Here is a 72,089-nt window from a genome sequence, read left to right on the forward strand (position 1 = left end):
CAATGGCAAGTGGTCACCAGGGACCAAGTTCAGCAAAAGTTTCCCCATCTCATGGAGGAACTCAACGCAATGGGGACCATTGCTTCCTAAGGGGGGAGGAATGATCCAGGTGGATATTGGTGGCCACCTGCCAAGTCCACCTAGACCCCCACCATTGTCCCTCTTGACATTTTCAGTTTCCTTAATTATAGCACAATTTACTATTTTTAGCAGTTTTCGGGTCCTGAACTTCCGGAGCCGTTTTGAGGCCCTAAACGATGTTTTTTGGGAAATCCCGCTGCTGCGATTTTTTAGATAAAAAATCGTTGTTTGCGTTATAGTCCTCAGAAAGATCTTTTCAACGGGCTATCATGCGCGTAAAACGGAGATCGTATGCCAAAGTTACGACCCCGGGAAGTTGATGTACCAATTTACCCAAACGGGGCCCATAGTTTGGCGTTTTCATCTTCTAGGGTTAGGTTTTGGAATGTTAAGGGTTTTCCATTGTTTCTCAATAATAAATAGGCCTTCGAGCCTCATTGTAAAGACAGTTCGGAACAGTTCAGAGGCATGTAGCCGACACATCTCTTCTCAGAGATAAGCTACCATCGCCCTAGCTGGGTCATTTCTATTTGTAAGCATATTTCAGTATTCTCCATTAGTGAAATGAAGTATTATTTCCGCTGCATCTCTGTTTTTATGGTTATCTCTGTAATCTATTGCGTTCCTGCTTAAATCGGATCATATAGGCGCTCCCCCCACTAGCAGGGGATTTCCTGGTCACCCCCAACCTTGTTTTGTCCAACAACCCTTTAAGATAGAACAAAGATAGGGGATAGAGCTTTGAGGAGTTTGTGACTTTGGAAATTAATGGTAACCTTGGTAATTAATGGTAATAGTAAAAGTGATAACCTTGAGAATGCTACTAGAGATTCTATCAATATGTGGTGTCCTATAACCTTGTCGAGTGTCACCTATAAAATTACTGCTTAGCCTATGGCATTGCACGTAAGAGATGATGCTAAGAAGATTGTGTGTAAGGAGTAGATTAGATTTGTACAAGGGTGCTTTACTCTAGATAATTTGATCTTGGCTCAAGAGGCTATGTAATGGGCCAAGGAGATTAGCTAGCAAGCTCTCTTTTTAAATATTGACCTCGACAAAACCTATGATCGAATTATGAGACATTCATTATTGGCATGTTGATCTACCTGGGCTTTGCTTCGCAATGTGCAGATATGGTCAATACCCTATTTTTTTGTGCCTCTACATTTGTTTCAACAAATAAGACATTGTCTCCCCATATTCATCTCTTCAAATATACCAGGAAAGAATGCTCCTTGGCACCCAATATTTTATGTGTTGACAACAAAAGCCCTTGGTTGTTTGTTGGAATGAGCCTGTTTACAAAGACAATTATGGGTAGTATCTCTCCAAATAATCATGATATGGTGAACAATAATTCTATAGATCATTCGTTCCCTTATGAAAATGGTTATCTCCAACCTTTAAAAATTACATACCTACACCATGCTTCTGCAGCTCTAATTGAAAATTGAAACAGCTAGACAAGAGAAAAACAAGAAGATACCAATTTAAGCAAGTTGAAAGACTACATCAAAACGTTGTGGAAAAATAAGAAAAACTATAGCTTCAGGACTATGTACTGCACTCAAAAATCTAATTTAGCATAAGAGTGAGGAGATATGTACCATGGAAAATTTGGTGGCTGCTTCACAAATTCAAATGGGCTTGTTTGGCTATATTCAAGGTGCTTTTGTAGTCACAGAAAACTAGAGAGCGTGATTTGGTCCTGCAGCACATTTTGGGAGGTGCTATAAATTTTTTTGTTGGGATTCTTTCTTATTCAATTGAAGACTATGTCATGACAAGGCTCAGTTGAGAGGGCGATGAATTCCATGGATGTTATAGCGATTTGACTAGACGTTGGGAAGGTCTAGGAGACCATGGAAGTGAAAATATATTTTTTATTGATACCTCAAATGTGATCAAGCTTAAAAATAAAGATGGTTCTGGTGCAAAAGGACAAAAAAACAAAAAAATAAGCAATAACAAAAATTTGAGACCTCACGCACCTCTAGAAAGAAGTTCTACGCTGCCTCACATCTATTGTAGCTATTGCAAAACTCTCATATATGCTTGAACATGAGAGGAACATGATCACAACATTATTTTATTTATTCTCTTCCTCTATGAATTTCATGGCAATTAAAATCATCACTTTCTTTTGTTATTTGAGCATTATATGTAAGGATTCATGTAGTTCTTTCATAAGGTGCTAGAATTTCTTTTCAAGAGACAATTGTTCAAAAAACCCTAATTAATGAATCCTATTGGATCCTGTTACAACTAATACTTGAAAATATCATTCCAGAAATTCTCCTCCTTCTAGATTGTAAATTCATCATATATTTTCCTAGGACAAGAACAGGTGAGTGATTCCGTAAGAAAGATATTTGAGATGCTAGTTGGAGTGTCTAGAAAGTTTCAGGTATTGGAAGGGTGCTTCCACAATTGAAACAAGGTGGACATGGATGATTGATCTAATGGAAGACTACTTGAACTTCTTATAATTTACATATTGTTGAATGGATGGGAGCACTTCAACATTAGAAAAGTGGCATTGGATAAAGAACTTCAATAGCCCATATAATGAAATTTTTGTTTTTCTTATTTCAACTCAGGCAGGTCGAGTTGGAACCAATTTTGCAAGTGCAGATACAGTTGTTATATATGATTTATATTTCAGTCATCTTTTTCATTTATGATCTGAATCATGATCTCACAGGATAGGCCAAGACAAACCAGTGATTGTATATCAGTTGATAATAAAGTGTTCCATTGAGGAGAGAATATTGCAGCGGTAAGGAACAAAGTTGGATTTGGAGAATCTAGTGATAAATCTTTGTAAAAATGAAAGTTTAAATAATTATCTAAATCACAAAAAACCTTTGTGTTTGTGGAGACTGCCACAATACCACCAATTGCATCTCCATTATTGTCAAGTGAATATTTATTGTGACGTATTATGTCCTTGTGCAATTACTAATAATGGTAGACCATGTAGAAATGTTTATGTTGTGAGTAGAGTTCATTATAAAAAGATCAATGGTTCAATATTTTTGGTAAAAAAACCCCAACCAAGTTTCATTGGTTCACTTTGTTAACCAAACCAGGTTTCATCAGTCTATGAAGTACATATGACATTCTAATAGCTCGCTACGGGTGTTTGTACTACCTATTTCTTCTACTCAAGGAAAAAGGTCTACTATCTGACAATCGAATCAAAGGGAAGCTAGGAAAAATAGAAATTGCATGGTTAGGCCCATATTTGATTGAAGACATATTTCCTTTGGGAGCAATCTAGATGAGGACACTCAGAAGGGAAATTTTTTGTGCCTATCACCTATGTAGCCCAACATAAAAGAAATAATCCATGACTCTTAGTAGGTTTACTGGTAAAACACCCTTGAGGCACTAGTAACAATGGGCTAAGATGAAAACCACTTTGTTGTGGTCTAATTCCTCAACTCTTGTATAGTAGTTTCATTTTATTTTTAAGAAAAAAAATTAAGTCATAGAATCGGCAATAAATAGGTTGGTTGCAAAATATGGTATAGTAACTAATTTCCCTAGCAATAAGTACCATCATTCGACATTATACAGTAGAAACAAAGTATGGAAAAATAGTAAAAACATACATAGATCCATGGATCAAAAGATGCAAAGAATTCTATTTTTTCTTAGATTTCTTAATCTCCCCTTCTTCAGAACGGACAAGGAAGGGCAGGGGAGATGTTGGAGGGGCTAGTAGTCCTAGTCAACTAGGCCTGACAAGTCAAGATAGTCAACAAGACTATGTATTTGAAGTCAAGTTGTAAGTCATGACTTCCCTGTTGGGTCAATTGACTAATTTATTTTAGATATTTGATCCTTTGTAACTATCATAGTCTATTATAAATATGTATGTATCCAGATTATGAAGAGTGTAATGATTGTTGTGGACTAATATACAGGTGCTTTCGCCGAGCTACCACTACTACCTTTTCTCTTCTATTCTATCTTCTATGTGTGTTGTGTATATCTCTTTATATAGAATTTTCTTGGTGTATGGATATGTTGGTAACACATTTATATAGTTCCCTAGATTACAATAGGGATACTTACATAATTTTCTATCCATTCTCCCTAATCTGGAAACAATAAATGTCAATGTCCAATACCTAGTTTTTGCTACTATGGTGGATTTTTCACAATTTCTTAATTCAATACATAATGTATATTTTGAATGGGATTTGGATGTGGATTGTGAGCACTAAGTGCAGGTTGTCTAATTAAATAGGCAGCAGAAGGAAGGATGTATTTATTTTTTATTCTAAGTTAAGAATCCTTATTCCAGGGTGGAGGAGCATTCTCTAAGACTGAGACTTTTATCAGTCTTACCTCAGATCTAGTATGGATCAGAAATCGAGGCCCCGTCTCTTCAAGGACTTATTTTCTTAAGACTCTTCACTTGGAATATACATGAGTTGGAAAATAGTAAGGATCATGAAAGGATTATCAGTCAAATTTAATTATCTACCGTTGAGGATTTGAACCTATGAGAGAACTGAAAAGAAGAATTAAATATGCTCTCATTCACTATTATAATTTGCCTTTGCACTGTTACGGATTATTTTCTTACATTTTAATGTAGCCATTGGCAGAAATCATTTCAGTCTGGAACTAGGATTTGATAAAGCATGCACCCCAGCATATTAGATTTGAGGGTCCTAGCCTTCGGAAAATTTTTATGCATTTCGAGTTCCCTAAGAAGGATTCATCCTACTAGTTGGGACAGATTTTTGTGTATTCCTGAGCAAGCAATATTTTGATATTGGTTATTTAAATGTTCAATGATTCCTGTGGAATATTTTCGGCCTTAAAATAGAGTAAGAAAAGGTTAAGCTTCTGATGATATCCATTCAGAGACCGAAGTCATCAATACACATCAAAAGTTGCATACCCAGGTTAATTAATCAAGGAGGCATCCAGTACTCCATTGTGAAAGTCATTTCTAGCAACAAAAGAAAGACAATCAGATCTACACTCTTCTCTGAAATTTTGATCTCTGGCACATACATTATTGATTAGTAAATATATATAAAGTCTTATGGAGGGACTTCTCTAATGATGCAAGGAATTGGATCTCTAATGAGACTGATATATTGATACTAACTTAATCTATGGTCTCTGACTTCGCTGGCTCCATCCTAGCAAATATAAAATGTATACCCTGGTCGGGGCCCTTCCGTGTGTGTGTCCTTCTAGTTGGTTCAATCAGTTGTCATTGCAGGTTGCGTTTACTTACCTTAGAATGAATACATCCTAGTGACTTGAGTTGCCTGGGGTCCCTACCCACATTTACACAATTGAAGACCTTACAAACAATGCCTACTGCATAATTCCAGAACTACAACAACATGAATGGAATGGGATTCCCTGCCTACCGGAGTAAGGCATTTTTCACTGCCTTCCAGAATTGTAAGAAAAAAATATTATACCAGAGTAAGGCGTTGTTCACTACCTTCCAGAATTGTAAGAAAAAAATATTATACCAGAGTAAGGCGTTGTTCGCTGCCTTCCAGAACTACAACAACATGAATGGAATGGGATTCCCTGAGAAAGAAATACAACCAGATATAGTAGGAGTTGGTTTGATGGTTGTGGCTTACCTTGCAACGAGTCACCAATTCAGAAATGGAGGATTCTGATTCACAAAATTTATACCCTGGCGCTGCTTGCAACGAGTCACCAATTCAGAAATGGAGGATTCACAAACTAAGGAATCCGAATGTTCATTTTCCCTAGTCGTGACTATTAAATTTATACAGGTGTTCACCCTTGCCATCGATTTGAAAACCAAGAAATCAGGGAGTCGTTCACCGAATCACCCTTGCCCTCCATTTGAAAACCAAGAAATCAGGGCGATTGGGACCAAATCCAACCTCCCAAACCAGAAAAACCAAAAAATGGGTGATTGAAAACGAATTTAACCTTGCAAAGTAGAAAATCGGGTGATTGTAAGCAAATATAACCTCCCAAACCAGGCGAATCGGGCCAAATCAGTCTTTGCATGGTTTATTTGCCACTTTTGTTTTGGGCTAAAATGAAAAAAATAATTATTTTTTAAATAAAAGTTGGGTTAACTATATAAAATGGGTGTTTTATAAAAATTTCACCCCTCTAAAATGTAAAACCCATTAAATTTTGCCCTTGGGCTAAAATTCGCCCCTAAAATTTACCATGAAGGCAAGCACAAGAAACAAACAAGAAGAAAACCATGAAAACCAATAACAATACGACACCAAAAACAAAGTGGTATGATCATGCACTAGAAATAAAAAAATTGCAAATCAAGCACAAACAAATCACAAAATACCAAAAGCACAAGACTAACAACAGACACCATGACTCAATCTCCATGGCTCCCAGTGCTTCCAAAGGAAATCTGAACTTGAGCCTTCTTCAAAATTTCATGGAAATTTCTTTGCCATGCAATCTCGTGCATCATATTTCCATGATCACATAAATATCAATGTATAAATAAACATAACAACATACTAGTTACCTTACCTTGTTGTGTTAAGCACATTGCCTTGTAACTCAACACGTACATGCCATCTCTCAAGGGGCTCAAATTCCCTTGACGAATCCATCCTTAACTGGAAACTAGTTGATATAGTTGTCAAATACATGTTCATTACTATAGCACATATCCACATAATGTCAGACAAAGTCAAGGTTAAGAAGACTTCGTGTATGCAAAGCACTCATTTGTTTGGAATTAGGGTTTCCAAACATAGCCAAAGTAATTCTTGCCCAATTCCTTTCTTCTACCTTTTTACTTTGTTAGAATCGAGGCTTACTATGTGTTGTCACATCACCCAACTATTAGTTATATAAACACATCAACTATTACCTTTTCATGCTAATTCCAAGCATGTTTCCTGCAACTCTTCCCACATGTCAACCACACGTTGCAAATATCAAGACAATCATATCTATAAATTTGAAATCAGCCTTTACCAAGACTAACAATCATGTCATAATCCATAGTCAACTCATAGTCATCAGACATAATACATAATGCTACAACTATCACCTACTTACACTCAAGTACATATCAATTGTCTCAACACATATGTGTTAGTACAATCATCTTAAAACAAGGTCATTTGAACACATACTCATATTATTCAATTCATCAAGCATCCAACCAAATTGTAAACAAACCATGTTAAATTAATCAACTAAACGACATAAGAAAACTCATACCTTAATGTATCTTAGGGGAGGTTATCTTGTCTGCAAAATCAATCTAGTTAGCATGATATATCATCACAACACATCCGCTCAACCACAAATAAGATCATGATATCCATAATAGTAACTAACTAACATGTTCACATCATAAACTCATAAACAATTATCATTCATACATAATAATCACATATGCACCATCAGTGTAGATTAGTATGACATAATATCATAGCGCATACCTGAATGTCATAACCCTAACCATTTGCATAGACCAATCCAAATTAGTATGGTACACATGACATCAAGATCTTAATGCAATAACCTTAATCATCGAGTTACTAGCATATAACAACAATAAATTATATATATATCTATATATATATATATATATATATATATATATATATATATATATATATATATATATATCTATATATCATGCTCATCAATAACATATAACCTAATCATTCAGCTAACTATCATATAACAACAATGAGTTGACCTATAAGATACTCATCAAGTTATCTAACATAAACAACAAGAGCAATGCATACAACCACAGGTTACTACCACTCATGACTATCTGACACATGTGCATATGACTACACTAATCAACTAGCATCTATCATGTATGTAACCATAACATCAATAAAATGAAAGGCATACACATAACCATAATGCATATAACAACCCTTAAGCTACATACTTACATTCCCAATATACAAACATGTATGACGACATGCTATTGCCTCGAGGTCCAACGTTGCAACTTCACTTTAATGATCTGCATCTCCTACTCTATCTCAACCAACACGTCAGCATGATAACAACCAACAACATCATGATGGCCTAAAATGCATACAATGAACTCACAATGCATGTTTGACCTACTATACATGCATTACTATAACCATGACAATGCATGCATAGTAACATATAGACACTCACATGCATAATAAATGCATATACAGTCATACACTCGTGATGACACATCCCACAACAACACCATCAACCTTCACCGGCAGACATATTTACAACCATGATCAACTCCATGCAAATGCAACAAGCACATGGAATACAAGCGTAAGAAAAATATATGCAGCCGACATGAACGCATGACCAACACACAACCAATCCAGTCTGAGGGGTGAACCATGATCTGATACTACTCTGTAACACCCTCCTCCCACATCTATCCAAGTAGCCAAAAAACTGGGGTAAACATGTGACAAGAAGTTACTATGATATGATTCGACCTCCTAAGTCACATTAAGGAAGTGGAACCAATAGAAACACACCATACAGACCTTCAACATCAGCAATAGGACTCCTAGGTACCATCCCAACCTTTCTGCTAACCAACCCCAGAGTCCCACTAAGTTTTTAAGTTATTAAATCTTTGGACTCTCCCATGATATGGGCATGCTAGAGTCCAGAGAGCTTTGGACGCTCCCACATGCCTGCATGCTTATGTCCAGGGACTATTTGCAGTAGACTTGTGCCAGATTGTGGGGAATTTAAGGCACTTTTCAAGCCTAAAATTCTGGGCACTTCCCAAAACTTGTTGTAACTTATGCAATCCATTAAACACATGATGACAAGACTAATAAACTAAAAACTAACTCCAAGACTAGGCTTGACCATCCCCAACCAGGATTGAAATTTTGTCAAACGCTTGGCATCAATGCAATCTACAGGTGTAAATGACAACTTTAAGCATAGGGGTCTCATACTTAAGGAGAGAATAGAAGAGAGCTTCACCAAAACTGAACTAACCCAGCCTACACTGACCAAGCCTACCCACTGATCCTCATAAGCCTTTTTATTAATGGGCCTCTATTTTCTTCAATTTCCATTATTTTCCTTCATTTTCCTCCTCGCATGTAACATGTGACCTTTCACCTCCCTTTTCTCCTTATTTCCATTATTTTCATAAATAAAAAACCAAATAATGCCTCTTTCCTTTCGAAATCCTTTTCCATTGCCTTTCCCAAATTCTTTAGCCATAATAAACTGAATGAAAACCCACTAGGATGTTTTTCCCGTCATTCATCTTTGAATACGTGTCCCATGACCGTGGTCTTATATATTTTTACATGGATTTTCACCAGGGTTGTTACATTGCCAATTTGTTCCACATTCACTTTTGCTATCTCTAGTTTCTTTTCCTTCTATGTGAGAGTACACTTGGTATTCACCAGATCACTTTGCACCTTCTTGAGTTCACTCTTAGACAACTGCAACTTAGTGAGGGCCTTGGTCAATTTCTTAGTAGGGTTTTGTCGATCTTTTGGCAAAATGATAGCACAGATTTGGGAATCAATTTTTTGTTTGAGCCTGACCACCCACTGTTTGAGGACTACCACCTCATTGTTTATGTGTATAAGCTCCTTGTCTAGGATCTCTTTCTCACTCTCCACCTGGGCCAACTCTTTGGATTGTACATGCTCAGATGCAGGAATTTTTGGTATTTTCCTCAGTTCCTAAATTTTAGATTATGAGCCCCAAATGATGGCCTCCACGACAGTTTTATCTTCTGGGTTTATCCCCATTTTGATAATTAACTCTTTGTAGTCTTCATTCCGCAAGTGAAGGGATCTAGAGTTGGCCTTTTCTTGCTTTACCCTGATGGCATCTTTTTCTAACAATTTCTCATCCTTGCTGATAGTCAAGGCACTCTTACTCAATTCACTATATAGAATTTCTCCAACCTATTGTGCCAATTTATTTTATCCTCCAATGGGATGGTAACCATGTCTAGTGACAAGTCTACAGTCTTGAATTGTGTCCCTAATGGGATGGATTGTATTTTAGGGTGATGCAAAGAGAACTTCATTTTTTTCCTTTCCAAGTCCATGGTAGCTAGGAGTCTTGTATGATAAGGGGCTGAGTGTGATGCCAGCTCCTGAAGTCTTTCTTCTCTGACTCTTTTTGTTATGAAACCAACTCACAATAATTAGGAGTGGTAATTATTTCCAATGTTTTACAAGATATGGTCGGATTCAGTTCTTCTTTCTCTGGGGTTGGTTGCTAGTGTATATCCTCTTCTTTTGATGTTTCTTGATCCTTTTCTTCCTCCTCTTCATAATCTATGTAAAATAATTTCTTCTCGGCACACTTATGACCTTTAGTGTATTTGTTATCACAATTGTAAAAAGCCCTTTTTCTCTTTTTTCTTCCAATTTTTGTGGTGTAAACCTTGTAGGTTGTGGAAGGCGAGGAGAAAAAAAACTTCCATAATTATAGTCGTGAGTAGTGGGATTCCTTGTTTCCATAATTTTGCTTTCAATTTTTCTTGCCAACCTGAATGCTTTCTCCAATGAATCAGGTTCCCAAAGACGAACCTTATGTTGAATGTTATCCTTTAAATTCCCTATGAAGACATCAATCCTTTGCTTCTCTGGAATATCATTTACCCTTATATTTAATTTTTGAAAGTCCTCAATGTGCTCTGCTATTGAACCCTTTTGTTTGAGATTTATCAATTGGCTAAAGAAGGTGTTTCTCTTTGTATCCTCATAATGTGCTATCATTTCCTCCATGAAAATTGACCACGTTACAAGTGGTTTACGAACAGAAAGTCCTTCATACCATAAAAATTGATTTGGTTCTAAATATTAAGATGCAATACGTACATTTTGTAACAGTTGCACCTCACATAGATCAAAATATTGCTCCATCTATAGTATCCAATTTAATGGATCCTTGCCATCAAACTTCCTCACATCGCCTTTTCTGGATTTTAGGAGCTTGAACATGAAATGACTGTAAATTTGTAATTTTGGATCTCCAAGGTCTAAAATTGCACCCTGAGGTAGCCCTCTATGTCCTCTATCGAATGCCACTAGTCTGATCAAAATTAGATTCTCCAAGAAAAAGTTATGCCCATTCTCCCAAGATGACCTTATTATATACGTTTTCCGTAGATTGAACTTATCTGAAGTGCCACATGTCACTGTTTCGACCTTCGGATCTGGAAACGATACACGGAAACCTACAGTCTATCCTCTTTCTATACCTTCTTACAAAATTTAAATTATGATGCTCATAGAGAAAGTTATGACGATTTTCCCAAGGTCGCCTATTTGGGATGTAATTCGGGGGCTTGCCGAAACCCTAAATGTCTTGGACTGTATCAACGAAAATATAGCGAAACAAGATCTGAAATTCGAGCCCAAGCTTCAGCAATTTTTCAGCTCAAATGGGTTTTAATTTCAGAGTCTGATACTTCGTAGAAAAACAATTATAGCGAAAATTTCACGATGACCTGTTTGAGATGGAATTCTAGAGCTTGCAACAACCCTAACTTCCTCAGATCAAATCTCCGTAAATATAGTGATACAAGATTTGAAATTCGGACCCGAAGTTCACTGATCTTTCGTCTCAAATGGATTTTTTTGTTAGCTTCTGAAACATCGCAGAAAAAACGTTATAGTGAAAATTCCACGATGACCTGTTTGGAGCAGCGAAACCCTAGAATCCAAAGCTCTGATACCAAATGTTATGAAACCAACTCACAATAAGATAGAAAAGAGAGATAAACACCTTAGAATTTAGCCTCTTCGAGGGGGAAACCTCCTTTACATTACACAAATGAAAAATTCTTGGATGATACAAATGACAAGACCTCCTTTCTATATATAGGAGTCTAAGGGGTCATAATATAATTAGAGCCGACATAATGATAATAATATAAGGGCACAATAATAACAATAGTGGGCTTCTATGGGGCACAATAATAAAAATATGGGGACTACATGGGCCCAACAATATAATAAGGGGGTTGTACTAATAACAATAAGGGGTTACACTAGTAGTATAGGGACCTAACACTTTTGTTCCTTTCCTCCATCATTTGTCCTTCTTCCCCTTTTAGGCGTGTTGTGGATCAACTTCTCAAAGTGCCCAAGATTGCCACCTCTATGGAAGTGGACACTACAGTTTGTTGGGAGTCCTCCAAGGATACCTGGAAGCCTGGCTGGTTCAGGTTCCTCTCAATCAATGGGGTCTCAATCTCTTCCTCAACCTCTTCCTCAGTTAACTTGGCTCTTTTTCTAGATGAAGCCTCCTCCATCTCAGTGTCTTCATCTTCTTCCAGGCTTCTCTTTTGAGTCCTTTCATGTGGATTTGGTGTCTGAATCTCCATTTCTATATTGATAGGCAAAGAATCTAAATTAGCCTTCCATTCAAGTAGGGTTCTATACTCATGCTCATAAGTAGAAGCATTAATATCCTTTCTCATTTTTGATATAATCTCATGGGGATCATAGTTCCACACCTCTCCCATTTCAAAATTAAATTCCTTCAACATGTCTTCTACCTGTTGAAAGGATTGTCTAGCATTAACAACAAAAGGACCTACTGCCCTACCCAGCTTAAACATGTATCCCTTCTTGGTAGGGACGAAGTGGATTTGATCAACATTCAAGATCTGTCTGATGAATTCTAGGGAAAAAATTCTCATGGGCATGAAAGTAGGTAAACAGTATGGGGGAAGCTCTGACCCATAAATCCTAATCTCAGTGTATTTCTCAAACAGGTACCAATCACCTACCAATTTATCTTTGTTGAGCTACAAGATATATTTTTTCTTGGGCAGGATCCTAGGAGGTGGAATATTATTTATAATTGTATAGGCAATGGTCATATAAGTGGAAATGAACTGGGAGAAACGCTCATTATTTTCCTTTTTCTTTAGGGCACTATCCCAATCAAATATTGGCTTTCTTTGCTCATGAGAATATATGATACTTAGGCCCAAGTATTAAAATTTATCTACATGAGTGTACACAAAAAGATAGACCAACAAGGAATAATATCTGAAGTAAGAAGTAACAGGAAAATGGTTGAACTAGAATTTTATGGATTCTGCCATAAATGAGGGTATGTCAAGGATGGGGTATGGATGCATCATTGTGTGTAGGATCCCTATGGAAACTTTGGTAACATCAGTTATTTCTTATTCTCCAAAAAGCAGGGCAATAACAGTCAGAATGAGTTGTACTTTCTCTGAAAACATAGAAATAGGGAACCACTCAGCAATGGGGATGGTTTGATTTCCAGGTGCTAGAATTAGTTGGAGGAAAGTTTGTTGTGCTCTAGCTAAGATCCCATTGTAATCATCAAATAGAGTAGATTTAGTAAACCTCTCAAGGTTGGGAGATTTTGGGTACATGAGGGAATTTTGGATTAATTTTGGCATGATTTCCATAATTTTCTCTCTGGTTGAGGATACGAAGAAATTATTTTCTTTAATGTAGAAAGTTACGAGCAAAGAGACAAATTCAGGGAAATGGTAAATTGTGGGAGCGACCTGGTGATATATCCCTAATTCTACAACCTAGAATGGGTCTTCACTTTTTAAGTATCAGTCATATAAGTCAAAATGGAGGTCTGACAAATGGTAAGAGAAAAATGGGTAACAGATTTCAGCCTCTGTGTCCATAAAAGGTTTGGTGTGGCCAGACAATTTTGTTTCTTGGGATTTGGGGATTTTAAGCACTAACTTCTTCATTTTAATCATAAGGGAAAAGATTGAGTGGTGGATAATGTGGATTACATGGTGACCGAAAGAAATTGGGTGTCGAGGAACTGGAGGTGCTCTGCACTGGCTGATGGTTGATTGGAGTCGAGCACAGGAGGAGCGACAGAGGAACGAATTTGAATTCTAACGGCTAACGTGTGGTGACTTTGTAGGTGGGGAATACATTGGAGTGATGCGTGGGTGGGTAGATGGTGGAGAGAGGTTTGGGTATGACATGTGGAGCCACCAGGTTAGATGGGAAGTGGAGGGGGGAGGCCCTCAGCCCCGCAAAAATCACCTCGCTTGTTGATGTCACTGATGTGTTGCTATGTTGGTGGTCAGTGTGGTCCCCCTACCTACTCCGACGGGCTGAATGAACAAGGTTGGGAGCAAGGCTCGACCCCCCTGGAGTCAATCTTGGTAGTTGATTAACCACACTTGACAATTGACATTGACCATTCAAAGGGCTAGAGTCAAGTTATCTGTCACGCTAGTTACCCGGTCGAAATGATTTCCAGGGCTAAGCAGTCGATGGATAGATGGTGATCCTCCTGCTATTTTTTCATCAATTAACTATTTCCATTCAATGTGGAGGTAGATCCCCTTCCCTTTTTATTTTACCAATTTTCCTTTTCCATAAGTCCTCTACGTTATCCCTCTGGCATACACTGTCAGGGTGTTACTTTTGGGTGGACCCTGCCCACTTAGTTACATCTTGGTGCTTCCATTATGCACCCGCTATGTTTCCTCCAGGGTATTATGGCCAAGTGGGCCCCACCCACTCAGCTATATCCCAATGCTTCTATTATTTTCCCTCTATGTTTCCTCTGGGGTGTTATGATCGAATGGGCCCTAACCACTCCTTTACATCCCAGTGCTCAACTTTATTTCAATCTAAACATGCCACAATGGAATCTCCATGGGTGGATTCCACCTATGACCAATAGAGTGTTTGTTCACTTCTAACATGTCGGTCGCGTCTACCCAGAGCTTTGCATAGAGTATCTGTCGGCTTTGTCGTTGATTTTGGCATTTAAACCAACTTTGGCTATGCACTACAATCTCACCCAGACACCTTTTAGTTCTGCAATCTTTGCACCAATACTTTTGACCTCTCTATAGATTCCACCTTAGATCTGTTGTGGCCTTGCTTTCCTTTTAAAAAAAAAAAAAAAAAAATTTTTTTTTGGAGTTTTTAATTATTCCCTGCATATGAGAACAAATGTCTTCCGTTATATGCAAAAATAAAAGGGAAAATTAGGATGGTACAATAGTCTCTTTCCTTTATTCACCAAATACATCAAGGGTTTCATCACAAACCCATAATATCAAACCTCCAAGGTATGAAGCCCTAACCCTATACTTTAAGATTTTCCAGGAAGACCATAAAACTCTAGTAACTCCAAGAGAGAGAAAGATACCATGCACATGTGAAGAGACAAGAGAGAGAAATGGCTAGTGCGCATTCCTCATCAAATCTCTACACAAGAGGGAGTGATGACTGAGAGACTGAATGACAATGATTGTGTGTGTGTGTGTGTGTGTGTTGGCGGGAAAAGTTCCCTGAGGTAAGGGTTGACAACCTCAACAGAGCAAAACAAGATAATCAACAAAGGGCAGTCAAGCAAGCATTCCAAACATGTGAATTAATAAATATGGACTTGGAAACTTACTCGGAGGTCCTACATTTGATGATGTTCCCGTAGGGTCAAAACCCTCAACTTCCTCCAAAATCGAACAAGCCTACAAATAAATTCAAAGAAGCATATACATGATACATAATTCAATTTGCATACATAAAAGATATGTTAGATCATCATAGACAAACATAGAAATTTCTATTCATGAGACAATAACATATTAGGAACAAGACATGAGCTTCTTTATTGATAATCAGCAACAAGTACAGGAAAGGTACAACCTTATCCAAGCCAAATCACCGATGAAGCCTTCCTCCCAATTCATCCAGCCCGAGACACGAAGAAAACCTCTCTAACAAATGCAAGGAGATGCTATAAAGATGATGAACATCTTTGCAAAGGAAACCAGGGTTTCCATAGAGATTGGGAGTGCAGGAGGCACGAGAAAATTAGACTTGATCTGGGAGAAAAATGGGTATAATGTCGATAGCCCTTCTCTTATGTATTTTAGGCCTACCCAAGGTGTGTATATATACCACCTGAAATTAGTTAATTCAGTTGTGCTATAGGCTCTTGTAGGTGGGATCTCGGTAAAACCGTGAACCTTGCCCGAAAAATAACATATTATTTTATTTTTCATATTTAAAAAGGTATACGCATGTATTCAGTTATAGAACCCGCGTATGTACACACTTTTGAATGGGTAGAGTCACATATGGAATTTGAAATATTGTTTTTTTAATATAAGATCAAGTCTACATGGGAAAAGGTTGCCCAAGGCCATACAAGAGCATCAACTCTACAAGAGTGCTAAATGATGCTATAATAGATGCCCCCTAATATATGATGTCATAAGGGGTACATGATGGCTAAAATATATTAAGTATAGAAAGAGGAGTCATCTGAAAACCCGGGAGGAGATCACCAGATTCCATCTCATCGAATACCTGTGGAAGGAGTCAGAAATAAAACTCATGTTTGAGGTGGGCATACCCATGCTTAGAAGTAATAAAGCATGTCCATTGATCAAGTATAAAGCGAATTAAGAATGTATATATAAGTGAATAAAAGGAGCTATAGAATACATAATGGATCATCATATCATAGCCGCAAAAGAACACAATAGAGCTATGTCTCAATATCACATATAGAAGAATATCCAATCAATGATGAAAGAAGATTGTCTGATCAATGATGTTGCATAATTGTTCCTCATAAAAGTACCAAGTCATAAACATGGAATAGTGGTACTGCATAAACTCAGGTGCCAACATATAGGATGCTTGTAGAATTTTCTTGTAGATTCACAAGCTCATGCAATTTACTAAATCACAGGACAAGAATCTACTTCTACTTTCAACTAGCAGAAGCCAATAAATCAATGAAAACAATATGAGCAAGAAGAAGATAAATCAATGGCACATAACACAATAAGTTTTCCTGGGGAAATCCACTACTCAAAACCTCGCCGATCTGTATTGCATTAAATTAGAAATATGAGTGAAGATACAAAGCTTGTTCTCACTAGAACAATTCTGCACAAGTATGCTCAACTCACTACCTCACAAGCCTGCTATTAGCCAACACTTAGCCAATTTCCACTACTTGTCAAGCCCCTATTTCCTTGCGCAATTACTAGGATGAATAGCCCATATTTAAAGGGAAATCATGCTTTCAAAACTGTGCAATCCTAATTAGGTCCTCTTCATGATTGCATGCATGATATTTACAACTCAGTAAATCATACAACTGATAGTACAATCTCCCTGCACTCTAGTCTCAATTGGGTCTTTCTCATAACTGACATGCATGAGTTTCCGATGAGTGAATCTTCAATTAACTGGAGTAGCACTTGTGGATGCACTAGTGCACCAACTGACTACTAATCCTCCACTAGTTCCACAAAAAGTTAGAACTAATTAAACTGACCATAACTCAGTCAAACTGAGTTAATCTAATTACAACTCAAATAAACTCGTCCTGGACCCATAAAATTTATGGAGAACATATACATGACTACAGAAAGACTTCCAACTCAAAATTTCTAAGCTAATTAAGTTAATTAAACTTAATTAACTATTTAAAAGTTACTATGAGAATAGAATTCGATTTTAATTCACAGTTTAATTCAAGGACAAATTAAACTGGAATTTCTTGTTTCCATTTCTCAACACTTCCTCTCAACAAGAAAGGGATTATCTGCTACCCCGATCCTGTCTCTGTGAAACTCGAATTTACATCTTGACAATGCCTTTGTCAAAATGTCAGCATCTTTCTCCTTCGTGGGAATGTACTCTAACATCATGATCGGCCTCAATACACAATCTCTGAGATGATGATATCGGATATCAATGTGCTTGGGCCTATCATGAAAATCTAGTTTTTCAGAGAATTCAATACAAATCTAATTATCGTAGTAAATCACTGTCAGATCCATCTACTGACCAAACATACCAGCCAGGATCCAGATGGCCTCACATGCTTCTGACTCGCAGCCATGTACTCTACCTCTATCGAGCTGAGTGCAACCAATCTTTGTTTTCTATTGTACCAAGAAACCGTCACTGACCCAATACTGAAAATCCCTCCTGATGTGCTTTTCCGGTCGGATGGACTCCCTGCCCAATCTACATCGATGCAGCATTGAAGCTTCACTCCCTCTGTCTATTTGTACCATAATCCATACTGAGTAGTTCCCTTGAGGTATCTCTATACATGCTTTGCCACCTTCCAATACATCTTGGTAGGCCTAACGATCGCTTGACTAAGCTAGTTAACTGCATAGCATAAATCTGGTCGTGTGTTCACCAAGTACATGAGTGAACCCAAAAGCTTCCAGTAAATAGTAGCTTCCACTACCTCTCCTGAAGTAGCATCCTCCTTCCGCCAGTTTCCTGCTAAAGGAGTCTACATGGGTTTACCGCTCTCCATGCGGAATCTCCTGAGTATCTCGTTGGCATACTTTCCCTGAGACACAAACAAATCCCCATCACCCTGCCATACCTCCATGACCAGAAAGTAATGCATGAACCCCATGTCCTTCATCTAAAACTCTCTTGCAAGGTCCTCCTTACAATAATTGATCAACTGATCATCACTTGTCAGTATGAGATCATCAACATAAAGTACAATGATCAAAATTTTACCTTCCACCACTATGTGGTACGGGTTTGCATTTGCTTCAGTCTTCATGAAGCCCAACCCGGTGATGTAGCTATCGATCCTGGTGTACCAAGCACGGGATGCTTTCTTCAAACCATACAATGCTCTCTTGAGCCGACACACATGCAACTCACAGTTGAAGGTATCAAAACCTTTAGGTTGCTCTATGTACACCTCTTCCTCAATCATGTCATTAAGGAAGGTTGTCTTTACATCCATCTGATGTATCTTCCAACCCATTTGTGTTGTAGTGCCAATATAGATATGATCAATGAGTACCTTGCAACAAGAGAAAATGTTTCATCATAGTCAATCCCCTCTACTTGTGAAAATCCACGAGCCACAAATCTGGCATTATGCTTCTCCACACTACCATCTGCAGCTTGCTCTACCTTGTAAATCTATCAGGAGCTCACCACTGACTTGCCCTCTGATCTCGGGACCACATCCCAAACATTGTTACGAACTATGGAGTCATACTCCTCCACCATGGCATCAACCCAAACTGGTTGTTGCACTAGTTCCTCAAAGGAAAATGGCTCTGTCACAACACATCCACTCATAAGAGCCATGTAACTAGTGTAACTCTCAGGTGACCTCCTCTGCCTGCGCTAAGATGTGGGTGCTCCCACATTCTCCCGTACATCATGCAACAATATGTCAGCCTCTCTGGTGTGCTTTCTCCCATCTCTGGAAGACTCTGCCTAAGTGGATGTCTCCACTCTCGGATCCTCTTCATGTGGCTTCTCCACATCAATCTGAGGCTCCTCAATATTAGGAACCAAAAGTTCCTCAAACACATGTAGTTGTAACTCCCTCTCAAGGGAAACTCGCATGGCCCTCTGTTCATCAAACTTGAAATCCCTGTGAACCACTATCATCTTGTTGGTTGGCAAGTTCACCTGATAGTTGTGAGGTGTATCAGTGTACCCCACAAATATCCCCAACTCTATCGTCGGCTCAAGCTTCTTCCATGCATCTTTTGTCACATGGAAATATATGGATGACCCAAAAAATATGAAGTGACCAACATCTGGTCTCTTACCAGAATAAGCCTCCTCTGGTGTCTTTATCCCAAGTATCTGATGGATGCTACAGTTCTGAACATAAATCATTGTGTTGCATGCCTCAGCCCACAAGTGTAGTGGGAGACACTCATCATGCAACATCACCCTCATTGTCCCTACTATGCTTATGTTCTTCCTCTCGGCCACTCCATTTTGCTGAGGGTTATGGGGTGTCGTTAACTACCATTTAATTCCTTCTGTTGCACATAATTTCTTAAACTTGTTGGAGACATACTCACCACCGTTATCACTCCATAGACATTTAACCTTTTTTCCTTACTCTTTCTCCACTAATTCTTTAAACTCACAACACTTTGTGAAGGTTTGAGCCTTTTTATGCATGAAAAATATTCATCATTTTCGAGAAAAGTCATCAACAAATATAACATAATACCTGTGTTTTGTCGTGGATGTTGTCGAGAATGGTGCACACACTTCTGAATGGACTTTCTCTAGAATAGCCTCTACTCGAGTGTCTCTATCATGAAAGGAATACTTTTCATATTTACCCAAAGTAAACCCCTTTCATGTAACAACTTTCTCTAGTGTACCTTTGGGCAAACCGGTGAAGATCTAATGCATGATATTCAAAGCCCCATGATGCATGTTGGCTTGGTGGGGCCTGACCTAGGTTCAGCGTTAATTAGCCAAACAAATCCCTACACTACTGGCCCTTTCAGCATCAGCCCGTGGAGCGCGGACTGAAGTCTCACCCGAAGCAGTATGGGGAGATGCTGGAACCAAGTATCAGCACCCTGAGATGGTCGTGATGTCGGTTTATTCCTTCTATTCCTACTCTCACGTAGGTTTTTAAGTTCTAGGGCCCTGTCAGTCTAGCCCTTTATTCTGCCCTTCAGAACCTCTGCGAAGGGGTACGATTGGCCTTCACGCAGCCCTAACCTGCAGTTAAGGTACTTTCGTGCTACTAGGGCAGCGTAGCGTGCAGATTCCAAAATTATCTTAAGCGTCTTGCTTATCTTATTAAACAATCACAGTTAGTGTCGCGTAAACAGATATTCTTACTTGAATTCAATTATCCAACGTAATTACATACATTCATGCATCATATAAGCATTATAAATGAAATTCATACACAATATGACAAGATGCATTAATAGGAAACAAAGAAACAAAATTTGCAAAATGCTTCTCTTTATTGTTATCTTCAGACGATTACAGACTCTATCCGCCCTGCGCACACAGCTGTAGGGCTCTGCACACTCAATTGCAGACTTCTACCCTAGGCCTCTGCGCACTCAGCTGCAGAGCCTCTACCTATGCTACGACCTGAAACATAGACTTCTCTTCTTATCGCTCAGAACTCCTACAACTTATGACATATCTAACTACTTAGAGCTTACTTACTTAGATTTTTTTATACAATCCCATGGTCCTTGGACCATGGGTAGATCTCCTCGGTCACTACTCCTAAACTGTCAGCCTGAAGCTTTTGTTGAGTTTCTTGTAGAGTCGCAATCTTTCCTTCAATAGAGGTTGTGACTGTGTAAGCCTCATCTACCTAGGGCTTCAGTCGCGCCTTCAGTACTGCTTCCTTGTGCAGCGCTACATCCACCTGTTCTTTTAGCTGCTTGGCCTCCTACAGCTTCGCCAATCTCTGTATGAGCACGACAATTCACGTTGTGCCTTTGACATCATCATAACGCTTCTGCAGCTCACGCGCTTTTGTCTCCAATCATTGTACATTAGGGTCCTCCTACAAGCTCGTCAGGACCTCAAATGACTGCTCAAAACGTTGTGTGCAGTCTGCTACTGTACTGTCAACCGCCGCTACTGCTTTTGTGAAGGCATTCGCTCGCTACTCCTTTACTTCTGGAGGAGTTGAAGTTGGGCCTTCAACTGTAACTCTGTGATCTATAGGTTCAATTCCAACTGAACCCTCTCCATTTCTGTACGAGCGTCGTGCACCCCCATGGCCAGCTTGCGAACACGCACCTCAAGTGGTTCTTCCTCAGAAATGGCCAACTCTAGGACCATTCGTCATGCCTCCTAAACTACCTTCATTATACGTTTGTTCTAATTGGTCTCCTCGGTCACAGCGATGATGGCAAAGTCTCGCTGTAGTGTCATCTTCTCGTTGTTAATCCGCTACTCACTAATCACCTGGAGGGTGTGGTGCTCACGGGCCCTCAGCTCCGCAATCACTCCATCCTGCAAGAGGTGGAGCGCTTCACCAGGGAGCGTTGCTAGATTCAACCCTACTCCCTTGAGGCCACTGGCAGTGGGCCTATCAACTTCATTCTCCATGGTCAGTTCTCTGTCAGGCATCACTATCGTGTTGGAGGCCTTCGCGTGCAACATCTCGGTAGCTTCTGAAGTGTCGAAAGCAAGGTTGATAGACACCATGCCAGCCTATGATGCGCGGGTCTACAGCTCCTACAAACATGTCTGGATAGTCCCCAATACTAGTTGTTGCTACTGCTCAAACTGTTGTAGGGCCTCCGCGGTGACATCCAGTATCATGTCACCGATGTCATGCAAATCACCCTCGCAGGGTCCAACGATGTCTTAGTAGCCTTAGATTTCTTCCTGGACCGTCCTTTCTCTTGCTCCCTTGGACGCTTGATGCGAGCGGACGTCGCCTGTGGGTCCGTGTCGTGTTGTTCTATCTGCTTGTCCATCTCCTCCTCTGTCTCAGGTGAAGGCGACCTCGTGCCTTTATCAGAGACCCACTCTATTCCTCCTGTTTGCTTCTCTGCCTGCTGAGCAGCATCACGCTACGCCTAGGCCTTGTCAGTGGCCTCCTTCTTTCTCTTTTCAACCAGTTGCGTCATCTTTAGCTTGGCCTCCTCCTTCTTTCTCTGCACGGCGAACTTGTTTCCTCCCACCTCCAAGTCTGTTGTAGTGTGCCACTCTATTGGCCTTTGATCAAGTACTGCATCAATGGTGTCATCTGTTTCTAGGTAAGGAAAGTCATACCATTTCTGCACAGGGTCCTTCCGCACCCTCATGGCCACATGGTGAAAATCTTCTTTAAACTCTGCGTAGCCATGCAGGTTGGAAAGCACCATAGAATACAACTGCGGTTTTCGATTGATGGCCATGCGGATGTTCATCTCCATCAAGATCCAAAAGATCTTGCTATCCTTGATGCGTTGCGCATCCTTGGTCGCCCACAGCAAAGCGTACTTCGCTGCTTTTGGTAGGTCTTTCCCAACCGAAGGAAATTAGCTGTCTCTGGCAGCTACCATGCTACTAGCACAATCGACAGCAAGAGCCACGCATAGTGGAACATCTTGCTGAGTTTGTGTGCTTCGCAGTAGTTTTCTAGGAACTCTCCGCGAAGATAGTCTGACCAATTGAACTGGACTCCTTCGGCACACTGGGATGCTAACATGACAACAGGCACCGGTACCTCATCAGCACGACATTTCCTCATCAACTTCCCTGCTAAAATCTACGTAGCCACCTTTACAGCAGGATCACTGATTCTGGATATGGAATATCCACGCGGCTTCTTTTCCAACTTAAACGTCCCTTTCATGGCCTCCGCAAGGGCCTGCTCACCACCTTTTCCACCGAATATCATGTCCAGATTTTCTCCTGTGTAAGGCAACAGCATGATCCTGTGGATCAACCTGTCAGTGATGCGTATTGGCTCCTCCAACCATAGACATCCATCATGCACCAAGCATAGCAGCTGCTTGATGACCAATACTATAACTGGGGTGCGATTGTAGTGCGGCACCCAAAGCATATTGAGCAAACCTACCTTGTCCACTCCTCTAAGCCACCTCCGTGGCTCCAATGCGGTCATCCCAGTGTTTGTATCGATAATGCAGCGCATTAGTTGCTCGGTCGCCAGGTATGGGAACTTTTCATGGTCCGCCAAGTCCTAGTCTTCAAGTTTTAACAGAGGAACGCGCCCCAAGTGCGGTCCTTCAAAAACAGTTTCAACCGGTAGCAGAGGGGTTTGCAAGGGGACCTTGCTCTCATCGATATCCTTCGACACCTTGGTCTTGCCCTTGCGCAGAGGGACATACTCAGGCAACCGAGTCATAGGGTCAGCACCCTGGGCTTCAACTTCCTCCACATCTACTCCCACATCCTATTCATCCATCGAGATGTCTTCGATTTCTTCCTCCTCCGTTTCTAGATTCATGGCTTTGCCCTTCTCCTATGCAGTGGGCTTCAGTGGGTTTCTTCTCGGCGATGCATGCACTGGTATCATAGGCTGCTTTCCCTTCTTATCCTTCATGCTTTCCTTGGTTGGGGTGGGCTTTGGTCTTGGCATCCTTGGTGATTTGGGGACTTTTGCTAATACTTCGACAACCTCGAGAGCAGCTTCTTCAGCCTCCATATCAATTTCCGGCACCGACTCCTCTGCTTTGATATATCTATAGCTTCTATGGGCACCGACATGATGTTCTGCAAGAACTCCTGTGTCTCCTTCGGCAATGTCTCAAATACTGAACTGGATATCAGAACTTCGAAGTGCTCACGGTTCATGTGCGCCTGAGAACTCAACAACTCAATTCTCGAAATGCCAAGTGTTTTTCACTGGACAACTACTTGTAATTTATAGGGCATTTTGAATTCAAATCCGACCGTTCCCCCCAAATTCAGTTCATTAATTCCAGATTGGTGGCAGATTTTCAAGGACCTGATCCATAAATTCTTCCTTAAATGTTGGTTTCCCGCTCCACTTGGCCGCATTTCTATCGTCAAATCATGAACAGTGACTTTAACGGTCACTTTCCGGCCGATTTGCGCGATTTCTCCCTGGGTAGCGCAACTTCCTTCGCACTGTCGCGAACCCTGTGACACTTCCTTCCTTCACATAATCCTCCAATCATGCAGCTCCCTAACCTGGGTAGTGTAGTTTTTAGTCTCGCACCTCCTTTCAACTGCCTGGAGTGCTAAGACTGTGATACCTTCATATAGTCACATGGCCGGACCACTAGTGTATGGCTTCAAGTGACTGCCATTCACCTTTCTTGGGAAGGGATCTCCATTCAATTTGACCAGTTGTACCACTCCTCCGTCGGTAATCTCTTTAATGACATAGGGCCCTAACTAGTGCATTCTAAATTTTCCTGGAAATTTATCAAACTTGTTGTCATATAACAAAACCAGGTCATTTACCTTAAAGGTGCACAGCTTAATGTGCCGATCATGCCATGCTTTTTCGTGTTGCTTTTGGACCTGTTGGTGAAATCCAACTAGAAATCTTTCTTCCTCAAGCTTAGCTAGCTACGCGAGCCTCTCCTCCAGGGCTTCATGATCCATCATACCCGTGAGTGCCGCTATGCTCAGACTAGCACAATGTATTCCATGGACATCACTGCTTCAACACCATATACAAGCCTAAAGGGTGTTTGTCCACTCAACTTCTTGCATGTCGTTCGATATGCCCATAGTATTGTAGGTATGCGCAGGTCCCAATCACTTCGCTAAGCGTTGCAAACCTTGGTTAGTGTGTTCTCCAGCACTTTATGGAATGCTTCCACCATCTCATTAACCTGCGGGTGATAAGGCATGCTCTTCTGATGATATACCTGAAATTCCTCTGCCAGCACACCGATCGTTTCATTTAGAAAATGCATATCGCGATCACTCATCAAAATCTTTGGATAGCCAAATCGCGTCAGTACATACTCAAAGAGGAACTTTGCAGCAGTCGCGCCCGTGCAATCCTTCACAGGTTGCGCCTATGCCCATCGAGTCAAATACTCCATCGCGGTGATAATGTACCTCGCTCCCGTCTTCTGCCCTTAGGGCTTAATGGGCCCCACAAAATCTATCGCCCATTTTTCAAAGGGTTGTAATGTCATCTGTGGATTCAGAGGCATCTCATCCCTCCGAGATGGCCTGCCAGTCCTTTGGCATGCATCACATGCTTTGCAGTAAGCTTTTGAATCCTGATGGAGGGTTGGCCACCACAACCCTATGCGTAGAATCTTCTGCGTGGTCGCTCTCCCTGCATAATGTCCTCTCGCGCCACCCCCATGAGTGTCCACGAGGATACTACTCCTTTCAAACTCTGGTACATATCGTTGCAATATCTCATCAGACCCCATTTTACACAGATGCCCAGCAATGACAGAAAATTCTGTCACGCGCACCATTAACTCCTTCTTCTGCTGGATGGTGTAACCTTCGGGGCAGTTCCTGTTGTTAGGAAGTTTATGATATCTTTAAAATGACCATCTGTGACGCGCACTGCAAATAGTTGTGTGTCAGGGAATCCCTCCTCCAAATTAGTGGGCTCTTCCCCTATTTCGATGCGTGACAGATGGTCCGGTCCCGCGTTCAATCGTCCAGGCTTCACAATAACCTCAAAATCATAGTCCTGGAACAATAACAACCACCTGCAGATTCTCCCCCCCAAAACAGGCTTATTGGCTAGGTTTTTCAACACGGAATGATCCGTATACATCTTAAAATGGCCACCCAGAAAATAGTGTCTAAACTTCTGGAGTGCATATACCATGGCTAACCCTTCGCGCTCGGTGGTGGAATAGTTATTCTCCGCCTTGGATAACCTTCTGCTTACGAACGCTATAGGATGGTCCAAGTCTCCTCCACCAGCCTGTGTCAGTACTGCTCCCAGTGCTATACATGACGCGTCGACATGTATAAGAAACTCCTTCTTCCAATCCGGGAAGACTAGAATCGAAGCAGTGAACATCTTTTCTTTCAATACATCCAAGCTCTTCTTAGAATCCTCGTTCCAACAGAATGTGACATCCTTTTTTGAATAATTTCTCCATAGGCACGGTGATCTAGGCATAGCCTTTGATAAACTTTCTGCAATATCCTATATGTCCTAGGGTAGAATGCAGCTATTTCAAACTCCTTGGCACTTCCAAGTTAAGTATCACCACGATCTTCGGGGAATCTACCATCAGTCCCTGTCTACAAACCACATGACCCAGGAGGGTCCCAAAAGGAACACAAAACAAGCACTTCTTCAGATTGAGTGCGATCTGGTATCTTCGACAAGTATCTAGCATCAGGCATAAACTAACGACATGGCGTTTCACCAACCCAAACACAGTCCAGTCATCAAAGTACACTTCCAGGAACTTATGAATAAATTCCTTGAATGCCACAATGACTACGCATGAGAGAATCGAAGGCGCATTATTCAATCCAAAAGGCATTACAATGTACTGAAAACACCCCCACTCAGTCGTGAAGTTTGTCTTGCTCCTATCCTCCAGCACGATTTTGATATGATGGTATCCAGAGAACCCATCAGTGAAGGAATATGCTTCCTAGCCACCTACATTGTCCAACACCTCATCAGTGAATGGAGTCGGGAAAGGATCATGTACACAAGCGTCATTTAACTTCCTGAGATCTATGCATATCCTTATTTCATCTTGTCTAGCTCTAAGTGGACCTTCTCCTTATACTTCGGATTCAGACGGTAAGGTATTTGCTTAACCAGCTTCACGTCGGGATTCAACCTGATCTTCATAACACCTAGGTTCCCGATTATCCCTTTTAGATCCGTAAACTTGGTAGGGAACAAATCCTGGTATTTGCGGAGCAATTCAGCGACCTTATCCACCATCGTATCATCCCAGTAGTCTCCAATCTTCACGAATTTGGGCTTTGCCTCTGTACTAATATTTATCTGTTTTGTTTTCAGTGGTGTGGTTATATCAAGATTCTCAATCTGCGTCCTTCAACCTCGCGATGACCTTCTGTTTCAGGGATGTTAATCTTTCGCGGATCCTCATCTTCTTCTTCAGCGGTGATGTTATAGCATTCCAGAGCATGACTCAGCTGAGTAGTCTAATCAGGCTGAATCAGGTCCAAAGGATCCTGCGGTATCCTAAACATTGTTCCTTTCACTTCTTGTAGTGCTTCGTCAATACAATCAAAGCCATCTTCAAAGTTGAATGTCATTATGAATCCTTCGCGTAGGATATCCCATTCACCTGTACCATGGCAGAGCTCCGTTTCTAAGTACCAATTCATCAAGATGACATCCAGGGTGTGACAGAACAAGTGCACCCATTCAGGTTGGGGCCTCTCTTCACAAGCCTGAGCCCATTTGGCCAAGAGTGTGCGCGGATCATCATGCCCATCATATTTGGCTGTCATTCGTAACTTCGGCTTCCCAAAGCGTGTTCTCATCATCCTCCTACATTCGCGCCAATCATCAAAGCTACCCTTGTGCGTACCCAACCACCTTGTGGGTGTAGCGCGCAGTGCCTAGTCCAAAGCCTGGAAGCGCTGCTTCTCGGGTACCTCCCTCTCGAATGCATCCAAAAAGATATCTACATCGTTCAAGCCATCATAAGTGGGCATATTTCTTACCTCTGACGACACATAGCTCAGCGACCAGGTCATCATGTTACAGCTCAGTGTGGTTGCTTTATGTAACTAATTCTGCCAACGCTCTAATTCTTCATCAGAGTCCGAGGTGCAAGAACTCTCATGATCCCATGTAATTCGTCCATCCACTGTTGGATTCACCTAATCTTGGTCTCGCACTGTTATCTTATAGATACAGTCCAAATCGTCATCGCTCTCATAATCATGGACTGGTTCAGTATAGCGCGATCCTTCAGCAGGATCTAGGGGTACTATTACGCGGAGTGATTTCTTCTCAAATATCATCTTTCGCTTCTTTAGGTTGATTACCCTGTTCATATCGGTATCCAATCAATGCCAAGGAGCACAGGGTAGGGGTTGCTATCATCCACAATTTCTATTACTTCAAAGTCAGCCAACACGCTCACGCCTTCAATATCTACAATCACCCCTTGCAGCCGCCCCATGGGGATGATCTTCTGCTGATTTTCCATCCTTAACTGAATCAGAGACCACTGCAGCACGGGTCTTCCCATCCATTCCCAAGTCTGTTTTGGTAGGACGTTCGCATCTGACCCCAGATCCAAAATAACCTGATCCATTTCATACTCTCCTATCTACGCAGTCAATCTCATCTCCCATCCTATCCTTGTTTTATGCTTACCAATCTTTCGTACCACACGCGGTTCACCCGGAGTGTTTCCGACACATCTATTTATAAGCTCCTGTAATCCCTTCACAGCCTTGTTGTCACGCAGCAACTTCATGCAGGTCTCTAGAAAGGTTGTAAGCATAGAAGGGTCCATTTCATGTTCAGGCTTATCCTTTCTCCTTGAGGTGGAGGCCTCAGCAAAGCTCTTCTTTGCTTCCATGAACGTTTCGTGTGCGCGTTCCAAATCAAATTCAACCTCCTTCACCGGAGCTTTGCAAACCCATGCACTGTCTTCAGGTTTTTCCCCTTATCATCCCCTGTTGCAATTCCACTTTGGAGCACTATATTCAAATTCGGATCCTCTTCGCAAGGCTCAAACCTCCTCATCTACAGGTTCTGAGTCAGTTGAGGTGGTAGTGCCCCTTTGTCATGTATCCTCACTATCAGCATAGGACAGTCCTCCATTTCATGATCAAACAGGGTGCAATATTTACACGATGGACACATTGGGTTAGTGCAATCGCAGGCATAGTGTCCTGGTCCTCTGCAATTGTAGAAAATCAGTTGTCCCTGACCTCTGCCAGGTCCTCCTCCACCTCGGCCTCGTCCACACCCCTAAAAGCCTGTTTGCGCCATCCCTGCACTCTGGTCAGGTGACCCCGTTTCTACCTAAACCCTATAGGCGGGTGTTATATCCATCATCAATTCATAGCTTCTGCAGTTGCACTCATCATGCCCTACTAACCTACATAAGTTGTAAAACAGTTGTTGCGGTGTTTGTACAAACTTCTACAGCAAATGACAGTTATCCGTCGTATGTTTTCCTACTACCTGACATATAGCGCACCACAATGCAGGCCCTGTGCTTGGTCCTACTTGAGCTTCCGGCCTCAAAGGCATCAGTCCTCCTCCTGCAATGCAATTCACAAATACCAGGCAATGGTCCTTGTCATGCCCCTGACCCTTGCATTTCAAGCACCATACCTCTTCGCGCACCTCCGTCCAAACTATTCTTTCTTGCTTCAAGATTTGCATTTCAATGCAAATATTTTGCAACTGTGCATGGATCTGCTGAACCCAAAAATTCGGATCCTACATCGGTGTTTCATGCAGTCTCATTGCAATCTCCAAGGCCTCTGCCTGAGTTGTTATCTTCTGTTGTGATAGCGCAACCCTTAGGTGTGGCAGGAGTGAAGCCACGAACCATTCGCGGCGTTGTCCATCTGTTAAGTTCATATTAGCTTCGCAGATTTTACACTTCAAACTCTGATCTAATTCCCAAGGTGTCTCACCTGGTTTCATCACGATTTCTTTGAATCCCACAATCAACTGTGCCTTGTATTTAGGACTACTGAACTCTTTATTCAACGCGGTCTGGATGTTTTTCATTCCAACGTTTGGGTTATCGTTAGAGTATTTAATGTACCAGGTTAGCGCGTAATCCTGCAGAGCACTAACCAGTGTTTCCTTCTTCATGTGATCGTCTGTAATGCCCTAAGCTTCCCACACAACTTTCACAACAAACCAAAACTAGTCCGGGTCCTCATTTCCCAAGCCGTTGAACAAAGAAAGCTTCACTGAATTCACCATGTTGAACTACGGTGGAGGTGGAGGTGGTACGGGTGAAGTCGCAGGTGATGGTGGTGTGGGTGGAGGTGGCAGTCATGGGAATCCTTGTCTTATTAACTGGATAGCACTTCGTGGAGAAGCCTGCACTACTCCCTCTTCATCATCCAATGGAAGTGAAATCAATGGACTATATTCAGGACCCTTTCTTCCTTCGTTCCTGTAAGTTTTTCCACTTCGCGTAGCTCTAAACATCAAGGTAGCTACATAACCCGTTTTTCACATAATAACATCTTAATCCAAGTATTCAAAGACTTCGAGTACTTACCTCGTGGTCCTTTGAAAAAGCGCCGCTCCACCTCACTGTAGCTGACTGAGGTATCGACCACGAATTCAGTCACAAATCCTCCTATGATGCGATCAAGCCAATGATCGACAGTGCGAGGGATCTCATCCTCAGAGGCTTCCAATCTTTGTACTAACTCCGAGGTCCATACAATAGGACCGTCAAGTCTCCACCTTCCTTGGTTATCTGCTAGCTTCGCAATCCACTCATATTTCTCAACCAAAAAGGAACAGAAAAATATCTCGTGGATCTCTGTGTATAGGTACCTATCCAACCATTATTCCTTTGTCAATCGTGGATTTATGTTCTCTTGTGCCGCAAATTCATGGATCTTTCTATCCAACTAGTCTCTGATCTCTTTATTTGTTGGATTCTAATGATATGACATCACACATCTCTTTTGCAAATTCAGGTCCTGGCAACAAAACCATTTTTTGGCTTGGTGGGGCCTGACCCAGGTTCAGTGTTAGTTAGCCAAAAAAATCCCTACACTACTCGCCCTTTCGGAATCAGCCTACGGAGTGTGGACTAAAGTCTCACCCGAAGCAGTATGGGGGATACTGGAACCAAGTTTCCACACCCTGATATGGTTGTGATGTCGGTTTATTCTTTTTATTCCTAGTCTCGTGCAGGTTGTTAAGTTCTAGGGCCCTGTCAGTCTGGCCCTTTATTCCACCCTTCAATACCTCCACGAAGGGGTACGATGAGCCTTCGGGCAGCCCTAACCTATTGTTAAGGTACTTTCACAGTGATAGGACACCGTAGCATGCAGATTCCCATCTTAAGCATCTTACTTATCTTATTAAACAATCACAGTTAGCACCGCGTAAACAAATATTCTTACTTGCATTCAACTATCCAACGTAACTACATACATTCGCGCATCATATAAGCATTATAAATGAAATTCATACACAATATGACAAGATGCATTAACAGGAAACAAAGACACAGAATTTGTAAAATGCTTCTCTTATTGATATATGCAGATGATTACAAACTCTATCCGCTCTGTGCACACAGCTGTAGGGGTCTGCGCACTCAGCGGCGGACTTCTACCCTAGGCCTCTGTGCACTCAGCTGCAAAGCCTCTACCTACGCTACAACCCAAAACTTAGACTTCTCTCCTTATCACTTAGAACTCCTTCTACAACTTATGACTTATCTAACTACTTAAAGCTTACTTACCAATGTCTCAGCTCTGATACCATGTAGAATTTTCCTGTAGATTCACAAGATCATGCAATTTACTGAAGCACAGGACAAGAATCCACTTCTACTTTCAACTAGTGGAAGCCAATAGATCGATGAAAAAAATCTGAATAAGAAGAAGATAAATAAATGGCACATAACACAAAAAAAATTCCTAGGGAAAGCCACTGCTCAAAACCCCGCCTATCTGTATCGCATTAAATCATAAATATGAGTGAAGATACAAAGCTTGTTCTCACTAGAACAATTCCGCATAAGTATGCTCAACTCACTACCTCACAAGCCCGCTATTAGCCAACACTTAGCCAATTTCCACTGCCTGCCAAGCCCCTATTTCCTTGCACAATTCCTAGGATGAATAGACCATATTTAAAGGGAATTCATGCTTCCAAAACTGAGCAATCCTAATTAGGTCCTCTTCCTGATTCCATGCATGATATTTACAACTCAGTAAATCATACAACTAATAGTACACTATCCCTTCACTCTTGTCTCAGTTGGGTCTTTTTCAGAACTGAGATGCATGAGTTTCTGATGAGTGAATCTTTAGTTATCTAGAGTAGCACTTTTGGATGCACCAGTGCACCAACTGACTGTTAATGCTCTACTTTTTCCACAAACAGTTAGAACTAATTTAACTGGCGATAACTCATTCAAACTAAGTTAATCTTATTACTACTCAAATACACTCATTTTGGACCCCTAAAAAATAGGGAGAACATATACATGACTACAGAAAGACTTCCAACTCGAAATTTTTAAGCTAATTAACTTAATTAACTATTTACAAGTTTCTATGAGAATAGAATTTGATTTTAATTCACAATTTAATTCGAGGAAAATTAAACTGGAATTCTTTGTTGCCATTTCTCAACAATGTTGTTGTGAAGGACTACAACATATAAGGTGGAAGGTGTCACTAGCAGAAAATTGAAGGAGCTATTAATTGAACTAAGATGCTAACACAACTCGAGCTTTTCACTGACCTCAGATGATACATTTATACAATACGGGAATAAGTGAGTTAATGTCGACCATGTGAGAAATCGTTTGATTACCGATCATTAATGTATATCGTTAACAAATGTGAGACAAATAACCAATAATGATAATGAGTGTCAAGGTACCTGGTATAATCTAACAAATGTGAATAAATGTGTTGAAGTCGAACACTTGAAAGAATCTTTCAATCATGAGACATTGATTTATTCTCACTGTCAATAGCGAAGGAGTTTGCTGCCAATGACTGCAAAACCTAAGGTACTAAAAAAAGGACTATAGACCTTATTCCTAGATAAATGAGTCAGATTTTATGGGAAAATATCCACTAGAAGGAATGTACTAAGGCATCCCACATCAACCAACGCAAGTGTAATCCACAAGTCAATAATTTGGAAGAACTCAGACGAAGAGAGATGAAGTAACGTTCCGAAGTACATTTCCGACATACACAAGATGTGGCTAGCGCATGGTAGAAATCCTCTGAACCAATAAATAATGAAAGATGACACAGAAGCGAGGAATCCACCAATAGGTTCAAATGGAAACCAAGGTATTGAACGAATCCCAATGTATGATAATGTAAGCTAACGTCGAACATAAGGGAAACCACTCAATCAAATACCCATGATAATGGTTGATGTTGAGCATAAGGTCACCTATCAATTATCTAAATAGGGGCAGGGTGCGACTCTTGGTTTACTCTTGGAGAAATTTGTCTATGTCAGAGCAAACCCGCCAGTGAGAAGATAATGGGGACCTCCTTAACCATCACGAGTGAAGGACCAAATAACTTATGTAATACTGAAGATAACTTGACATACTAGGTATGGCTGACATAAATGAGTCAAGAGACGTCGTCAAATGGCTAACAGGTTTACTTCCCTTGAACAAAAGCACGACTCAATGTGACTTTATGGCAGCATAAAATAACTTTGTATAAGTTTGCAATGCAGGAGGCATTAACAAACTCTCCATATGATTGGAAGAGATAACCAACCAGAGGAGGACTGACTCACGAACAAGGTTATGGCTTCCCTAAAGCCAGACTAAGTCCCATCCCAATGGAGGAAAGACTCATTTTAAGTGCTTTGTTCAAGGGTGACACAACTGACTCTAGCTACCATCAAATGATGAAGAAACTGTCTCGTTCCCACTCTTTTTGGAATATTTGATTTTTTTGTCTTTTTCATATTTAAAGCCTAAAAAAAAAAAAAAAAAAAAATAATAATAATAATAATAATTAATAATTAAATAATAAAATAAATAAAAATGAAATAAAAATAAATAAAAATAAATAAAAAATAAAAATAAATAAAATAATAAAATTAAAAATTAAAAAAATTAAAAATTAAATTAAAAATAAAAAATAAAATAAAATAAAATAAAAATAAAAGAATGCTTATAGTACAGTGGAAATAACAAGTGTAAAGGGGAAATTCACTAGCTCCTAGGACTGGAACAATCCTATTCTCAATGCAAGGTGGCCAATGCTAGTTATCGACACTCAGGGGATGTTCTTTCCATGGAAAATAGGTGTCAAGTCGCAAAGGCTAATTAATGCATGGTTTGAACTTGCAAAAGGTCATGGTCAAAAGTGGTTTATACATGAGTCTAATTGAAGCCTTTTAAGGCCAAAAGAGGTACAAGTAGTCAAAATGCAATGCAATAGTATGAATTAACACATGGGAGCCTCTAGGGTATAAGGTTAGAAAATAGTGAAGAAGAAGAAGAATGAAGTTTCAACACAAATTCATGGCAGACTAAAGAGGACTCATGAGCCTACACAATACTTGCAACATGGGTGGCATTTGTCAGCGAGGGTCTAACTAAGAATCCCATTGAAGGAAAGGCTCTACCACTATGTTACGACTTTATAAGACATCGAGTGAAAAAATCTCAATATAGTGGGGTCGACCCTATGGCTAAATATTGCAGTATGAGATCAAGATGCATAATGCAATGGATGAGTGATATGTCTTAACCTATATGCCAATTTAAAAAATGATGCCTGCCATGATAGTTTAGCGATTGTAGAGTCAAAGCGGTGGGAAAATATCACTAAGTCTTCATTACCATGGAAAACAACCTTTCCCAACACTTCAAGCAAAAAGTCAAAAGTTCATGAAATTATAAAAATAAAAATATTGAACTTTAGAAAAGTGGGTTTTCAAAATTTGGTTATAAAAAATCTTTTAAACTCACCCAAACTCATTTTTACCATCCAAGTGTTGAGAAGAGGGCTCTTGGAGAAAATTTGGGCAAACCACATCGATCAAATCCTCCAATGAATTCAACATCTATGGTCTCCAGGTAATTCTAAATCTTAAACTTGTCAGATTGGTCCAAAATTTCAATATTTTAAACCCGTTTTAGCAAGATATTTTTTATTTTAGATGATCCTCAGTGTGTATGCAAGTCAACATTTTGAAAATTTTGTATAGAAATCCCTATATGTGAGTTTTCAAAGGAAAAGTCACCTATATACGCGACTGTTCTTTAAAAAAATCGCGTACACGCGGAGAAAAATGAAACCACAATTTCTAATGGATAAAATGTTTCAATTTTGCAGGATGTCAATAATTTTTAGAGAGAGAGCATACAAATGTTGATAATGCAGTTTTAGAAGATCAAGAATCGTTGGATGCATTAAAAATTTGTGGGTTGCTTAAATTCTTCATGATGCCCAACATGAAGACACAAACTCGATTGCTAGAGATGTTAGTTCATTATTGGGATGCAAAGCAGGGAATGTTCATCATAGATCACATGCCTTTACAGATCGAAGTAGAGGACATTTACTTCATAATAGGGCTTTCCCAAAGGGGTGAAGCAGTTGATCTGAAAGGAAGGGCTCATGGAGGCCTTAACATTGAAGATTACATTTCCGTATACTGTGCACAAGATACTGGCAAGGTTGGATCACAGGTTCCAACCAAACAAATCACAAATTTACGAATCAAAATAATCCTCTTTACTATTTCCATATTAGCAGGTTCAACCTCACTGAATCCAGGTTCACGGCCTGCTATGTTCTTGGTAGTAGAATTCCTAAGACCAATTTTCTATGATTAGTGCACAACACTCTTGATTAACATGAAGAAACAATTGACTTCAGTTAGACAGGGGAAGATGAAGAAATTTGGATATGGTAGCATCCTTTGCATGTTCTTCTTTGAGTGAATTCTAGTGCTACGACCCAGAGTAGGTACCGCCATCGACAGTCATAGAGATCCCAAGATGGCCAAATGGGCGGATCTGATGAAGTGACTTGGCGGAGGGGAAGTCACTCGAGTGGCCTTTGATGATGACTTCTTCCACGGGTGGGAGCAACAAGTCGTGGCCATAGATGACTACCCCTATGCAGGTGTGGACTTCCATGAGGCCCCGAAGCTAACACTTCTAGAAGAAGTTGCATGGGGCAACATTGGTAAAATTTTGATTTTAACTTATTCAATTTTTTTTAAATGTAATATCAAGAAATTCAAACAAAAAAAATGTGAAACAAAAAATCTTACAATATTAAATGATCATGATATAGATGTTGGACCAGTGAGACCTGAGGGTCTACCAAGGAATAGGTTTCGCGGAAGAGTCGTGAAGAGAGAAGTAGTTGAGTTTGAGAGAGTTCTTCACATTATTCAGAGGAACTTGGAGAGTCTGACTCGCTAGGTTCCCATGGCAGTGATACAAAGACGAGTGGTTGAAGTACCATGAGAGTGGGTGTTGCTCTTCCAATGAGTAGCAAATGCCATTGTCTTCTTCCAAGATGCTCATCCAGGGCAACGCCCGCAACCTTATATTTTAGATGACTGATATTTTTTTATATATGGACATGATCAGACTTAAGCCCTAATTTTGTAGGACATTTGTCCACATTTTGTAATATTTTGAATCTATATATATACAAAGACTTCGTGATGATTCGATCATATATACAGATGATTTGTGATATTTTTTATTTAATGTGATGAATGATTAATATGCCAATCCAATGTTTGGTTAGCTATAAAATTATAAAATTCATTATCTAATAAAAGTAAATGATCTTTTTAATAATCTCACTCTCATAAATTGGCGATGTAATAAAGGATCCATCACGCGATAAATGTTATTTAATTGAGACACAGCCAGTTGTGAATCCAAATAAACCACTAATGATTCAATACCATAATATATTGCTTCATATAGTAGATTAATAACGACATTGTTTTCAACCATATTACTAGAAGCGGGGCCAATACATATGCCTCTTTAGACTAACAATTGACCAGATGGATAATATATTACCCAAGTGCTGGAAGCTAAAATATGTGTATGTCTACTAGCACCATCAATGAATCTTAAATACACCAAATCAGCGATTGAAACCTGCCAAAGCAGATCAAAAATATCATCATCACCACGAGACCCATAGACAAAAATAAAAGACTATGTACAATATTTACAAAACAAAGCAAATGCTAGGAAAGATCCTAGGCATAATACTTCTTGAGATAGAGCCCATTTCTGGGCTTCGACAACACGTTTCCCTCAAAGTCAACCAATTCATACACACCCTTCTTCAAGACCTTTTTAACGATATAAGGACCATACCAGATAGGTTTAAACTTTCCTACCCCCAAGCTGTCTTTGTCTTGGCCATAGACCAAAACAAGATCACCTTCAGAGAAAACCCTAGGTCGTACAATCTTGTCATACTAGGATTTTAATCTTTTCTTATGAGCTTTATTCATTGTGGCTACACCCTGGCATTGCTCATCAAGATGTTCCAAATTAATGAGGCATTCTTCAAGAATTGAAGTGTCTAGAAAAATCTAGATTTCTAAATTGAGAGATGGAATTTCACATTCTACAGGAAAAATTAATTCGAACCCATAAACCAACTGAAAAGGAGTAAAACTTGTAGCAGTCTTAACAAATATTCAGTATGCCTAAATTGAAAGATATAGCATGATGTGCTAGTTGGACTTAGCCTGATTGATCATCCTTTGCAGGATGGTCTTAAGGGATTTATTAATGGCTTCTACTTGTCCATTTTCTTGAGGATAATAAGGAGACGAATGCTCCTTCCAAAATCCCAACTTCAAAGCCAAATTAGACATCATCTTATTCTAGAAGTGACTGCCATGATCAATGACATTCTTTTTAGGAATACTGAAGCATGAAATGATTTTATTGAAAAGGAAAAGAGATTTTGTCTCACCATCATTATTGAAAGTAGGCATAGCTTTGACCCACTTGGTGAAGTAGTCTACTTCTACAATGAAATACTTGTGACCCTTAGAAAAAGTCAGGTTACAAGTAGTAAAATCAACACCCCACTTGGTAAATGGACCAACAGTGACAACAGGAGAAAGTGAATTTGGATGCATGCGCATTTTCCAAGTATAAAATTGACAAAGATAGCATTTCTTGACCAATTCAATAAAACCTTTGAAAATTGAGGGCCATAAATAGCCTACACGCAAAAAAAATTGGGTCATAGCAAGCCCAGATAGATGACCTCCACAAGCTCCACTATGGAAGTCATTCAAAACTGACTTAGATTCTTCTAAGGTTAAACAATGTCTAAGGATTGAGTCAATGCCTTGATGATATAGAGTATCACCAATGATAAGATAATTTTTAGCCAGGTGATGTAACTTCTGACATTCATCCTTAGAAAAATATTGAAGGAACTTCAATGTCTGGAGATATATATGATATCTCCGTACCAAGGATATTGTGAAGAGATGAGAAAAATATGCTCATCAAGAAATGATTCTTCATACACAACATCTCCTTCACAAGGCAATTCTGAGATCAATTCTGAAAAGATCAGAGATTTATTTGACTTAACTGACATAAACTCAAGATCAAATTCTTGCAATATGACAATCCATTTATTATATTTTCCCCCAATCACTCCCTAATGAGAACAAATTTAAATGGGTTGATGTCAGCCAATACAAAGGTTTTTCTGAGCAGAACGTAATGACAGAGTCACTAGATTTCATGAAAAGCTGCCAAAGCGAATTTCTCGACATGAGAATACTTCAGTTCAGGACCAACTAAGCCACGAATTAGATAACAAATCACATGATCCTTAAGGGAATTTTTTTCCTTAACCAAAACCATACTAATGGTTGATTTTGTTGTTGCAACATACAAGAGGAAATCTCTGCTATAATCCGATGGACTCAGAAGAGAATCAGAGGTCAATGCATTTTTCAAAGCATCGAAGGAGCATTGAGCAAAGTCATCATAAATGAATGAGACTCCTTTCTTGATTAAATTCATAAAAACTTTTGTGATCGCAGCATAATTTACGATAAATCTCCTTAAAAATGTGGCTTTCCCTTGGAGACTCTGAAGTTGACGGATACTCAACGGGGGAGACAACTGAAGTATTGCCTCAACCTTGAAGGGGTATACACGAATCCCTTCATTAGACATGATGAATCCAAATAACCAACCAGATGTAACCACGAATCCCTTCCACTCTTTAGTAAACTTCTATACTTTCAGTTCAAGTGGCCTTGGAGAGTTTACTCTCCACACACCTATTCCAAGGCCCTAATGTCCTAGACTAGTCGACGTTTCAATGACAAAACTAAAAAGTATAGTTCATTTTAATTAAGTGCTTATTTTAAGTGGTTATTATTTAGGACAAGGGTAGTGAAAGGGAAACTGATGATGTTATGAAACAAAATAATTCAATAGAAAACCTAGGCTACATGCAAATGCAACACTTATTTTTCTTCAATGAAAGCGATTTCTACACGAGTTCTACAAGAAAAAAGAAATGAAAACTCTTTTTATTTTCTTTTTTAATCACTAACACGTTCAACACCTAACAAAAAACTAAATGATGTCTACAATGCAACTTACCCTAATGCACACTAAAATGTAAATGCAAGATTCAAGTAAATCTCACAAACAAGCAAAGGTGAACTCAAAAGCAAAAGCCAATTTATCAAGCAACAAGAAGAAAATCCCAAGAAAGAAACACTTCTAATGCAAAAATACTTTTAGCCCTAAAGCAAGAATTCACACCTTTTTCAAAGACTCAAAAGTCAAAAAACCAAAGAAAAGAAACCCAAAGAAAATGTTTTTCTTTTTCTTCAAAAGATTTAAAGACTACAAGTTTCAGAAAGTGAAAGCAAGTATCAAATTCAAGACCAACAACAAGAAAGAGACTCAAATCTCACTAGTCATTAATAATCCAAAAAATTAAAAGACTAATGTGAATAAGAGACAAAAACACTTTGAGTGATTTGGTCAAGAAGATACAAGGAATTCTAGAAATCAAAAAGATTTCAGAGAACTAAAATCTCTCGTTTACCCAAGAATTGCAAACAATTTTCTCAAACAACTAATGAAAAGAAAAAAACAAGCCAACTTCAAGAATGTAAAAGAAGCAATCAATAAAATTGGGTTATAAACAAGTTGCAAGAGAAACCAACTATCCCAACAACGCAGAACAGTCGGACACTTTCTAAAGAAAGCATGAAACCCAACTTTAAATACAAAAAATTTCAAGAACTAAAAACCCTAGGTTGACATAGGATTTTCACCAAATAGATGGAATAAATCGACAACAACTGATAAAAATATAATTTTAAGCCTCATTCAAACAAGAAAGACACAAGCAAACATGGCCAAACCCCCAACAAAAGACATAAATGAAAAAAAATCAATTTTTTCAATCTATAAACGACTATGTAACTCCGTAAATGCATATGTACACGACTATTCTTGAAGAAACTAGCGTATACGTGGGTTTCTTTGGAATAAACCACGTATGTACACTTCTGTATACAACAAAAAGAGCGTATAAATGGAAAACTTGGGAAAAATAAAAATACAATTCTGATCCAAGAGATCAGGCTAAATGACCAGATTTCCTAAGAGTTAAGGACACTAAAAAAACCAAGAAACAACAAACCAAAACCCAGATCAAAGAGTTACAACCCTTCTAGGAAATACTTGATGGTATTCCCCAGTGGAGTTGCCAATCCTATTGGTGGGAAAAGTTCCCTAAGGTAAGGGTTGACAACCTCAACAAAGCAGAACAAGATAATCAACAAAGAGTAATCAAGAAAGCATGCCAAACATGTGAATTACTAAATATTGACTTGGAAACTTACCTGGAGGTCCTATGTTTGATGATGTTCCCATGGGATCCAAACCATTTTCTTCCTCCAGAATCAAGCAGGCCTGTAAATCAATTCAGAGAAGTATATACATGATATATAATTCAATGTGCTTACATAAAAGATATTTTAGATCATCATATACAAACATATAAATTTCTATTCATGAGACAACATATCAGGAACAAGACATGAGCTTCTTTATTGATAATAAGCAATAGGTACAGGAAAGGTACAACCTGATCCAAGCCAAAGCACTGACGAAGCCTTCCTCTAGATTCGTCCAACCCGAGCCACGAAGACAACCTCTCTAACAAATGCAAGGAGATGCTATAAAGATGATGACCATCTCTGCAAAGGAAACCAGGGTTTCCATAGAGACTAGGATTGCAAGAGGCACAGGAAAATCAGGCTTGATCTAGGAGAAAAATGGGTATAATGTCGATAACCCTTCTTTTATGTCTTTTAGGCCTACCTAAGGTGTGTATATATACCACCTAAAATTACTTAATTCAGTTGTGCTACGGGCACTTGTAGGTGGGCTCTTGGTAAAACCCGTGAACCCCACCCGAACAATAGCATATTATTTTATTTTTTCATATTTAAAAAGGTATATGTGAGTATTCTATTATAGAACCCGTTTATGTACGCACTTTTGAATGTGCAGAGTCACGTATGGAATTTGAAATATTATTTTTTTAATATAAGATCAAGTATGCATGGGAAAAGGCTACCTAAGGTTGTACAAGAGCATCAAGTCTACATGAGTGCAAAATGATGCTATAATAGTGTGATTCTCCAAGAAGACCATAAAACTCTAGCAACTCAAAGAGAGAGAAAGATACCATGTACACGTGAAGAGACAAGAGAGAGAAATGACTAGTGCACACTTCTCATCACATCTCTACACAAGAGTGAGTGATGAGTGATAGTGATCCAGGTGGATATTGGTGGCCACCCGCCTATTCCACCTAGACCCCCTAGTCAATTTCATATGTTTCCTTAATTGTAGCACAGTTTACTATTTTTGGCAGTTTTTGAAGTCCTAAACTTCAAGAGCCCTTTTGAGGCCCTAAAAAACGTTTTTTGGCAAAATTACAATTGATGATTGCTATGGAAATCATGTCAGCAGCTGTAGTCCTCAAATATATTTCCAACGAGGTATCATACGTGTCAAACAGAGATAATATGACTAAGTTACGACCCTGGGAAGTTGGTTGCCCACCTAACCCCAACGGGGCCCATAAACTCTTGGTGTTACATCTCCTCGGATTAGGGTTTTGGTTGTTTATGGTTTTCTCTTATTGTTCAATAATAAAAAGGCCCTTGAGCCTCATTGTAACTTAGTTTAGAGGAATGTAGCCACCACATATCTTCTCAGAGATAAGCTACCATTGCCTGAGCTAGTCTTATTTCCATTTTGTTTGTAAGCTTACTTCAGTATTTGATATTAATGTAATGAAGTGTTATTTCTGTTGCATCTCTATATTTATGGTTATATATGTAATTTGTTTTGTTCCTGTTTAAATCAGGATCAGTGGTATCAGAGCGGTCTGCTCTTTCTCTGTTTTTCTTTGCATGTCCCCAACGAGGTCGAGATATAAGGAGTTAGGGCTTGAACTAGTCGAACCTTTGCAAGGCCAGCCTCTCAAATCCCAATGGCCTCCCATGGCAGATGAAAAAAGGATGAGGGGGTAGGAGATCCTATCAAAATATTGCTCTAAGAAGCCCTCGAGCAACAAAGGAACGCAATGATGGACAACTTTGCCTATATCCTTCAGCAACTACCCAAGGGCGACGCATCTACTTCCTGCAGCTACTATGGAAGCACCACACCCTTTAAGGTATAAGTTAACTTTGATATTCCCATATTTGAGGATCAGATAGATGTGGATGTCGTAGATAAATGGTTAAGTATGCTCGAAGGATATTTTTCTATTCATGATTTTTCCAGCAGGGAAAAGATCACTTTTTCACTTCTCAAAGCCGCCCCCCACGTCAAGGAATGGCAGGAAACTTACTGCGAGCAGAAGGATGAAAATACGGCCTCACAGTTTTCAGCCACACCCACTTGCAATTCATTCGGGATGCCATCAAGGAGCAGTACTACCTTGTCGGAAACTATGAGGATAGTTACATAAAGTGGACCACGCTGCGGTAGGGAAGGGACCAAGACGTGCCAAAGTTTACCAATATTTTTCATACCCCTTCGCACAAATTTGGGTAACAAGGATTCTGAGTGGAATTTGGTACTCAAATACCGCAGTTGCCTACACAGGTACATCCAAGACGAGATGGACTTCCTGTACATCTCCTCGCTTGGCACGACATACTGATACGCTGTCAAGACTGAGCAAAATTTTAAACAAAAGAAGCGAGACTTTGGATCTGCGAATCCAAAGAACAAAGGACAAAGTCAAGGCAGGGTGATCCAAGACAACTCATTGAAGCTGCAATAAAATAACACCACCATAAAGTCAAAGAAGGACATAGGAAAGTGGTGTGAGTTCCATAAGAGTCCCACTCACAACACAAGTGAGTGTTGGGTCAAGCAGTCGTTGGTGACTGAGTTAAAGGCTTCAGAATCAGATGCATGTTCTGACCCTGAGTCAGAACCCGACAAGAGGAATAACAAAGGGAAGAAAATTATTGATGCAAAGCCTCGCACCACTATTGCCACCTCTAAGATCCAAAAGAATGAGTTTGAAGATCCAGAGGAAGGGGGGCATCTTTTCCACTCACAAATGTGGGTGAAGGGTTCGCCGCTGCAATTCATTGTCGACAGTGGCAGCCAAAAGAACCTCATTTCAGCAGAGGTCATGAAGCAGTTGGGCCTACTGACCATACCACACCCACAGTCGTACAACATTGGGTGGCTTCACCAAGGATGAGATCTCTGAGTCAGCCAGCAGTGTCGCCTTCCCTACAACATCAAGCCCTTCACATATGAGGTATTGTGTGATGTTGCTCCTCTCGACATTTGTGATGTATTATTAGGAAAACCATACTTGTGGAAGCGACATGTTCTATATGAGTCTAGACCTCGCTCTGTGATTATTTATTTGGGTAATATGTTACACAAGATACCGAAGGTAGCCCCACCTACCGCTGCCTCTTTGATCTCTGCTAAGAAATGCAGCAAGATCATCTCCCAACTAGGAAATTTGTTTTCTTTCTAGTTCGCTCTCAAAGTAAGGGGAAGATTGTAGCCGCATCCATGGCCCCCGGGAAGGGTTCCTCCACACAGCAAAAGTAGGTGGATAAGGTCGTGAAAGAATACAGGGACATCTTCTCCTCACCCATAGGGGTACCGTTTCACTGTCAGGTCAAGCATTCGTTCGATCTGACTCCTAGAGCACCTCTACCCAACGGGCTGATATATCGTCGCTCCATTGTGGAAAATGCCAAGTACAAGCAATGACATGATCAACATCGAGTGCCACACAAGTTTCAGGTGGGCAACAAAGTTTGGTTGCATTTGTAGAAAGAACGCCTTACAAGAGCCCATCGAAAGCTCAGACCACTCTGATATGGTCCTTACACCATTACCAAGGCTGTGGGAAATAATGCTTTGGAGCATAAGATTCCCCCATTCTTTGGCTTGCACTGAGTGTTCAATGTGGACTTCCCTCGACCATGCTTCCAACCATTATTGGACACATCAGAGATTGCAGAACATCTCACCAGGGAGCAGGTTCGACAGAAATGTCCTCACCTCATGGAGGCTCTACACGCAATGGGGACCATTGCTTCCAAAGGGGGGAGGAATGATCCAGGTGGATATTGGTGGCCACCCACCTATTCCACCTAGACCCCCCAGTCAATTTCATCTGTTTCCTTAATTGTAGCACAGTTTACTATTTTTGGCAGGTTTTCGGGTCGTGAACTTTCGGAGCCATTTTGAGGCCCTAAACGACTTTTTTTTGGCAAAATATTAATTGTTGATTACCATGGAAATTGTGTCAGCAACTATATTCCTTAGCGAGATCTTCCCAACGAGGTATCATGCGTGTCAAACGAAGATAATATGACCAAGTTACGACCCTGGGAAGTTGGCTGCCCAACTAACCCCAACAGTGCCCATAAACTCTTGGTGTTACATCTCCTCGAGTTAGGGTTTTGGTTGTTTATGGTTTTCTATTATTATTCAATAATAAAAAGGCCCTTGAGCCTCATTGTAACTCAGTTCAAAGTCATGTAGCCACCACATCTCTTCTCAGAGATAAGCTACCATCGCCTGAGCTAGTCTTATTTCCATTATGTTTGTAAGCATACTTCAGTATTTGATATTAATGAAATGAAGTGTTATTTCTGCTGCATCTCTGTATTTATGGTTATATCTTTAATTTGTTGTGTTCCTGCTTAAATTGGGATCAGATAGAATGAATGACAACAATGTGTGTGTGTGTGTGTGTGTGTGTGTGTGTGTGTGTGTGTGTGTGTGTGAAAGAGAGAGAGAGAGAGAATTTGGGTGAGCAGTGTAAAACCATTAAACACACAAATAATCCCTATACTATACCAATATTATCTATAAGCCACTTCATATATTACAATAGTTAAGCCACCAAAATAGATCTAAACCTAAAATGGCTACAATGAGCCTATTCTTGATTGTGATATTGTTTGTTTATATCTTTTAACACTTTTTGCACAAATCAAAGCAAACCATTCAAATTATACAACAGAAATTGAATGCAATAAAAAGATACATACAATGGAACATAAAGAATTACTTTGGAAACTCATGCATAAAAAGCAATTCAATGAAGAACTAGAGCTTTTGTCTTCTTATATTGTGGAGATTACAATGTATAAACAAAGGTTTCCAATATTATTGTGAATATGTGAGAAATTATGGTCTTTTGTGATTCTCTAGAATATGCTTGTCTTTCTACTCCATTAGCATCTCCTCCACACTCTTGCTCATATTATGAAAGAATCAATGGCTAGTGAAAACGTGATACATTTTCTCTCATTTTGTTGTGGTTTTGATGAGAAGATATGGTCACCACTTAAATGTTAAGAATATTTAGAACACTATCTATTCAAGGCCTAAACTTTCTCACACACTTTTTTTTAAGCAAATGATAGCTCAGTAGAAAGATATTAATGAGAAAAACACTTTCTATCGAGACTAAAGAAAATTTGGAATAATTGTAACTTGACATAAAGCCCAATAACACATGATTTAAGGCCTTAAAAATGCACCAAAAATTAATATCCTAAAATTTGTCACAATCAATACCATATATTAGATGTTTGATGTTTGCATTATAATATCCCTACTATAGAACATGAACAAATTTATATGATACATATCTAAATCTTAAAAAAAAAAAATTGATAAGATAAATATTACTATTTTTACTATAAGAATAAAAAAATCAAAAATATTTACCCCATTAATTTTAACTTTAATTATTTACCCCGAAAGAAGAAAAATGGACGGATTACTTACAAATACTTTGCACACTACTTTTAATAGTTTGCACAATACCCCATCTTTTAAAAAATATGCCATCACTTTTACTTGCTAGTACATGGTTGAAAATAAAACCTTATAATATGAATATTGTTGACTACAAAAAATTTTAAGGAAACATTTACACTAACCATTTTATTTCAAATATTTATAAACATAAATATGGTTAGATTATTATTTTTAATCCTTTATACACTACCAAAAACTTTAAAATAAACATTTACACTAACCATTATATTTCAAATATTTATAAACATAAATATGGTTAGATTATTATTTTTAATCCTTTATACATTACCAAACGATTGAAAAATTATGGAAACATATATTTATGCTGGTCAATACAATGTTGAAACTAACTAAATTTGGAAACGAAATGCTGTATTAATAAAACATGTATTAAAAAAAAAACAAATTACATTTTAAAAATATTTAGAAAAAACAAGAACGTAACTTTCCCTATGGCTTTGTCCATGTTTATATAATGCTAAATCGAAGATTTTGGCGGGTTAAACATGTGACAGAACAAATGAGACTGAATCTGTTGATTACTCGTAAAGGTTTTCATGAAATTTGAAATTATGATCGAGAATTTAACCTTCAATCAAGGTAATATCTTGTAATCCTTCTTTTTTTTTCAGAGAAAAAAAAATATCATGGATTTATATTAAGGAAATATAAAGATCTGCAATACATTACATTTTTTGGGGGCTATGAGATGCCCAAAACCAGGTACTATATAGTGGAACAGAGTTATCTAATTCACGGAACCCTGAAGCAAAACCTTACCCATATCTTCTTAACAGATTAGATTCAGTACATTCAGCAGCAAAAGTAAAAAGACACTAAGGAAAACTTGATAAGTCACATTCGTATAGAACTGAAGCTCAGAGAACTCGCTTGCCTTACTATGGAGAGGAGTCACATTTCGTTGATACTGAAATCCTGAATAAGAAAGGAGATTCCATCATGCATGACTGATAAAGAGCATAGACCTGGCGGCATGCCAAGACCATCCTTAGAGAGGAGATTAGCCTGGACATTCCTAGAACGGGGGATATGCTGAAAATATATCTGGTTCATTGAGCTCCGAAAAAACATGATTCGGCTTAGCCATCCAAGGAGGTGAGGGCTGTTAATGAGGCCCATTCCATTTACATGATCAATGAGCGATTTCGAGTCACCAAAGATTGAAATAAACTGGATGCCTAAAAAGACACAAAAGACGAGCAGCCCTGAGAGTGCCCGAGCCTCGGCCAAAGTGTTAGAGCCATATCCCCCATGCCAAGATAGTAATATTGTAGGCTGTCATCTATTACAATGAAGACTCCGCAACCGCAGCTATTGTTTCGTTCAACTCCATCAAAGAAAGCAGCAGGAGCCTGAAAGGGATAGATATCCTGCATCTTTTTACAAACTTTTTTTGATTGTACATCGCCCCGTTGAGAAGAGTCGTAGCATGCCATAATGCGTTGTAGGATTGAATTGAGAGGCTCCTTTGATTCTTGAAAGATTTGAGTGTTTCTCCATTTCCACAAAAACCAACAGGTTATGATAAACAAAGATCTCCAGGATAGACTTTGCTCGCTCCACCATTTAAAACCATCCTGTACAGAAGGAAAGATAAGGTAGAAAACCAAAAGACAAAGATATATCATACCAGATATGGAGAGACGAGGCACATTGGAAAAACATATGCAGGTTCGATTCCTCTGCGTTATGGCACATGACACATCTACTTGGGCCCTGCCAGTTTTTCCTTTGGAGGACTTCCCATGTTAGATTCTTGTTTCTGAATACCAACCATGAAAAAATAATCATTTTAAGAGGAAATCCTGCCTTCCAGAGGCAAGGAGGGAAAAGCAAACCAGAACTTGGAGCATGGACAGAGATCATTGTTGCATAAATATCCTTTACACGCACTGGCAGTTTAGCTTTTGGAAGAGACCAGATCAAAAGATCCCTGGATCCCGATCGAAAAATCCCCAGACTATTAAGCCGCTCTTTTACAGAGAGCCAGAGTGGGAGCAGCGTTTGCGGCAGGTTCAGGTCCTCCCCATCCTTCCATACTGGGATAGAGTCTAACCATGATTTGATCAATTTGTCCCAAGAAAAGCATCCCGTTCTATGAAGGAAGCATACCAACGGAGGAGGAAAAGAGAAATCCTGTCCATTTAAAATAGAGTCAAAGCCAATTAGCATGCTGGATCCCAAGAATAGGCTCCATCTTAGATTTTCCAAGAAGAAAAGGTGAACTTTCCTGAGACTTAGCCAAATTGTCGAACCCTTTCTTACACCAATGGATCTTCTTCTGTACCAGTATTCTAGATTCCTGCCTTTCAAGTATTTCATCCTTATAACCTTGCTCCATGGTCCATCTCCAAAAATGCCTCTGTAAAGAGACTTACAAAGGAGCGCATTTCCGAAACAGCGCATGTCTAAAAGGCCCCAACCACTAGCCTTCCTAGGTTTTGAAATTGAAGCCATCTTAACTAAGTGAATCTTGCTTTGAATTGATTGGCCTCCCCATAGGAAATTGGCCGCAAGGCTGGTCATTTTGTTAATGATACTAGCAGGGAGAGAATATATGAGCCCAATAGACTGCCAGTTGAGATAGGACTGCCTGCACTAAAATGAACCTGCCAGCTAAAGAAAGAAACTTAAACTCCCAGCCTGATATCTTTTTATAGAATCTCTCCAATAACCATTGCCAGTCCACTTTGGAATTGCCCTTAGCCTTTAAGTTGAATCCCAAATATTTAATCCCTTCCTTGATCGAAATCGGAGCAATGCCCATCAACTCAGAAATCCATAAAATGATTTCCATGTTTGTGTCATTGTGAAACAAAGAAGATTTAGCCTTATTAATAACCAGACCAGTTGCTTTCTGAAATTTTTCAAGGATTTCGTTTAGGCAAGACCAGGAAGCTCTACAGAGCATAGAAAAAATGAGGACATCATCAACGAAGAGGTTGTGAGATAAGGAAATGTTCTTGCATATCTTGACCGGGCGGCATCTCTTTTCCTCAACAGCCTTGTTAATCTGTAGGCTGAGAGAGTTCATTACTAGGATAAAAAGCAGAGGGGAGAGGGGACAACCTTGTCGAAGACCTCTCTCCGCTAAGAAGAAAGACGAGGGTATTCCATTTATGATAACTGAATATCTGACATTCTCGACACATGACATTACCCAGTTGATGCCCTGTGATTTCAGCCCAATTTTTGCCAACATAATTCTTAAGAAGCCCCAGTCTACGCAATCGTAGGCTTTTTGCAGATCTATCTTAAGAATAGCCACATCCATTTTGTTTGACAGCATTGAGAACAAACTTTCCTGAGTCATGGCTACTGCATCCAAAATGATATGGCCTTTTAAGAACACATGTTGGTCCCTTGAGATGAAGGAATTCAGAGTGGGCTTCAGCCTCTCAGCTATGATTTTTGAAATAATTTTAAACATGATATTGCAGAGCGATATAGGCCTAAAATCTTGAAATGAGTCTGACCTTGCCTTTTTAGGAATTAGAGCTATCAGAGTAGAAGAAATAGCACTATGAATACTTCCTGACATCCGGGAAGCCTCCACCATCCGCAGCAGATCCTCTTTAAAAAGGTCATAGAAGTGAGAGAAAAATTCGATGGGCCATCCATCCGGCCCAGGACTTTTATCCCTTTTGAAAGCTTTAATAACACTTAGAAGTTCCTCTTCAGAAATCGGCTTAAGGAAACTTTCATTTGCTGCCTCATCAAACATTTCCGGAACCAGTTCGATTCCCCAGAGAGTATCTTGGATGTTAACCTCGTTCCTTCTGTATTGATTCTGAAAAAATCTCGTTGCTTCTATCGAGATATCGTGCTGAGAGTAGAGAAAGGATCCCTTATCATTTCTGATCCTCCAAATAGAATTTTTCTCTCTTCTAGCATTTGCAAAATTGTGAAAAAATCTCGTGTTCCTATCTCCCTCCTTGAGCCAGATGGCTCTGCTCTTAAGCCTCCATGTAGACTCCTCCTTTTGCAAAAGCAATTGTTTTCTTTTCTCCAAATTTCTTATTAGGCCTTTGAGGCCAAGAGACAGACTATGCGGATCTGCTATATTTAATAGGGTATCCAACTCCTTTTGGATGTCATTTAGTTCTTGTTTATCCTTCCTTTTCTTTCGAATTTGCCAGTCCTTTGCCACAGTCCTCAGGCTTGCAATCTTTTCCCGAAATGTCATGAAAGGAGCCATTTTAGATTCCAGTAATTCCTTCCATTTGTTTGAGATGACTTCATTAAATGATAGATCTTCTAAATGGATTTTGTTGAATTTAAATGAATAGCCGAGCCTGTAATCCTTACCACGCCATTCGAGGTAAATAGGTCTATGGTCGGAAGTGAAGTCGTTTCCTATAGATGAAACTGGCATTCCCAGTTTTCCAATGATGCTTGCATGAATAATGAAACGATCAATCCTCTTGGCTATATAAGCCTGCCCAATCCTGTTGTTATCCCAAGTAGGCTTCATTTTATTGGGCACAATATCCACCAGGTTCCTATTCAAAAATTCCTTCCTGAGCCTGTCTGCCAGAGGGTCTTTTGACCTGCATTTACCCCAGCATTCATCAGAGCTTAGAGTCACATTTAAATCTCCTGCTATCATCAGCGAGTCAATATCAAGAATTTCCGAGGCAAACAGCCTTTCCCAAAAGGAGAGTCTATTCTTATAAGGAGCGTAGACATTAAGAATGTTGATGACTAAGGCATGACCCCTGACAGAGGCCGAAATTAGAATTCCCGCACAACATCTGAAGGCCTTTGCCTTTATCCAAGCGGGATCCCACAGGACCGCTAGGCCTCCTGACTGGCCATTTGCCTCAGTGGCAACCATAAACCAAGAAGGGAACATTCTCCTAAAGAATGCTATAGATACCTTGCTGGGGTGCATGGTTTCCTGAATAAGGATGATTTTAGGATGAGCTGAGTAGAAGATTTCTTTTAGCGCAAGGAATTTAGGGGATGCGCCCAAGCCCCTGATATTCATTGAGACAATAAAAGTCATTTGGATGACTCGCCAGCCATACTTGCTCTAAGAGGCTGAATCTCAGACGAATCCAGAATTGGTACATCCACAAGAGATAGATTTCTCACTCCATGCTCAAAAGCTATCGATCTTCCTCTAAAGTGTCGGCTACCTCCTTTGTGTTTCTTCCTGACCGTTATATTCTTTGCTGAATTAGGGCTAATGAAAGGGTAGGTCGGACTTCTAGGTTTATGAATAGTCAATGGCTCCAGTTCCAGTGATTTTCTATCGAATAAGAGATCAATATCGCTGTCAAATTTATTAACCGGGGACCCTGCAGGCGAGTTGAAAGGAGTAGGCATGAGAAGAGGTTCTTTTCCTTTTGAATCAAGAGTATGGGATTTAACAGGAGTCGGAGATGAAGAGGAAATCTGGATGGGATGAGAACCGACCACAAAATCCATTTGGTTCATAGCGGGAGGAGAGGGAACGGTTTTTTCCTCCAAGGGCTCAGGAATGGAAATGCATCCAAAAGGAGACAATTTGATAGCATCAGGACGGGCATGAGAAGATTGAAAAGAGCAGCGGAGGTCCGACTCGAGAAGGGGTTCTTGGGGAGAAAGATTTTGAGACATCTTTAGGTCGGGAGCCTCTGGACCCTGATTTATCTTATGAGGATCCTCCGGAAGACTTAAAGTATCAGAAGTGCGTTCTGAAAAAGATGAATCAGACCTCCTACCAAATTTACAGAAATTTCTCTTGTGCCTGCGGGTGAAACGATGACTGCAATTTTTAATCAGGTGTCCTATTTTATGGCACAAGGAGCACCTAAATGGAATACCCCAGAAGTCTAACCTTTGTTTGATTTTGAAACTATCCCATGCTATCTCGATGTGGTCCGGATAACCTCCTTTCTAAGGCTTCTCTATAAGGATCCACACGATTCTCTTGTCTTTCTCTCCTCTGCACCAAGGGTCTACATAAATAAACTTGCCAATAGAGTTCCCTATCTCTGTGAGAGATTTAGTCGACCACATTTCCAAAGGCAAATTCGGAAGTTTCACCCAAATCAGACTGTTAGACGGAGTGTTCTTTAATGGATCAAAACCAATATACCACCTAAACAGGGACAAGAAACTTCTGCCAAAGACCCAAGGTTTTATAAGAACAGTCTCTAAGTCGGAAGCTTTTAGGAAGTGGAAAGAGTACCATTCCTTCATTAGGCGGGAAATGACAGGAGTATATCCAATCAGGGGACTCCATTTGTCTGCCAACCATTGCCTCATGTCCGCTTCACCCATTTCAGGGAATTGCCATTTCCCGATCAAAGCCAGTTTTTACAGACTGTCTATGCGTTCCGTTAGAACGGCGCTTTCTAAAGAAATTGCCTTTGGGGGAGAGACAGTTTTCACTTCAACAAATCCAGGATCCCGGTGAAAACTGTCTCTCCCCCAAAGGCAATTTCTTTAGAAAGCGTCGTTCTAACGGAACGCATAGACAGTCTGCAAAAACTGGCTTTGATCGGGAAATGGCAATTCCCTGAAATGGGTGAAGCGGACATGAGGCAATGGTTGGCAAACAAATGGAGTCCCCTTATTGGATATACTCCTGTCATTTCCCGCCTAATGAAGGAATGGTACTCTTTCCACTTCCTAAAAGCTTCCGACTTAGAGACTGTTCTTATAAAACCTTGTGTCTTTGGCAGAAGTTTCTTGTCCCTGTTTAGGTGGTATATTGGTTTTGATCCATTAAAGAACACTCTGTCTAACAGTCCGATTTGGGTGAAACTTCCGAATTTTCCTTTGGAAATGTGGTCGACTGAATCTCTCACAGAGATAGGGAACTCCATTGGCAAGTTTATTTATGTAGACCCCTGGTGCAGAGGAGAGAAAGACAAGAGAATCGTGTGGATCCTTATAGAGAAGCCTTACAAAGGAGGTTATCCGGACCACATCGAGATAGCATGGGATAGTTTCAAAATCAAACAAAGGTTAGACTTCTGGGGTATTCCATTTAGGTTCTCCTTATGCCATAAAACAGGACACCTGATTAAAAATTGCAGTCATCGTTTCACCCGCAGGCACAAGAGAATTTTTTGTAAATTTAGTAGGTGGTCTGATTCATCTTTTACAGAACGCACTTCTGATACTTTAAGTCTTCCGGAGGATCCTCATAAGATAAATCGGGGTCCAGAGGCTCCCGACCTAAAGATGTCTCAAAATCTTTCTCCCCAAGAACCCCTTCTCGAGTCGAACCTCCGCTGCTCTTTTCAATCTTCTCATGGTCGTCCTGATGCTATCAAATCGTCTCCTTTTGGATGCATTTCCATTCCTGAGCCCTTGGAGGAAAAAACCGTTCCCTCTCCTCCCGCTATGAACCAAATGGATTTTGTGGTCGGTTCTCATCCCATCCAGATTTCCTCTTCATCTCCGACTCCTGTTAAATCCCATACTCTTGATTCAAAAGGAAAAGAACCTCTAATATCTTGTAATCCTTCACCATAGGTTAATTAACCTTTGACTACGGATTTGTATTTATTTCCCTCAATCAAAATATTAAGAGCTCGATTTGAGAGACCTTAAAAAAACCTTGATTTACCCTTTATGGATTCACGCTACGTTATTAATTTAATAAAGATTTAATCTTTACATTAAAAAGTTATAAGTGAGCCGAAAGGCTCCTTGAGCTTAAAAGCTCATTAAGCTCATTCTACAGTTTAGTATTATGTGTAACATTGTTTATCTCTCATAGAAGTTGATGGTCATGTAGGCTCAAATAAAATTTAAAAAATAAATAAATAAAAATTGAAAAACTATACAAAATATTTAAATAATGTGAGTTCATAAAAAAATTGCATGTGAATAACTTAGATCCCTCTTGGCTCATGTTAGATCCATATTTAAGATCGATCTACGCTGATTCTATGAAAACCCATCAATGTTAAGTGTTTTTTATGCCTTTGTTGAGCCGAGAGGCTTATTCTACAACCCAATATGATGTGTAAGGGTGTCCACATGTCATCAAAGTTGAAATTTTGCTCATGTCAGCCAAAATTAAAAATTAAAAAAAAATCTAAAAATCTAAAAAAAAATAAAAAATAAAAACTATACAAAACATTTAAATAATGTTCTCTTATCAAACAAATTGCACGTGAAGAAATTGGATCCCTCTCGACTCATGTTAGATCCGTATTTAAGATGGATCTATGCTAGTTCTAAGAAAACTACAATCAAGGTAGAGTAAATGTTGTGGGGTAGATGTCAAGCGTAAATATTTTACATATAACAAATTTAATCTAATGTGAATGTCAGCCCAGTATTGGGATAGAGGTGTAGGTGTAAATGTTTAACATTTAATATAAACATTTAACATTTATATGTCGGCTCAATTTAAAAAAATAAAACATTAAAAGTAATAAACAAAAAATTAAAAGTAATATAAAGCTTGATTCTTAAAGTAAATAAAGTAATTTTTTATAACAATATAAAACTATTCTTAACCATGGATATTCATCCCCACTTTATGGTGGATATTATTAACATGTAAATAGGCTTTACTCAATACCATGGGGCAATATCATGGCTTATCAATACCATATGCCCAAAAAAACATAACTTATTTCACAATAAAATTATTTTATTTTAATTCAATTTTATAACATTTTTTAATTAAATCTAAAATGAAACATGTTATAGTTACTTTTGAGATATATCTAAACCCTCTATCCTCGGGACTACTAAAAAGATTCTCATAGAAATTAAATCAAGGTTTTAATAAAAAAAAAATGAGAATACTTTTATATATAAAGATGTTAAATTTATATAATATAAATATCGGCATAGATCCATCTTAACTAAGTATACAAGGGATGAGAGCAAGCATATTGACTAACAATAATAGAGGAAAGATGGTGCATGTTTGTTTTAAGTTTTTCATTATTATATTTTCTTTTGACATGATTGGTCCAAAATATAGGTTTAATATTTTACAACCAATTGAGCTTTTTTAATTTAGATACTTTCTCAAACACAATATAATGGGATCAAATTCAAGAAAGAGAGGCGAGGGGGCGAGGGAGGGAGATAGTGACAAAGCTCGAGGGCAAGAGTGAGAGGGTGATGGGAGAAGAGAGGGGGGGAGGTGGGAGACAGAGGGAGAGAGAGGATGGGAGATAGAGAAGGAGCGAAGGAGAGAGATAGGATGGGATATAGGGAAGGAGCGAGGGGGAGAGAGAGAGAGAAAGACGGGGGAGAGAGAGGGGGACATGGGAGAGAGAGGGAGAGAGAGGAAGGAAGAGAGAGAGGAGTGGAGAGAGAGAAGAAGAAAGGGAGAGAAAGAGAGATGGAGTTGGACAGAAAGAGAGAGAGGGAGAAAAGAATAAATACATAGAGAGATAGAGGTGGAGAGAGAAAGAGGGAGTGACAAGGGAGAGATGGGGAGAAAGTGAGGGAGAGAGGAGAGGATAGGAGAGAGATAGGAAGAGAAGGGAAAGAGAGAGAGAAGGAGTCATATAGATGGAGGGCAGAGAGAGAAGGAGAGAGGGAGGGAGAGTGATAGAGTGAGAGGGAAGAGAGAGAGAGTGATGGGGGGGAGAGATAGAGGGAGGTGGGAGAGAATGACAAAGAGAGGAAGGAAGAGAGAGAGAGAAGGAGAGAGAGGGGGAGTTGGAAGGGGAGAGAAAGGGAGGGAAGAAGAAAGACATAGAGGGAGAAAGGTGAAGAGAGATAGGGTGTGACAAGGGAGAGATGGAGAGAGAGTGGGGGAGAGAGGAGAGCGGGAAGGAGGAAAGAGAGGAGATAGAGAGAGGGGGAGAGAAGGTCGAGAGAGAGAGAAGGGGAAGAGAGAGAGAGAGGGAGAGGAAGAGAGAGAGGGAGAGGAAGAGAGAGAGAGAGACAGACATGGAGAGACAGTTTGTATGTTTGGAGGAGTGAGATAGAGAGAGAATAAGAAAGAGACACATAGATACAAATATCGATATTATATACTATTATATAACCAATCTAGATCCATCTTAACCCCAGATCTAACAAGCGTCGAGAGGGATCAAATCTCTCGAGGTGCAGACCTCTTTTTTAATGTGGAGCTTGAAGAAAAAATTGCACCTCGAGAGATTTGATCCCTCTTATTGCTTGATAGATCCAAAGTTGAGATAGATCTGAATTGGTTAAAAAAAAATCAATAAACCTTTTGATATGATAATTGTGATGATACAATAATAATTTACAACGATGTATATTTACAAATATTTGTATCTTTCTTTTGTAAAAGAAAAAAAAGGCCCTTAAAAAAGGCTAACTATTATACTAGCATAAAGTAACTTCTTAGGTGAAAACATGATGTGTGGTTCATGTTGGTCAATTTGTTCCAAGGAAGTCATCCACATGCATAGTAGATTATGTGAATGGTCATCCACATGCTTAGTAGGTTTTATGGATTTATTTTTATGGTTTTAGCAGGATAATGTATTTTCGATTCTTTTACAATTGGGTAAAGATATATAACTTTTAATAATTCCCATAGAGAATAAATCTATCCATTATAGACATGTGTCTTTTGTGAGTACATGGGTGAAGAAAATCCTATGGTACGTTGCATCATGATTCTGAGTAGTACTAGTTTGACCATTGAAGTTTCATTTATTTTGTTATTTATTGCATTAATAAGTGCTCAAAACAATCTCCACCATCCATAATTCAAGATTATTTCTACCGTCCATTACTCATTATAGCTGGATAGGATTTTTCAAATCACAATTATTGTTTTGCATGGACAACATGTGTTTAACCATATTCGGAGGACAATTAGTCTAGTGATCTTTGTATACACTTCACCCTACACTATGATTGAGATTTCTAAAATTTTCTTGTAAATCCATTGTCACTAGGTTTTGCAAAACCATCCTAAGTAAATGTTTGGGCCAACAAAACCACAATACCTAGGTGTGTATTGTGTTCAATTGAAGGAATGGACCTAGGTGTTCAATTGAATGAATTCATTTATATATTTCTATATGATTAGTTAAACATCATAATCGTTAGCATTGTTATGTGCATTATCACATTAGAGAAGTACCGACTCATGCAGTGGGTTAGTAGACTCTCTTCTTGAAGCCAACCAAACACATGTACGATGAAGCAAAGGCCCTAAGAACTTAATCTCCATGATATTTTAAGATTTACTTTTGAAAATCAAATTAGTATTATGAGTTGGGTTAAAATTATCTATATATAATATTATAAAAAAAGATAAGATATTGTTTTTTAATTTGAAGTTTATTATTATTTTTAATATTTATAATTAATTTGACATTTATATATAATAATTATCATTAAAATTAGGTTGATATAATAATATTTATTTAAGTTGTATTTTATTTATAATATGTTTTTAAGGGTTTTTGGTTTATTTTTCCGTTTAAGGGTGTTTTCACGTGTTGAATTCATATATGGAGTCAAAAATCGATTTTTAAATAATAAAGATTATATTTCACCCCAAAAAAAAAGTGAGATTCCAACAAACAAAAAAACTCCAAAACTTATAATATTTAGACAACGTCTTTATTTAAACAATTAATGATGGGAGAAAAGTAAGTGATGATTTTTTTTTATAATGATAAGCACACAGATGGTTTTTAAAGTACTCCTCATATTTAATGAATAATAAACCAGGTAAACCATCGACCCTAATTACCCCAAGGGAATCAAAGAAAATCAAACTTGTAATCAACAATTTCAAAGAACTTCACTTTTAACTATAGACCACATATAATTTTTTTACATTTTATGTTTTTATAGTCTTATAAGTACTTAAATGATTTTATATCTATAATAATTTAATTAAAAAAATTTATTGAAATAAAAAAACTACGTTTTTCAAAATATTTAAATAAATTTAATAATCATAATTGGTAAATATTGAAATATCACTACTACCTAAATTGAAAATTCAAATTAAATTTTAATTACATTGAAAAAAAACATTAATAATATATTTTCATTTAAATAATTCATATTCATCAATCATTAATCATTTAAAAATTTTTATTTTATTTTTATTTTTTTTTCACTACTGGTTCACGGATACCCATGGTCAGTGGGTCCGCTACGTCCAGGATCGAACAACGCTAGGGTGGACCCCACCCAAAGGGGGTCACACCCCTCGGCCTATTGACTGACCTGACCCCAAGAGCTTTCGGGTTTCGACCCTGTGACCTCCCATTGGCGAGGCCCCGGCTTGACCGATCGAGCTAACCCTTGGGGCTAATCATTTAATAATTTTAAAAATATAAAATAAATAATATTTTGATTTCTACATTCTTCACTTTTCTTTGTTAAAATCTATCGTAAGATGTCATGGACATTACTTTATATTTTGTAAAACAAATTTTAGTATGGTCACATGTTATTTAAAATATATTTGCATTTATCGTCAAAATTATATATTTTATTACATGTTATTTAAAATATATTTGTATTTATCAATAAAATCATATATTTTAAAACTTTTGTATTGATTACGTCATAGTTATGGTTTATATTGGAATTGAGTTTGAGGAATTTCAAATCTTTTATTAATCCTATCGTCTATATTTGATATTTCTAGAATATTTTTCGTTTAAGATGGATTGTTGAAGTTTCCATTACACCAAAATCTGCAAATATTAGTAAACTTCTAAACCATTATCATTACTTTTTTGGGTGGTCCCAAGGTGGATCCCAGAGTGGCGGTTAGTCCATTTGATATTTCTGGAATATTTTTCATTTAAGATGGAATGTTGAGGTTTTCCATTACACCAAAATCCGCAAATATTAGTAAACTTCCAAACCATTATCATTATTTTTTTGGGTGGTCCCAGGATGGATCCCAGAGTGGCGGTTAGTCCACATGATCGATTCGCAACAAGGTGAGTGTGAAAATCGAACACCCTCCCTCAAACATAAATCTGGGAATCAAACCTGGGCCAAGACTCTGATACCATGTTGAGGTTTTCCATTACACCAAAACCTGCAAGCATTAGTAAACTTCCAAACCATTATAGTTATCTTTTTGAGTGGTCCCAGGGTGGATCCTAGAGTGGTGGTTAGTCCACATTATCGATTCCCAACGAGGTGAGTGTGAAAGTCCAACATGGAATAAATTGAGAGTTTGAGAAATGAAAGGTCAAATGCAAGAATAACAAATTAAATTAACTTAATATTTCTTTCACACTTGTCAAAAAGTTGCTTCCACCCTCTTTTGTGGTTGTTCTGATTTAACTCCTTGCAGTTGATTGTTTCCTCTCCATTTTTTATCCATTTTCTATTTTTTGTGATTGCTTCTCTAAATTAGATTAACATAGTTGATAATTATTATACATATATCTTCATTTTAACAGAGAAAATACAGTGGTAATCGAGATTCCGAACAATACAGAAATGGTTGTCGCTAGGTTTCTTTTGGCAATCTCAGCCCTTATTTCAATTATAAGTCTCCAAGTCATTTATGGTTTATGTAGTATGTAGAATTGATTTCATTTTATGTTGGGCATGTCTATTCAGAATCTGTAATTGGCTCGATTAATCCTTTTATCATCACTAGATCATATCAATTGGTCATGGAATTAACAATCTTTTCATTAATAGATTACTTACCATTGGATTGATTAATGATCAGGTGGGATAGTGTGTGAGAGGCTGCGAATGGAGGTTTGCGTGTTTTTTTATTATCATCTTATGGAGCACCTTGTGTGCTTGAGAAGTCTATTTTGAAGGATGGAAATGTGCAGTATGAATGTTAGGCGAGTTTAGATCATTCTCCATTAATTAATCTCGCATCTATGTGAACTGTTGCCTTTGCCCAATTTTCTAATTTCTACTATATTGCTCTTAGTTAATTAGGTAATTGATGGTGTGCAGACATGGGAGATTATTGCAGAGAATATGACAGAATTGATAGAAACAGATGAATGCATGAACGCATGTGGGGTGGAGAGGATGACAGTGGGGATGCCCGCAAATTCAGTAGATGATATTAATGAACCACATTCTAAGAAGGAAGAAAGAAAAAAAAAGGTAAAAAAAAAAAAAAAAAACTAGCATAGATTTAAAATGGATAGTGTTACATAACATTTTTAAGAGTTTGATTGTATAACATTTTTAAGTTTTGAGATAAGATTTAAAATTATATTTGTTAGTGAAATATTTACTTATATAGCTATGACGTATATCAGCCACATTGATTAATGTAATTTTGCTAGTTACAATTCATTATCAAGATTAAAATCCAGTGGTCACAATCTCATTTGTGAAATGAAATGCAACGAATGAATGTTTAATGATTTATATGGATTTGATTGTTGTTTCAACGTTCAAATGAAAAGATTCTTGTTGAGTTTTTAACCTATTTTTATATGGTAAAATTGGGATTAATTAAAATAAAAGGCAAAGCATATGTCAATGAATAATGGTATATTATTAGTATGATACAATGAATCTTTCACAAAATTGGGTGGTTTATGCAAAGATACCCACATCTGTATCGTGTTCGAAAGGTTTTAATTTTCCATTCGTAAGTTTGACTTCGACAACCACACCATTTCCAACATATCTTAGAATGTGTTCTTGTCGTGTGTTTAGTTTATTGATATATTCGTGTTAGAATTCCATGAATTTTTTAAGTGTGCTTTACTTTTGCCTATGAGTGTTTGTATATACTCTTATAAATAAGATTAATTTACATGTTTGTGGAGAAGGATAGTGTTCTTTATAATACATTGCTGCCTCCAATCACCCTTGCTTACTAGACATGCTTGGTGGAGAACATGCAAGAAAAGGAATATTTTGTTCTTGAGTAGGTATGATGACTTATCAAGTTGTAATTTGACTATTCGTAGTAGATAGATTAATAGTAACATTATTTATGTGTTTGTGAAGAGGTATATTGTTTGGTACATTATTTTTTATTTATTTTAATGGTGTATTCAATATTAGAGTATGTGTTATTGTGTTAAGGGGTGCATTTAAATAAGGAATATTGGAGGTTTTATGAGGTGGAGGGTGGATAATTTGATGTTTAAAAAAAATAAAAAAATTAAAGTAATATTTTGATTTTGATTTTCATATTAGTAATATACAATTGTTTATATTATAAATAGATGAAAAGGCTTATTAAGTGATGTAAGAGGTGAGAAAATAATAAATTGAAATATATTGGTCGCAAGATAAACACAATAAGTTATAAAATGTTTATAATTTTACAAGGGGATTGAAAAAAGTGGGGAAATCTACATACCCATAATATCAAGTCATTTTTCTAAATTAATTGGCATTATCATGTAATCTTTATGTGATTTATTAAAGCTAATCACATAATGCACATGTGATCTTGGTAGAAGAGTCATCTTTGCTAGTATTGAAGCATTGTGACAAGTACACTCATGTAAGAGGTGGTTGAGAGAGTCAAATCACTTAGTTATGACAATATGGGAAGAGTGCAATCATCCTTGGGAAGAGTGAGAATCAAGCAACATTGCATGAGAAAAGGGAAATTCGAGTGGAAGAGGTAGACAATTATTGTTGGGTCCTTCATTTTTGGGTAAGAAATTTTGGTTAATTTTGGTCAAGGTTTGGACATAAAATGGTTGTGCAAGAGATAATCGGAAAAAGGGAAATGAATGGTTGAAACAACCAGATGCCAAGAATTTAGAAAGAGGCATGCAAGGGAAATAAAAAGATAGTTACGGTGAAATTTGTAGAAGTTTCTAAAGAAGGATATGCGCGCAAGGGAAATAAAAAGGCAGTTACGGTGGAATTTGCAGATTGCAGAAGCTGCCAAAAAAGGATAGGCACGCAAGGGAAATAAAAAGGAAGTTACGTGGAATTTGCAGAGGTCGTCAAAGAAGGATAAACGCACTAGAGCTTGAAGGAATCTAAGGCGATAAGAACCAGATCAAGCGAGCGAGATCACAAGAAGAAAAATTATAAAATCCAAAGGGAAGATGGCAGAAAAGAGAAGATCGAGAGCCTATGCCAAAATGTTTCCCTTCTACTGATCGAAGAACTTCTTGTTGTTTATGATCTCTCTCTGAATTCTATTATGCAATCTGATCTGATAGTGATCGTCACTCTCGCTTATGATGAAGAGCCTTTCTATGATGTAACATTCTAGTTGTCAATGAAATAAGAGTTGTGGGAATTGTTTGTGTGTTTGAATGATGATTGGATTTTTCAGCCCCCTTTTTAATTTTTTTAATTGTGATGTAGGGTGTCCTATGTTATTTCTACTATGTTGTATTTTTGTCCTCTTCTGAATTTGTTATCTCTGCAATTGTAAGAACTTATAAGGTGGTTGCATACAAAGCTCTTTGTGATGGGTTATTTGTTGTGTTATTCCTCGATACCATCTTGTAATCCCTTATCTTGTTAAGTCTTAGTATGCCTCAGGTGAGATGCCTCTCTTTCCTAATAAGGGAGGTGAAAATGTTGGCGAATTGTTACACTATGATGGCCTATTGTGTTGGCACACTGTGTCCAAACCCAGGGTCTACCTTAGCTTAAATTTTAAGATATTGCCGAGTAAACCCTTGAAGTGTCAATTGTGCATGTCGCCCCTATGATCACTACCTCTGAAGCTAGCCTCGATGAATTTCTTATGGCATCTTGTCCAAAACTTTCTACAACTCAAATTGTACAATGCACTTAAAACCCTAAACATTGTCGTGAAGTTTGGGCCTTGTTGCACAAACTTGTGACCTTGTTTATTTGTTACCTTTGTAAACTATTGATCAGATTCGAGTTCAGGTTCATCAAGAGTAGAGTTGTGAGTGGGAGACTTCACCGCATGCTCATTCGGAGAATTTTGTGGCCAGCGAGAAACCTTTACAAGCTCGGTTCCATTTTCCCAATACTTTGTCATTTGATAATCTTCAAAGTTGGTCCTCCTTGCAATTGCTAAACGTTATTCAGGTAGTCGCTCACCATGTTGAAAATCAACACAACCCTTTAGTTTCTGAATATGAAAAACAACAACTTCTTGTCGTTACAGCGAAAAGGGATCAATTTCTCAGTGAAAAGGAGAAATTGGAGTGCAAAGTTTAAGATACCAGTGTGAAGTTTCAGAAGTTGTGGCCCACCATCACTGAAGTTATTCCAAATGCACCAAAGGATTTTTCTATTTTCCCTCTGTTTGAATGTTGTGACCATATTGAAGATACTTGTACTGAACTTATTGTTTCCAATCGAGAGTTTGGAAACACTATTGCCACTGCTCGTCAAACACTTCCAAATCAAACAACTCAATATAATGCTGAAATTGAAAAGAATATAACAGATGGTTCTTCCCTTAGAGATTCCCTTTATCGTCTCACTAATGATGCTCAAGAGGTTTTCTAACAATTCCAAGGCTGGGTCAAATTGCTTGCAAAGGAAAATTACCCTTTGTATGAATTGTGCCAACAAACACAAGACTTCTTTAATCAAGAATTGGCTACCAATGATCTTACTCAATAGAAGAAATTATTTGCTAAAGATGATGCATTGGAAAAACATATTCATTAGTTAAAAGAGGATTCCCATGCGGCGAAATTTGTGTTGAGAGATCTTCAGCTGCCTACCCAACGATATTTTATGCATTTGCGCCAACTCAACACTGATGTTGATAGGCAATGGAAAATTGTACTGAGTGCACGGCCATAATGCCTTATTGTCAAGAAAACCACTCAATTTCTAGATAAAGTTGCTACTCTGATGGATTCTTGGAGGTTTGTTATGGATGGCTAATTTTATTTTAAAGATGATGTTATACAAACAGTGCCAGAGTTGGGTCCTTTGTTTGAAGGTAAACCCGTGGAACAAGAAGGGTAGACATGCTAGAGTTTGAAGGAATCTAAGGAGATAAGGACCAGAACAAGTGAGTAGGATCACGAGAATAAAACATATAAAAGTTGAAGGGAAGATGGCAGAAGAGAGAAGTTAGAGAGCCTATGCCGAAATTTTTTCATTGTGATTGAAGAATTTCTTGTTGTTTCTGATCTCTCTTTATAAATTCTATTATGTAATATGATCCAATAGTGATCAGCACTCTCGCTTATGATGAAGAGCCTTTCTATGATGTAATGATTTGGTTGTCAATGAGAGAGGAGTTGTGGGAATTATTTGTGTGTTTAAACAATGATTGGATTGTTCAACCCCAATTTAAAAAATTGTAATTATGACATAGGGTGTCTAGTGTTATTTTTGCTATGTTGTATTTATTTCCTGTTCTAAATTTGTTATGCTTGCAATTGTAAGAAATTATAAGGTGGTTGCATACTAAGCACTTTGTGATGGGTTATTTGCTGTGATATTCCTTGATACCATCCTATAATCAGTTATCTTATTAAGTCTCGGCATGCCTTGGGTGAGACACCTCTATTTCCTAATAAGGGAAGTGAAAATGTTGGAAAATTGCTAGACTATAATGGTCTATTTTGTTGGCACCCTATGTCTAAACCCAGGGACTACCTTAGCTTAAATTTTAAGCCAACAATTATATATGGGCATGCATGGAGTTAAGAAGGTAGTCAGAAGTGAGGAAAATTAATGTGGAATGGTAGGAAGAGTAAGATGTCATGAATGTGTATTGAAGACGATTTTTTTTACCCCTTGCGGTTGATTGTTTCCTCTCCATTTTTTATCCATTTTCTATTTTTTGTGATTGCTTCTCTAAATTAGATTAACATAGTTGATAATTATTACACATACATCTTCATTTTAATAGAGAAAATGCAGTGGTAATTGAGATTCAGAACGATATAGAAATAGTTGTTGCTAGGTTTCTTTTGGCAATCTCAGCCCTTATTTCAATTATAAGTCTCCAAGTCATTTATGGTTCATGTAGTATGTAGAATTGATTTCATTTTATGTTGGGCATGTCCATTCAGAATCTGTAATTGGCTCGATTAATCCTTTTATCATCACTAGATCATAGCAATTGGTCATGGAATTAACAATCTTTTCATTAATAGATTACTTACCATTGGATTGATTAATGATTAGGTGGGATAGTGTGTGAGAGGCTGCCCATGGAGGTTTGCATGTTTTTTTTGTCATCTTATGGAGCACCTTGTGTGCTTGCGAAGTCTATTTTGAAGGATGGAAATGTGCAATATGAATCTCAGGCGAGTTTAGATCATTCTCCATTAATTAATCTCGCATCTATGTGAACTGTTGCCTTTGCCCAATGTTCTAATTTCTACTATGTTGCTCATAGTTAATTAGGTAGTTGATGGTGTGCAAACATGGGAGATTATTGTAGAGAATATGACAGAATTGATAGAAACAGAAGAATGCATGAATGCGTGTGGGGTGGAGAGGATGAGAGTGGGGATGCCCGCAAATTCAGTAGATGATATTAATGAACCACATTCTAAGAATGGGGATGCCCGCAGATTCAGTAGATGATATTAATAAACCACATTCTAAGAATGGGGATGCCCGCAGATTCAGTAAATGATATTAATGAACCACATTCTAAGGAAAAAAAAAACTAGCATAAATTTAAAATGGATAATGTTGCATAACATTTTTAGGATTTTGGTTGTATAACATTTTTAAGTTTTGAGATAAGATTTGAAATTATATTTGTTAGTCAAATATTTACTTATATACCTATAACGTATATTAGCCACATTAATTAATATTGTTGTGCCAGTTATAATTTATTATCAATATTAAAAACCAGTAATCACAATCTCATTTGTGAAATGAAATGCAACGAATGAATGTTTAATGGTGTATACCAGTGGTCGCAATCTCATTTGTGAAATGAAATGCAACGAATGAATGTTTAATGGTGTATATGGATTTGATTGTTGTTTCAACGTTCAAATGCAAAGATTCTTGTTGATATGGTAAAATTGGGATTAATTAAAATTAAAGGCAAAGCATATGTCAATGAATAATGGTATATTATTAGTATGATACAATGAATATTTCACAAGATTGGGTGGCTTATGCAAAGATACCCACATTTGTATCGTGTTCGAAAGGTTTTAATTTTCCATTCGTAAGTTTGACTTCGACAACCACACCATTTCCAACATATCTTAGAATGTGTTCTTGTCGTGTGCTTAGTTTATTGACATATTCGTGCTAGAATTCCATGATTTTTTTAAGTGTGCTTTACTTTGCCTATGAGTGTTTGTAGATACTCTTATAAATAAGATTAATTTACATGTTTGTGGAGAAGGATAGTGTTCTTTATCATACATTGCTGCCTCCAATCACCCTTGCTTACTAGACATGCTTGGTGGAGAACAGGCAAGAAAAGGAATATTTTGTTCTTGAGTAGGTATGATGACTTATCAAGTTATAATTTGACTATTCGCATTAAATAGCTTAATAGTAAGATTATTTATGTGTTTGTGAAGACCTATATTGTCTGGTACATTATTTTTTATTTATTTTAATGTTGTATTCAATATTAGAGTATGTGTTATTGTGTTAAGAGGTGCGTTTAAATAATGAATATGGGAGATTTTATGAGGTGGAGGGTGGATAATTTGATGTTAAAAAAAAATAAAAAAAAATAAAAGTAATATTTTGATTTTGATTTTGATTTTTATATTAGTAATATACAATTGTTTATAATTATAAATAGATGAGCACTTTTGGTGTGTGTGGCATACTTGGATTCTTGGATTAAGAAGGAAAAGGAAGATCACGAAAGTGCAAGAAGGCATCAGGATCAAAAACTACATCAGATTTGCTTGCAGGTACCGAGTTGCATGTATGTTTCCTTCACTAGTTTTGGCATGCATGGAACATGCATGTGGTTTCTTGGTTGTGATATGTCATTGGCATGGAGGATTGCCTGGATTGACAGTGGATTGCCTAGCCTTGCCAGTTCCTGGATAACCATGGAGATTGTGGGTTTATTTTCATTATTTTGTTTTGGTTGGTTCTCATGTTTCCTTAGCTTGGATTCAGTTATTAGTTCCTGGAGCCTTGGTTGGACAAACGCTTTGGAGCCTTGTAATAGCTTGGGTTGGGTTACTAGTCCCGTAACCTTGGTTGGACAAATGCTCCGGAGACCTTGGTGGGTTGAGTTACTAGTTCTAGAGCCCTGGTTGGAAAAACGCTTTGGAGCCTAGCGGCAGCTGTGGGTTGAGTTACTAGTCTTGGAGTCTTGGTTGGAAAAAATGCTATGGAGCCCTAGATGGTTGGGATAGAGATCAATATGATGATGGTTTTGTGATTTTCGACCGTGAGGTGGAATCATTATTTGATGGGTTGAGGTAGATGGCCTTTAGAATCCCTGGATGGTTTTTTATTGATGTGTTCTATGAGATCCCACATTCATGCTTGGAATATGGCATGGGGGTGAATGATTGAAGAGAGATTTGGCTCAACCATTCTACAGTCAGGTGGAATGTGGAAGTCCCATCCCGGGTTTGGATTTTGCATCATTAATGAAAGGTGATATCTCCTTTTATTTCTACAAGAATTAAACTAGATTATATGTGGTTTATATGGCTGTGATTTCATTGATATCTCTGTCCCTATTATGTTGGTTATGTATATGTTTTATGACAGCGACTATGTATGGCTCTCATCATGTTTTTACTTGTAATTGAATGATCAATGTATCTATGACCTAATGGATGAAACTGAATATAATGTGATAAGGAGACAATGCTTCATAACAAATCTCAGATAAGTATGAGACCCCTGTGCTCAATTCTGTTATTTACACTTGTATGTTGCATATTTACTAAGTGTTTGACAAAATGTTTGTTATGGCTAGTAGGGGTCCAGTCAAGGTATTGAACAAGTACTTGCTCTAATACTGTCACTTCCATGTTATTTTATTGATTTGAAGAGATGGTTTAATTTTGGGAAGTGACTTGGGCTCTGGGCCTGAAAAAGTGGCTCAAATCCTGGAGTCACTGGCATAGCACTGACAAATTGGGTCTTTGGTGACTGACTAGAAAGCCTGTGAGAGAGATTATATGGTTATAGATGCATGCATGCCTTGTCATGGGAGCAAATTTGGGTTTAATTCATCTAAATGCTAGGTTAACTCGGGGGTTGGGCACTTGGAGTGGTGCATTGTCTCCTGGGGGTCTTGAAGCACTTGAGGGAGGTTTGTGTGTTGTGTTTCCATTGATTTCATTTCCTTAAGGTTACCTAGGAGGTTGAATCATATCATAGTAGCCTCTCGTCGCATGTTTACTCCACATGGCCGGTTTCTTGGGTAGATGTGGGAGGAGGGTGTTACAGAGTGGTATCAGAGTGTGGTTGCACTCTCCTTGGGCTTTGTGTTGATCATGATTTCATTTTGGTTGCATATGTGTTCCTTATGCATGTAGTCCATGTGCTTGTCGCATTCGCATGGTGTTGATCATGGTTGTAGTGATGTCACCATGTGAAGGTTAAAGGTGTTTTCATGGAGTCTGTCTTCATATGTGTATGGTTGATTATGTAGTTTTAGGCACGTCAGTGTTCACATGTTATCAAGTGCACGTGATGTGGTTGTTGTTGTCATGCATGAGTTCATGGTTTGTGTAGTCTATAGGGTCATGCATTGATGATTGGACTCTAGCTAGAATGATGTGTATATGGTTTCATACTCATGCGTTATATGTCTATATGTAGTTGTTATGCATGTATGGTCTTGGTTACAGTTATGCATGAATAGTAGGTCAAAAATGCCTTGTGAAGTCATTATATGAAAATTTAGGTCATCATGATGCTCTTGGTTGTTATGATGCTAATGTGTTGGTTGAGATATAGCAAGAGATGCAGATCATCATAATGAGGTTGCAACACTAGACTTTGGGGTAAGAGCAGATCGTCATACAAGTATTGTATGTTTGGTATGCATGTATGTAAGTTAAGGATTATCATATGCATTAGGTTTATGTAGATGTCTTTTGATGTTATGGTTACATTCATGATAGATGTTAGTTGATTAGTGTAGTTATATGCACATGTGTCGGATAGTCAAGAATGATAGTAACATGTAGTTGTAAGCATTGCTTTTTTTGTTTTATATTAGATAACCTAATGATTATGTTATATGTTGTTGATTAGTATGTTATAGGTTAACTTGTTGTTGATATATGACAGCTAGCTTGATGATTAGGTTATATGTTGTCAATGAGCATGATATATATCTTATGGTTGTTATAGGCTAGTAACTTGATGATTAGGGTTATTTCATTAAGATATTGATGTCATATGTATCATGCTAAATTGGATTTACCTACGCAGATGGTTAGGGTTACAACATTCAGGAATGAGTCAACCTATTGTGTTGCATTGTGTGTTACTAATCTAGACCGATCGTACATATGTGTTTTCTATGCATAAATGGTAAATGCTTATGAGTTTATGATGTGAACCTGTTAATTAGTTAGTGTTATGGATATCATGATCTTATTTATGTTTGAGTTGACATGTTGTAAAGTTATATCTTGCTAACTAGATTGATTGTGCAGACAAGATAGCCTCCCTTGAGATACATTAAGGTACGAGCTTTCTTATGTCATCTATTTAGTGTTTGAATGCTTGATTATGTCGTCTATTTAGTGTTTGAATGCTTGATTATGTCGTCTATTTGGTTTTTGAGTGTTTGGTGTCTATTATGTCGTCTAGTTGATTTATTTAACATGGTATGTTTGCAAGTTGGTTGAATGTTTGATGAATTTCATAATATGAGTATGTGTTTATAAGGTTTCTTGCCGAAATGATCTTGTTTTAAGAGGATTGTACTAACACATATGTGTTGAGACAGTTGAAATGTACTTGAGTATAGTAGACGACGGTTGTAGCATTGTGTCTGATGGCTATGAGTTGAATATGGATTATGATATGGTTGTTAGTATTGGTAAAGGTTGATTTCAAATTGATAGATATGATTGCCTTGATATTTGGAACATCTGGTTGACATGCGTAAGCAGTTGCAGGAAACATGCTTGGTATTAGCGTGACAAGGTAATAGTTGATGTGTTTACATGACTAACAGTTGGGTGATGTGACAGTGCATAGTAAGCCTCGATTACAACAAGGTAAAATGGTAAATGAAAGGAATTGGGAAAGAATTCCTTTGGCTATGTTTGGAAACCATAATTCAAAATGAATTATTGCTTTGCGTACAGGAAGTCTTCTTAACCATAATATCGTCTGACATTATGTGGATATATGATATATTCATGGACATGTACTTGACAGGTATATTAACTATTCCCTAGTTACAGGTCGTTGTCAAGGGAATTGGAGTCCCTTGAGAGATGGCATGGATGTGTTCAGTTGAAAGAAATGTGCTTGGCACAATAAGGAAAGGTAACTAGTGTATTGTTATGTTTATTTATGCATTGACAGTTATGTGTTGATGGCAATATGATGCAGGGAGTTGCATGGAAAGAGAGGTTGCCATGAAATATTGAAGAAGGCTCTGGTTGAGTTTCCTTGGGAACCATGGGGATTGAGTCATGGTGTTTGTTGCTAGTCTTGTGCTTTTGGTCTTTTGGTGCTTTGTTGTGCTTGATTGTGGTTTTGTTTGCATCTTGTGCATGGCCATGCCACTTGGGTTGTGGTGTCGTTATTGGTTTCATGGTTTCCTTCTTGGTTGTTTCTTGTCTTGCCTTTTATGTTTTGAGTGTCTTGGGAATTGGTTGGGGAAGAGGAAAGTTGATGGAGCTTGGGGAGAGCTGTGTGGCACCCAACAGGTAATGTAAGAACTTAGATGAAGCTCTGTGCATGAGTAAGCGCAACGGAAGGTAAGAATATAACAGTCGGTTGGATTGGCTGGGTCCATTATGGTAAACAAACGATGGTAGTACGGACATGAAAAAGGTAACCAGAAAAGGTAAAGTATGTGGATCTGAGGTGTTAGATACCTTGGCTATGTTGGGAACTATTGTTCTCAATGTCGTGCATGTTGTGCATGAATAAAGAGAGTTATCTTAACCTTGACCTTGATATCTAGTATTTATGTTGTGATCATGATTGCATTAAGCTAATGATTATATGCATATATGTATCTATGTATCTATGTATGTATGTCATTGTATGATAGGGTCGTCAGGAATCGTTCTTGTGAATGAATGATTGCTTACACATGAAAATGACATGAAGAGGTTCCTGGTCTTACGAGGAATCAATTGGGAAGAGTAGTCATGACAAATATATGAGGTCAGTATCATGTGGTTATGAGTTGATATTATGTGATTATATTATGGACATGTTATACCAAGGGATACATCAGTGAAATGAAAGCAGTGGGGTCTGTGGCATGCTAGGATAAGCATGAATAAGACACTGGAAGCAAGGTTTCTTGGTAAGGACATTGTGGTTTCAGATGTGTGGTATTACTGTTGTGCATATGTTGTACATGTTGCATTTGTAATGATTGTGTGCATGTAGTATTGTGCATATGTAGTGCGTGTACATGTTGTTTATGAAATATTATGTATAGGGTGTTAGTATAGATAATGTTGTATGAATGTTGCATATTCAGTGCTGGGTATAGATGGTGCTATGTACATGTTGGATATATGGTGCTGTGTACATGTCGCGCATGTGGTACTATGTACATGTGGTATTGGGTGCACATTGTACAAGTGGTGAAGTGTACATGTGGCGTTGTGGACACGTTGTGCAGGTGGCACTGTGTACATATGATGTTGTGCACACATTGTGCAGGTGGTGCGGTGTACAGGTGGTACTGTGTACATGTTGTACATATGGTAAT

Source organism: Pinus tabuliformis, chromosome 4_1, assembly GCF_031772625.1.
Source record: "Pinus tabuliformis cultivar Carrire ecotype Pingquan chromosome 4_1, CPIR1, whole genome shotgun sequence".
Taxonomy (NCBI): Eukaryota; Viridiplantae; Streptophyta; class Pinopsida; order Pinales; family Pinaceae; genus Pinus; species Pinus tabuliformis.